The 72,089-nt window shown below is 36.1% G+C and overlaps 1 protein-coding gene across 1 annotated transcript; it reads left to right on the top strand.

Annotated features, from left to right (window-relative positions):
• Positions 1 to 16,580: 16,580 nt before the first annotated feature.
• On the top strand, positions 16,581 to 30,618 carry LOC140672264 (uncharacterized). Its single transcript, XM_072904254.1, has one exon. The coding sequence runs from the start codon at positions 17,841 to 17,843 to the stop codon at positions 20,991 to 20,993; it is 3,153 nt and encodes a 1,050-aa protein (XP_072760355.1). The 5' UTR covers positions 16,581 to 17,840; the 3' UTR covers positions 20,994 to 30,618.
• Positions 30,619 to 72,089: the final 41,471 nt, after the last annotated feature.

Here is a 72,089-nt window from a genome sequence, read left to right on the forward strand (position 1 = left end):
CTTACTAACATTAAAATTCCGTAAGTCAAAAGCCGACATATATAAAATAATTAACCGGCATAAAAAACCGCTATGTCGATGAATCATGTTTTTTTCTTTTTTAATTGAAGTCGGATAAATATTACTCGATATATTTGATGTTTTAATTACATTTAATTCGACTAATCAATAACATTTTCTAATATTGCTGAGTTTATATAAACGTAATTATAATTTAAGATAAAGTATGTGTCAAAATGTTTTATAATAATAAAGAGGAAAATTAAAACAGCATTCATAATTAATATAACAACGTTTTTTATAAGCTCTTTTAATCGTAAATATTGTAATTCATCAGCTACATTTGGTAAAAAGTTTAGCAATGTTTCATCCATCTTTTAAAAATAGGAGAGAGTTGGACTAATTTTAATGGAGATAAATGGACCAGTTTTAAAAGAGATAGATCTCTTTCTCAAACTGTTTATTTTTGAATAAATATGTCATAGATTACTTTTTATATAAAAATAAAAACAAAAACATTGAAGGAAATATTGTGGAGAGAATACTCGATTCGAAGAATTTTAGGTAAAATAATTAAAGAGTGTTATTCGAACTATTGACAATAATGAGATAGACATAAATAAGGCTTACAGATATTTTATTGTTAGTTATATTAACCAAGTTTTGTTTTAGATAAAAGTTCCATTTATATATATTAACGATACATTTGATTGAGTTTTAAAAACTTTACATCAAAGATTCAAATTTATTTATTTTATTCAAAAATTATAATACAAATTAATCACGCGGCTTATTTTTTAAATGAAGAAATATCGAAATGTCTTTAGATCTTTTCAGAAATGAAATCGGAGTTCCGGAGGGGAGCGACGATTCCGTCTAGTCACGACGACGCGAATAATTATCGGCGAGGAAATAGGTTCGCGCGCGCGCGCCGGCGAAATAAAGTACGCGTAGAATAAAATCGCGCGAGAGGGAAAAGGGAGAAAAGCAAGGATCCTCGCGGCAGCGACAATCGGTAATTTCTTCGGTCATCGATCATCGGCGCGACGCGCCGTGATTGGCCGTGCGGACGGGGTTGCGCCCGGAATGAGGCGCACCGATTGGCCCCGGGACCGGTGTGAGAAAATCTCTCGCCGCGGTGTTCAATGCCTGTCGGGCCAGGATGATTTATCGCAATGACGCTCTTTTCTTCTTCTCTCGCCGGCTTCTCGTTTTCCCGCCAAATTACCGACAAAACGCATCTATATATAGCAATTTTCGGACCGACGACGGTCTTTCGCAGGACGCGAAAGACACATGGACACCACGTGGACCGGATCTCCTGTGACTATACTTTTCTTCATCGAACTAAAATTCTGCCTTTTATTTTCGAGGAACAATAGCGAGTATCTTGCTTTGTGTTAAGTAAAGTCATTTATAAGAAAATTCAACAAAAAGTAACATCTTTTTATCCCATAAGTATTTGACCGCTTACGTGATTTCAATTTCTACATTTTTTTATCCAAAAAATAGCTCTCAAAATTGTAATAAAAATTGCGATAAAATAATTAGGAAAGTGGAATCCTATTTAGCATAAAAAAGCTACAAGAAATAAAAATCTTTATTTTTTTCTTATGCTTTCTTTTTTTGCTGAATTGCACCTATTGTTACAGTGACATCCTCTATAGTAGTCTTTTTATGAAAAAAAAATAGATTTCTTTCACCATATGAAACACTAAAAAAATGTCAATTCATTGTTCTTTTAATGGTTTTTGAATTTTTAGTATTGTAGTATAGTAATATTGTCACATAAGTTTGCCATGTATAATAAAAAGATTCTTTCTATGAAGACTAATTTATAATCTCTTATATATGTTTTTTATCTATTATATTTAATGTCTATCATGTCATTGATAAATTATAGATTGTCATAATAATGATATAAATTAGTACACATTATATGTAGTTTATAAAATTTTATTATATTTTATTATATAAAATTCTTTCACGCTTGATCACAATATAATCATTTATGTGTTAAATTAAGAACAAATCATATAATTTTTAAAAATTAATAATAAATTTGTGAGTTAAAGTAAAAATTTGTCTCACAAGATTAAAATCTTTATTTTTATGAATTTTTTGTAAACAGTTACTATAAAAATGTTAGTATCAACATAAGATAATATTTACAATTTTGAGATTAAATTATATTCTATAGGGCAAATATTTACTTTAATACTCTTCACTTTAACTCAGAAATAAATTATTAATTTATATTTTAAAAGACTAAAAGTGCTTTGTGCAATGTCAAATTCATAAATCTCGAAATGTATTAGATTTATTAACTTTTGTTAGCTGATACGTGTAGTTTCTCTTCAATTTTGAATAAAAGATTCTTCGTTCGATCCAAGATAGAACCTGTTAATCGTTGTCAGCCATTCTGGTAGTAAATTAATTAAATCCCCAATACACGCCCTGTAATCACGTTGTACGAACGAGATGAAAATTATTGGATTCCTGGAAAGCGTGATCCCATGAATATTGCACGCGGTCCCCAATTCAATCGCTTTGTCATCAAAATTTGGGAATAAAATTCGAGGTTTGCGACTATATGTATAAAGCGATCATCGTCCGCTCGAAAGAACCCCCCACGTGTGTCACTGTATGTTGCCTCTCTCAGATTTCACATAATGGAACGTGGATACATATTATTCGGGCTCTTCTTCTAAGAAGTCAGATTTACTGGAAATACTCGGCATACATTGTTCGTGAAACAATAGAATTTGTAGCGGCGATCTCTCCTAACTGATCACTTTTTTCGTTTCATCTCACCACCCGAAATCGCGAGACTTCGTGCTCCGACCATCCCCATGCGCGAGCAAGTGCACTTCTCGGGCTTTCTTATCGCTTCGGCCGCGGCAAATTATGATTGCCCTAATTTCCTTTGACTCACGACTATCCGTTCTCCCCCGTGACATCGTGACTCGCCAGCACGGACAAGATAATTCTCAAAAGATCCTCTCGGCCATCGGAACGGATAAAAATTGATGTCAGAATGGAAGTCACGTTAACGTTATGTTACATTTGCCGCTGTAACCGGCATGCAAAAGCGCATTGTAATTGATTACATTGAAATTTGATCAGTCAAGTCGTAAGTTTATCTTAAAAACTACTTCTCTCATAACTTCAATTATGTATTATATTACATGATTTATATATTCCTTATTTTTTAATCCTGTTTTTTATTTTGCAATAGCAGTATATATATATATATATAGAACTATTTTTATATTAATTTTATATCATTATAAATGTATGCACGATATGGATGTGTAAAGAAAGAGAAAATTTTAGGAAATAATGGAATAATGCCTGCTCAAGAGAGCAAAATCAATTTCTTAAGATTATTATAGATCAAATATTTAAACATATACATAATTAAAAATCTAATCTAATCTCTGTGGCGGATTGTGATTTCTTTTAGGACTTTACGTATTTTTTTCTTTAACATTTTGACATAAATGTATTTTAGGATATTGTCTTTCTATACTGATTTTGAATTACAATTATTTCGAGCCAGCGTATTTTATTTTTCGAATTTTAAGATTTTGACTTTGCATGTCTACTTGAAATTTAATCGATGCTTCATCATTGTTTATAATTTAAATATTAAATGACTTGTGATAAATATCAAGTAAAACGTGAATAATAATGAACGCGGTGATAAAAAAAACAAACGATTGGCTATGAATATTAGATAAGAGGGAATATTAGATAAAGAAAGTTCCATACTAATATTCGCGTAGCACGAATAGGGGGTGTACGGAAACTTTCAAAGTGTAATACTTAGGCGTCATAAATTCATTTAAACCCTCGGTGACGTAATATTTTGCCAAGACGTTCAGAGAATAGAGTTAAACGCGTCCTGAACGAAGTTACATTATCTCCGAGGAAACTTGCAACAAGCGAATCTCCACGAAAGAATAATGGACAATATTTTTTCGCGCAGTTAAATTGGACAATAATTTGCTAAGCAAATTATAATGGATATACGACGAAAATAATTTGAATCATGTTACGTTTTAATAAATTTTAAATAAAAAGTAATTCTTTCTCGAGCTATGTAAACTAAGAAATAATAAGATATTTTTATTTTATATATGTATTAAATATTTAAAGAGAAGCGATTTTTTTGCTAATAGTATACAGTAAAATATATTTAATGTGTATTAATATTTATTATTAAAATTTGATAAAACTATTAATTCAAGTTGGTTAATGAGATTCTTTTCATGCATCTAACAATAAGTTTTTTAAAAGCAAAAAATTAGAGAACGAAATTAATAAGAAAACATAAATTACGATAAACAACTTTCTTCTTTTTAAAATCTCTGTATAAGGTATAACCAGATTTTGCTTCAATGGTCTATAAATGCTGCTTAAAATATCTATGACAAAGATTTTAAGCAACAATGCAATCTGGTTTATTCTAATGTCTATAATATATAATATAAACATATCAAGAATACAGAAAAAGATAATTTATTGTTAGTGTGATAACATTATCGCACTTCAATGATTGTAGTATTTTCTGAAAAGAATAAAGTTAGTTAGATTAAAAAGATATTGCTTTGTACTTTACAGACAAATATGTTATCGTGTACAACGTGATATCTTTTTATATATCTATGAACAAAATAATAAATCTTTACTTCATTTTTAATCTTTTCTAAATATAATAAAATAACTTGCACAATTAAGATAACGTATACTTTACTAAGATAAGATAAGATAACAAAATATCATTCCACTTAATTTTAATCTTTGATTTAAACTCAAAAATTATTACGCTCGTATTCCAATTTAACAATAATTAAACAAATGTTAGGCCAACGAGCAAATTTAACCGTGTGTTCATTAAAATAATATTTATTATTGATCTGAATTATTTTCTGAATTATTACATAAACGTTTCGGCTGTACGAAGCCTTCCTCAGTATAAACGTGAACGCAAAATACACAAACTCATGTGACGAAAATTATAATCATATCGTTGTTATAAACTTTGCAACCGTAGGTGTAAAAGAGCTTTTTGAGAATCTATGGTAGTTAATGACAGCCGCAACCCAAGACCAAGTTCAATTAAAATTTTTCCAACTATACAAACTATACGATTGGTTATTAGGACGTCGTTAGTCTAATTTGAAATGCATGGTTTTTTTTCCCACAGGTTGCCGGCGACCAATTGTTCCTTCGTCGGTTGAGGGCGAGAATTTACAATTATTCTCCAACAATCTATGCGTTTTTCTTTTTAGATTTGGATACGTAGAGATGTATATTCTATGAACATATCACAAATTACGGTGACAATGCTTTGTAGTGTTAAATTCCGATAAGTATCACTCATTCGCACTTCTATCGTCTCAAACTTACATGCATGTCAGTTGTTTAAAACAGATCGTCCAAATCCTGAATCCAAGAGACATCTTACCTCCAACAATTTCTATCTTCTACTCTCAACACACGGTTAAATTTGCTCGTTAGTTGGCCTAACATTTGTTTAATTATTGTTAATCTTTGATTGTTATCTCTTCCATAAGAAATATTTTTTTCTTTAAGTTAATTATTTTTTATACTTTTAATTATTCTTTCATTATTATCTCATGATAAATAGATTACAACTGTTAAATTTTCTGGAAATGTCAGCGAACGTCATTTAAAATTATGCATTTACCTCTCAATAGTTTTATAAAATATATAATGCTATTATACTACTCAAGAACATTCAAATATGAACCAATTAGAATTTAGATTTCTAATTAGATCCCAAGTCATATACTTTTTATGTTCTCTCATTTTATAGCGCGTCTAACATAAAATCGTTGTAAACTAGACATTCCTTCTGGCAATCGTTATGAGCTATGTATTAAAAGTTGACATTTAGAACACGAATATAAGCCACATTCAAAGCTATAACATGGAACATATCTTAAATAACAAAGATGATGTTTAAATGATTTCACAAAGCGACGATGTAAAATAGAAATGAGATTTTTAAATTATGCGAGATGATTTGTTGAGTTTTAATTGCTTAAAATTAATATTAAAAATAAAATAAAATGTCTACATTATTGAATAATAACACTATTCATAAAAATTTAACTCCTAAAATTAAAAATTTATATATATATTTACAGTAACAGTAAAATAACTTTCCAACGTAAATATATTAATTCATTATATCATACATGCACGGTAATAAATCTAAATATAATAAAAAATATTAATAACAGAGTTAACTACTTATATCTTGTAAAAAAATTCCTTAAAAATTTTCTGATTTTCCAGATATTTTTGTTCCAAATTCCAAACAAAGAAATATTTTCAAGATTTTTTAATACAACTTTTTCTAAAATAATTTTTTTTATTACATGCATTTTGTAATGTTTTTCATTTGTACAAAAAACAAACACAGACTTTCTTAAGTTTCAAATGCAAAGATTTGTAAATTAATATACTACAACAATTGAACTTTCATAAGATAAACATTTTTGAATTTGTATAAAATTTTCATTTCTTTATCATTAAATATTACAAAGAATATGTACTTTATATTCAATATTATGTTAAGACATTGAATATATAAAAAAATATGTATATATACACCAAAAAAATATATATATTTGTAATATATTTTAAATGCACAATTTGTTTGGCTGACAGACTGACGTCTCACTTCGTGGATACTTACTATTAATTAAATTGTTGAAAATTCTGGTTTTAATTGTTTTTTTAAATTAATAAAAACAGTTCTGATTATTAAATCAAAAAAATTACTCAAAACAAATTAAGATGCTAAGCTTACGCTGCGTCTCACTTTGTCTGCCGATGATCTTTTTTAGCATTACTTGCCAAATTTTAAATGTATGAAAATTTCACAATAATTCTACAAAAAGTTCTATGTGTAAAATTATTAGAGTGTTTATTAAACAAATTAGATTGGGGCCATCAAATATACAAGCATCGAGATAATGCTGGTTATATTTTGATTGTTCTATGGACTTTAAGTGAGATTTTGTGTTGTTTTTTTTTTGTGTCAGTCTGCAATCACTTATAATTTATAAACATAGTTTTTGATATGTGTAAAATTATTACGATATGTATTCAACAAATTATAGATCGAAAAAATAGATCGAGGCGTATAAGACGAAATCTCATTTAAAACCGAAATACAATCAGCGTCTTTATACTTTAACACTTATACGTTCAGTGTTTCCAATAATATTTTAATAATATTTATAGAATTTTTCGTAAAACTATTATAAGACTTTCAAGTGCATAAACTCTGGCATGAATGCTAAAAAATCGTTGAAGGCCAAAGTGAGATGTAGCGTGAACCTGGCGTCTGGTTGTTAGTTTGTCCCGATTTTTTTCTCGGATCATTCTTTTAATGGCTGGCATTATTTATTTAATTTATCAATAATTCTAGAACTATAGAACTTAACAATTAATAAATTTCAACGAGGTGAGGCGCCAGCTTCACACACACACTCAAATAAAATTGCACAAAATATGTTATGTGATAACCGCGGCAAAAAAAATTACGATACTTCTCATATGGTTCGCGCTTTCATATTTCAAATTTTAAATACATTTTAGCAAAACAAACACACGAATGACATGCATAAATTCGCATGTGTACTCCTAATTACTGTTACATCTGTTGGAATAAAAAACTTAAAGCACATCTTGATGTCTCCATTTTATCTCATACTTTCACCTTGTCTCTCTGGAAGAGCTACGTGCGCTCGCAATTGAAATTCTCGAATCTCGTTGGCAAATTTTCGCGAGGAACCGAGCGGACGCGAACAAAGGATTTTTGCGCCCCGTTCTCGTCGGCGCTTCGCGTTCCTGCGCGCCAGGACGAGGAAAGGAGGCCGGGGATCCATAGCGGGGGACGAGAGCCGAAGCGGGACGCAAGAAGAAGAAATCGAACCGCGGTCTCGCATGGCGGATCGACGACGCATCGAAAATTAATGTGAATACCACGAAACTGGTCCCCGCGGTATTCGCCCGCGGGAACGGTATTTCTGTATTTACCAATAGTATCGATAATATTTCTTCGTTCTCTGCCCTTTTTTTTCTCTCTCTCTCCTCTCTTTTTTTTTTTTTTTTTTTCGTGCGTCCGACGATAAGATCTCTCTCGTGGGAGACGCGACCTCCGGAAATTATAGGTTTTCGCGGTTTGAATTATTTCCTGCTCTCGACTCGCGCGAGTAAAACCATCGGTGAAGAACACAGCCGCACGATGGGAATGGGACTGATTGGGGCTCGTTATGGTCTCTTCTCTTCCTCTCATTTCTCCCCCTACGTCGCGCGAGCGTAAGATCATGTGAGCTTCAAACACTGATACCCTGAATTAATTCTTTCGATAACAGATCTTTCTCTCTTTCTCTCTCTCGTGTATCACCTATTAACTCTTCATATTAAAATAAATATGAATAAAAAAATAGATAAAAAGCATGTTTATTCATTTTTGCTATCGGTTATCAAAGATATATTTGACACTTTTAATTCCAGATAGCAGCTTGTTTTTTCTTCCTATTTCATTTTATTCTTTTACTATGATAATTATTTGATTTTTTATTTACTTTCCAAATTAAATAGCTTACAGAGCTAAATTAATAAACAAATGTTCTACGATATAATTTATATCCTTCTTTATAACTCACGACACAATATCATATTCTATCACGCTAAAAATTTGCGGTCCGCGATTGTCCAGAGAGAAGATGGTGAGCGTGGTCACCTACGCGACGAATCGTGATTAAGATTCGTGGAAAGCGTGTGAACGAACTTTAATTGTATCGTGACAAACAAAAGAAAACCGAGAGTATCTCGTTCCTCGGAGACGCCCCCCCCCCATTTCTCCTCCTCTCACCCTCTTCCTTTATCCCGCGCGTACCTTCCTGAACCCTTCATCTCGCACGTTCTCGAATCGACCAGGAAGGGAGAAAAGAGGAGACGGGCGGGAGAATGTTCAAGGTTAAGGCAAATCGCGCCGCGGATGACGTCAGGATGCAGTTAAACTAGTTTTAGTTTTAGCCCGTGGTCCAGCCGCGCGCTCCGGAACCAGGCCCGGACAAAGAAGACGCTGTGTGGGAACCAGCGATCTCGAGAAAGAGTGGGGAGGGCGAGGGAGATAAAGAAAGGGGTAGAGGGGAAGAAATCCGGTGGAAACGTGCGATCTTTTCCGCTGCGCGGGGCCACGCTCCGTTTTCCCTTATAATCAATTTTTCGGCTGCTCGATGATACCGAGACACGGGTGCGCGACGATAACGCGAGACCGAGAGACGAGAAGAAAAAGGCCACGATAACCTTGAGACGTCAGCGTCCGGAGAACGCTTGATTAACTGGTTCTTTGTTGCTAACTAGACGCCGCCGTCGTAAAATGCCCGTTTGCTGAAATTACTATCGCCCGAGCGACTCTGCTTGCGACATATAAATATTAATATGTAAACGAGAGAGAGAGAGAGAGGGAGAGAGAGAAAAAAGAGAGTGCGTTTTGATGTGTTTTATCCTTTTGTCGGTTCGAAACTCTCATTGGGTCGAAATCACAAATGTAAAATCATCATCATGTCCTGTTAAAATCATTACGGGTGAACTGTCAAAGAGAGAGAGAGAGAGAGAGAGATTAGCATTCATTTTATGGTTGATATGTCACGATATGCTAAGTATTTTTATATGTAATGGGTTTGATATTTAATACAAATTTAATCCTCTTTCTTCGAAAAAATCTAAACATGTATTTTACGCAAAGACGTATTATATGTATAGCAAATCTGAAGAAAAATAATTCGTGTACAAGAAGATAAAGCTCCAGCTTTACGACTATTAATATGATATTGCAAATATTAAAATAATTCTCGTTTTTTGAGCAGAAACTTCCAATTTATTTTAACTTCCGACCCAACTATTCGGAAATATGTATATATTCTGCATAACAAAAACAAATTGAAGGACTTTAAAACAATAACACGGCTACGCAAAATCTAGTTATTCGATTATTCAATTATGATACCGATGTAAAATTCATTTTTGACTTTTATTGAATCTAGCACGTTAAACAACAATTTCAACAGCTGGAGGAGAATCTTACATATTTTATTAACAATCTCCATATACGCGCTTATCGCAAATTTAATTAAGTTGGATTTAATTAAAATTGCTTAGCGATTCTTTGAATTATGTATTCTATAATATAAGGAATCCTTCTAGAATTGATTCTCGGCAAATTAAGATATCGTCAGACATTAATATAGCGGTCGATGGAACATTACACATACATAAGAGTAAAAAGCAGTATTCAATTAGCACCGATCAATGTTAGATAAGATAGAGTTCTAGTTTAGCTTTAAATTTCAAGCTCCTTGGTTATTATCCTTTCACGATAGACTTACGGAAAAGCCGAAGAATCCTTTCGATTATAAAATTCGGGAAAAAAAGGACGCAATGTGACACGTGCCTGAGCAACACCGAGCACCGGGCCCGAAGTCGTTGGCCGGCGCGCTAAGAGCAGCAGCGCGAGGGTAGCCCGCGGTGTAAACCAGCAATCATACAGTGGTCCAATTACCATAAGAAGGGCTCTAATTTCACACAATGCTCCCTTTTTTCTCCTCAGGGCGGACCACGGCCGGTCGCGATCGGACGGGTTGCACGTGGCCGACAATAGCGTCCGAGGAAGGTCGCCTCGAGCCGATCGACTTCCACAATTTCTCAATAAGTTCTTGCGTCAAGGGAGAACGAGCCCTTCCTACTTCGTATCCGGGTCGTGTCTTGTATGACAAAAATTTGATACGGCCGCGCGAAGAGATGAGACCTTCGAGATCCTCGCCAGTCATCAGCTTTATTATTAGATGCACGGAATCGGTGTCATATGTGACTCTATTCGTACCTTCCATGTGTTCTTTAAGGAATAAAACGGTACCTTTCTCTCAGCGAAAAGTCCGTTCATCGTAATCGTGACTCGCGGACACTTTCAACAATAGTATTATATTTTATGATAATTTCTTTGAATTTAGATAACCTAATTCAGTAATGTAATTCAGTAAAATATGTTCCGATTATTCGATACATGTATGCTTGATTGAAAAATAAATTGATATATTAAATTGCCTAAATGACAAATTGCAAACTTTATTAATTTTTATTACTGATTACTTACAATGATTATGCATGATAGTTTTAAGCTTTTATAATTTGCTCTCTTATTTTTCAATGATTAATATGCGATTAATATTCAATGAGATCAATGGTTCAAATGCAAACTATTTCAAATAATAATTTAAATACTGTCTGGTTTAAGTAAAATAATATTTAAAAATTTTTTTCCGTGAAAATGATGAATATAAACACATGGGAAATATTCGTTTAAAAGGCACAATAATTCCAATTTTTAAGTTAAAAAGTAATTTTTAAAAATTATAAAATTTAAAATGGTATTTGAAATTTTCCAATTCTCTTGCCAATTTCCCATGGTCATATTTCATAACCAAATAATAACTTTTCTATTTCTTAAATTATTTCAAATATTATCTTGAATGGCATACAAGCAAAATTTATTTGATGCTTTTTAAAATAGCAAGAAACAATATAATTAAGTTATATACGTTAATTTGTAAAAGTAGTATTTAAATATATAATCTCTACACATTTTTTCATAAAATTCCAAGAAGTAAATCTTTTAATTTAATTAATTATTGAATATTTCGAGAAGTAAATATTCTTCTTTGACTTATGTAAAATCAATTAAATATTTTTATTGAATTTTAATATATATATATATATGTATAATAAATTATTATTTTACACTAAGCATTTATAATATGGAAAATAGCTTACATAAATTTATTTTAATTTTTATATCGTAAATGTTATTTTGCCCACTTATATGTTTTTGAATTTACATCAAGTTACGAGACAAGAGATGTGTGAGATTAACATAAATTTTTTTAACCATACCTTAGTCCCCAACATTTTCATAAATCTCAAGCAATGCACAAAGAAACTTTGAATAGATATTAAATTACAAATTGAACGTGCGAATGAATTGCACCTGATTAACGCGTTATATAGTCTTTTCGGAGAACGCTGACGAGAAAAATGTCCAGCGTCGGGTGAAGAATAAACACAAGCTCGAAAACGAGGGAAGGAACATCGGCGGAACATAATAGCGACGCGCGTAAAAGCATTTAGCTCGCTCTCTGAGAAGAGAAGAAAAATGAAAAAAAGAAAAGAAGACGAAAAAAGGAGGAGAGATGTTAGCGAGGGTCGCATCGCAGGGGAGGCTGGGTTAGAGTTGGCAAGGTGGCATTGGACGCATTTAACGCGATGGGGTAGGGTGGACGATTAAAATTTCAATTCGTTTTCCGCGCGAACTGACTCAGCCCTTCCTCTATATATTCATCCTTCTTCAACTGCCGACCGCCACCTCGTTCTGCCAACTCTCGTCCGCGCTACCAAATGACAGTTCCAACGTCGCGGAGAGGAACCACTTTGTTATAATTTCCTTTAATGAGACGCTCTCGGTATATAGTCGTCTCTCTCTCTCCTTGCCACTTTGCCGAACTCGCGGAATATTTATGTGACTCTTTGCGATCTGGTGTTTTTTCGACGACGGGTCGCCATGTCCTTTTGCGAACTGCGGTTTGCCAAGTCTCCTGTCATGTAGTGAAAAAAATGTGCGAAGAAGTTTCTCTCCGCTAGATGTTTTATTCCTATGTCTTTTTACGTTATTATCCTCGCTAACAAAGTTCTGTTGTAATAAAATTTATCCTACGTTAGGTCGACGACGTTACAAAAGCAATCTCTTCAATATAAGTTAAGCAATAACTCTCGTATGCAGTTATAGGTTTTTTTTTTTCTACAAAAAATACAATAGATAATAGTCGTATAAATATGTAAAGAAAAATGTGTGTGATATCAAAATTGTGACTAGTAATTTAATAATCATTTTGTTATAGATTACATATCTATCTAATTTTCTCAAGTTCTTTTTAGTTGAACGTCAATTTACATGATACATGATTGAATTTATCTATTTTCAATATTATATATCTTTATTAAAACAGTTGTGTAAATTGATAAATCAGAGATGAATCATCTCAATTTACAATCGATGAATCACCTCTAATACTTTATTTTTCAGCGCGAATGAAACTCTCGTTATACGCCCCGTTCTCATCGATATGCGCTACGCATTCATGGATTTGCGAACGAAGCCTCTGTCTTTCTCTCTCTTTTCTCGTATCCGCAAGAAAAATGCTCGGGAAAAACAATTCTGTCTGTTACGAGGAAGAGAGAGAGAGAGAGAGAGAGAGAGAGAGAGAGAGAGAGAGAGAGTGAAGTTAAAGGGAGAGAAGAAGATGGCGGATGGAAGGAAGAACAAAGAAAAAGGACGAAAAAGCGCACGTCGTCGCACGTGTTACGAGAAAACTACCCCTTCCCCCGTATTCTCCTCGCACCGTAGGTCTTCGTGACACGAGGAACCGCGGGGGTTGGGAGGAGTTAGGGTGGGATTTCCTTAATAAAATGGGGCGCAAACGCCACGCCAGCGAATATCTAGCTGATAGTGGTTCGGTCAGCTCGGCGTCCACTTCGAAAATGCCGAGTGGAGACGAAGGAGAAAGCTGCCAAGAGAAATCGAGGAGGAGAAAGAAGGGAGTGAAATCCGTAGAAGGGTGGCTGCTGCTTAGGCTGATTCAATCTACCGCCACCCTCTCGCTAACCGACGGCCTTTTCGCCGTATTTCGACGCACTGGTGGATGAAAATTGTAAAACAAAAAAAGAAAAAAGAAACACGGGAGGGGATTCGATTAGGGAATTGAGAAATATATAAGAATCTCGTAATTAACAGAGCTATTGAAGAAAGGTAAATTTAACCATAGAATGCTAAAGAATTATGGCATTTTGTTTCTCGATCTCGAGTTTCTCCACTCATTTCTGCTTAATTGTTTCTCGACATTTAACAAAATATTACAAATTTAACGAAAGTGGGAATTGTAATTAATCGATAAAGTCTTGTTTTGCTTTAAAATTGATTTTAAAGTTAATTTTTGCGCAACATTTTTAACTGCAATATGTTAAATCGCTTTTCTGAAATTATCAATAAACGAATTGAATACACACACACACACACACACACACACACACACACACACATTACTGAGATTACTAATTTAAAATGATTTTTAATTTGTGAAAAACATTATTCTGTTTATAATTTTTATGTGACATAATACATGTAGGAAATATATTACAAGAAAGTTGAAATGTAGATATATACAAACAAAATTCATGTCAGAATCACGACAACATAATATATCAAAATACATGTATCAGACTCTACATGCTATATAAAACATATGTAAATAAAATTATAAATAGACAGCTGTCTCGACTTTTGTCCCGAATTATAAATCGTCTAAAACAGACTTTATACATAAGTATGATATTTTATATTTTCATTAGTTTTGTATGTAAATCAGCACAATTACAAAATCTGAGACCTTAATAAATAAATCCTTGCTTATTGCAAGGATATCCTCGATTCTAACTAAAGGATTAATCATCACGCTACATGATTTTAATACCGATTATTTATTAGTTATGACACCATGCGTTGCGCATCTGCCCACACACGCGGCAAGGTTCTCTTTTCTGCATCAGGTGGCTACCGTGCAATGCACAATAAACATATTCATAGTTGAAGTAAAGGGTTAGGCAATAGTGGATGCGGCTGGTGTCGGGCACAAGAGGGCAGGATAGAGGGACTTGTCGCATTCCGTATGCAAAGTGCACGAGCCGAGAAGCTGGGTTCGCGCGTGGAGAAAAAAAAAGTTATCGTAAAAAAATGCAAGGTTACCCACATATTTTTTCTTTTTTTATTCCATCGGGTCGTTTCGCGAACGAAGCCAGGTGAGAAAGATGCGCAAAGGAAAGAGAGAGGGATGGAGAACAGGAGAGGAGAGGAGAGGGCGAGAAAAAGAGTTTAGTTATCGCCAGATAATACTCTCGCACATTTTTTACGCAGGCACTTATGAAGGGGGCTCGTGGCTTGGTCTAATAAAAAGTTAGGCGAATTGCCGAGAGTTACGTTTATTACTTGACGGAATTAGGTGATCTTTGGAGCAGTTCAAGGATTCAACCGAGGGGATTTTTTGGCAGAAGTAAGTGGACCGGCCCGCGCGATGATCCCTAATACATTAAGTACTACTAGAATTACATTTATTTTTTCGACGATGTGATTTCCTTTATATATCAAAGTATTCTCAAATTTACTATATAAAAGCTAATTAATGTTTTCAATTTTTTCCTCATAAATTTTAATCGTTGACATTATTTGAATAATAAAATCACAAATCGAGATTTTACATTTAAAAGCAAAATTTATCGGGCGCGAAAAATTCTATGATTTTTAGGAATAAATACATAGCATTATTTTTTAATTACATAAAAAATATGATTTTGCAGAGAATAATAGATATAAAATACGAAATGTTTTTTGAAAAAGTTTTGAAAAAATTTCAAAGATCCACACTTCGAAAATTTCCAAAAATCTCGCTGTGTAAAGTTCTGTCTGTATAAAAACGACGCTGGCCGTTACGCGGGTGTGCAGCAAACAAGGATTCTCATGCCATACGCACGTCTCTGTTCGTCGTGTTCTCTCTCTAAAGACACATCACCATAGAGAATCGGGAGAGACGTGAAGGCGGGTGTCGTAATTGAAAAAGGACGCATCGAAGCTAAAGAGAAGAGAACTAACAGAGAAAGACAAAACAACAGACACGTCTTGGAGAATTTGGAGCCGTATTAAGAGCGAGTGAGACAGACGAGTAAAACCGGAGGAAGAGAACGGCCAAAACACTCGTTAGAAGAAGCGAGGAGGGAGGCCGAAAGCCAGGAAGGGCAAGGAGGTCTCAAATTTGGTTGGACGTCGCTTTCCACCGTTCTGTCGTGCGTGCCTATCCCTCTTCAGTTCAGGCAGGGAATCAGAGGAGATCGACTATGTCGAAAGTGGTGGGGTTGGTACGCAGGAGAGACGAGAGTTAGCAAACGGAGAAGAAAGAGAGAGAGAAGCAAGGCAGTTTTGTGTTTCTCTCTCGGTCAAGCATTTGAATGAGAAAGAAGGAAGAAGTTTAAGCGAGAGAAAGGAGAAGAGAGAGGGTAAGAGTTCTTCCAGCTAAGGGAGCGTGACGGAACGATGAAGTTTTCGTGAGAGAAAGAGAAAGTCTGAGGGTCAGACAAAGAGAGCTGCTGTTCGCCGGTGTTGCTGGATGAGAAGGAAGAAAGACGTTCGAGAGGAACGACGATATGAGATAAAGAGAGATAGTAATAGAGACCGAGGGGAAGCATGCTAAAGTCTGAGAGAGAAAGATATAAACAGAGAGAGCGACTCCAAAGAGGCAAGTGACGACGAAGAGGGGGTGGCGAGGATTGGCGAAGGAAGCGGTGAGGGGCGGAACACGGCAAGAGAGGGGTGAGGGGAGGAGAAACGGTGCCTTGGCGCGAGCCCGAGGAGTCGAAACTACGGAATTTCAACCGACAGAGTAGTACCGGCGTCCGTACGACACGGTCGTACAGTTGTAGTGAGCGAGTGTATTCCGCCGAAGTGAGAGTGAGAGGAAAGAGAGAGAAAGAAAAAGAAGATGTGGGGGGGGGAATTGGACGGAGGGGTGATGCGAAGCTGAGGTGGTTGCGTCTCATTGTGTTCGCTGTTCGCCGGTTCAGTTCCGCTGCTCTCGCAGTACCGGATACGCGACGTCAGGTAATCGACTCTTAGACACCCACGATCAATTCTGTCATGATCGTAAAGCGAAAGAGAGAGACTCTATAAATTATAGTTATTGTGGAATACGGACACAATTATAGTGAGCAAAGCGCGAAATGTTTCGCGCTCGTGATAATTGTCGTGATAATTAAAATTTTTAGACAATTAGATCAAGATTCGAGACATCCTATCAGAAATCTTCTCTCAAGATCAAGTGTCGATCGTTTCCATCAACGGAAGAGATTTTGCCAGAAGGACGACGAACGTAAATACAAATATTATTTTGCGCCGGTCAGCATGTGAATCATCGACGATACGTGTGTCTATTTCCGTTTCATTTTGTTTGTCTCGATACTGAGTTAATCGGTATTGTCCGCCGTTCATTATCGAGAGACGCGTCTCTAATTTTTAGAATAAAACCTGCAAGCAAGTGGTACCGTCCCGTTGTCGTCATTGTCATCGTGTCGACACACCGTCGAACGGAGGCCGACAATGCCGCACGAGGTGACTGCGATTTATCGAGCGACATTGAATTGGATATTCGCGTCCGGAATCGGTGCGATCATATGATAAATGTAGAACACGTTTTATTCCCGGTTTCTTTTTGTTTTCTTCTTTCTACTCTTTTTCGTTTTAAACACCATATTCTTCCTTCCCTTCTATTGATACGGCTAGATCACGAGGCGCATTGTTTCTCCCGCCGAACTAGTGAATCTTCGCACGTGACTCGTCGCAGAGCCGTTTCGCACTTCCACGTATGACGCGATCGTTCATGTGATATCTAGCATGCTACGTCACGCGTAGTTATGCTGCGTCATAGAGGACGCAATCCAAGAAGCGACTAAGTGAAACAACAGACCAAAAAGAAAGGGAGAAGGATTGCCACGTTACAGGTGCGCGCGCGCTCGGGCGCGTGTAACGGGCACTCATGTGTGTGTGTCGTCTAGTTTTATTCTGTTCGTGTTGTGCACGAGTTACTATTCGACGGCTAAAACACGTGACTTGACGGTCAAGTGGAAAAAAAGACAATATGAGTGAAATGACGAGTGTCGAGCCACAACAACAACAGCAACAGTACGTAGGTGGCAGTTCGAATACGGGGCATCATTGTAAAGACTGTGGTCTTAACTTCGAGAGCGAGAAAAGCTTAGAGGTGCACCTGCGTTATCATCAAGAAAATTTATTAAATCAATGGGCTAGTAAGGCACAACAAGAAGAGAGCAATAATAATCATAATAAAACTGGCAATCATAATAATCACGTGAATGTCAATCGAGATAATGTGACTGTGCCGACGGATTCGAATGAGCCGTCATCGATGTCGCCTTCTCAAGATCCAACATCTTCGCAGCAGCAGCAGCAGCAGCAGCAGCAGCAGCAGCAGCAGCAGCAACAACAACAACAACAACAACAACAACAACAACAACAGCAACAACAACAGCAGCAGCAGCAGCAGCAGCAGCAGCCACAACAACAGCCTCAACAACAGCAGCAACAACCTGCCATACATACACTTGTATGCCAGTCATATGATCATTTTCAACCATTGTTTAATGAGAGCGGCTATTACATGCCAAACGAGCAGTCTTACATGTTAACTCATCATTTTTCACCGTCCCAGGAAGATGCTCAGAGCAATCGTGATGGTGGCGGCGGTTACCCCCGTTATCATCCGTATCAGCATCAACAGCATTATTCTGCAGATCGCGCGACGTCCAATTCTACTAGTCCGCAGAGTCCGCCGCTTCAATGCGACAAATGCGGTGCTGTTTACGAAGACGCAAATCAGTTAGGCGAACACATGAGAACGAATCATTTAGATTCACCTTCTGCGTATCCACCCGTGCCACAGTATCAATTGGGCAACAGCCCTCAGCAGTTGCATCCATCGCCGCCTCTTTCTAATCAACCACAACAACAACCTGGTTATGATTACAACGGTGGACAGACAAACAAATCGGAAATGAAACAAGAACCACCTGAAGAGCAGACTGAGATTCTCGACTTAGATTCTCATAAAGTGGAAAGCGCGCACCGATTCGAGGAGCTCATGAGACTTCGGCAGCAACAACAGCAGCAACAACAACAAGGACTTCAGATGCAGATGCAGCAACAGCTAATACAGCAGCAGCAGCAGCCACAGCAGCACAGAATAGGATCACATTCGGTGAGTTCTATGCTGGGTTGGCCGCCGGCCACTCAACCACATGATTATCATAGCGGGCTTGGGTCTATGGGCCCCATAGACAATGTTCCTCCACCGATTGCTGATCAAGGTCAGTTCATGCGTGGTCAACATATGCCTGTGGAGCACGGACATCAAGGCTCACCAATAATCGCAAGCGCGCAACCGATAGCAAATCATCAAATGCCAGCTGGATTCGTTCAGACAGCGGCGCCAGCGCCGCCGGCGCCATTAGCTAACCAATCCTGGAAAAGCAACGAGCCGCGCCGGCCAAAGACCTACAACTGCAGCTCGTGCAACAAGTGGTTTACAAGTTCGGGCCATCTCAAAAGACATTATAATACGACGTTGCACAAGAACGCTGTCAAAAATGGCAAGGAACCTGATCCAGCGATCTTACCGATTAGCGCTCATCATCATCCTACTAGAGAGAACAATCATTCGAGTAACAGGGGCGGCGGCGCGCCCGCACGATCTCCATCGGATTTACCATCTTCTAGGAGTCCCCCAAACTTGATGGCAGGTCCCTCGGGCGAGGCGACGAGGGGCCTGCTTCACACGCCCACCACGCACTGCAATTCCAACAGCAGCAACAGCAGCAGCGACTCTTCGGCAGCGGTCCTAATGCAACAACAACTGGTCCATCTGCCACACTCGGGAATAATGCCGGTCAATTCTCCGGTTCCATCGCCACTGGCGGGACATCATCAGCAACAAATGGGTTCTGCGCCTCACCAGCTGGGCCTCCAGCAGCAGCAACAACAGCAGCAACAGCTTCACCTGCCAACGGATTCATCGGGCCAGCCGGTGCATCATACCACGAGTTCGCCCATACCCCCACAGGCGGCATCGCACATGAGTTGCCCTTCGCCAATGGGTTCATCCCCGCACCCGCATCACATGAACTCGCCAGGCTCGGTCCATCCGGCGATGACTTCGCCCACGGCGATGGGGGGTACTACGATGCCTCACCAGCCGTACCCAAACGCATTGCCCCCCCACGTTACCACAATTACTACCCCCACCCCGGCGGTCCTACTGGAGTCTACCCAACCAGTTACCACCCTCCAGCTAACTTCTATTGGTAACGAGCAAAACGATCAACAACATCATCAGTTATTGCCCAGTTTTACGGTTTTTGATCACAAGAATTTCTCGCAAATCGGTGTATTAACAGCGTTTGTAGAAGTACAAAACCAGATACAAGCCGTTAACGTGGGGGGGCTAAGCACGGAGGAGATCACTCCTCAAGAATCTTTTGAATCTACCCCAACGACTTATGACCCATTTTCACCATCGCGCTATAAGTCGTTGACCGATATGGACCTAACGACGATGCAGACGAACGCGGATCAAGTATCTTCGCTCACCTATCAGTTTGAGCAACAGCACATTGATATTGAAACGAATAATAACCACCTATCACAGCTGAGGCAAGCGAAGGAAGATTTAGACCCGAACATCGGCTTGCAGCCTAAGAAGGAGCGTAAGAGCAAGATCAACTCCAGCAAGCAACGTCAGGTCACTTCCGCGGCTAATTTTATTTCGCAAGATGGCATCCACAAGTGCATCGATTGTAATAAATCTTTCGGGAGAGGCTGCTATCTCACACAGCATAATAAAAGCTTCCACTCGGGCGACAAGCCGTTTAAATGCTCTCAATGCGGCAAGCGATTTCCGGACGAGGAATTGCATGCAAAACATGTGCAGATGCACACCTGTTTGAGAAAGCACAAGTGCGAAGCCTGCCCGAAAGTATTCGCCCACAAAACCGACCTCAAGCGGCATACTTGCATCCATACCGGTAAGCGGCCATTCAAATGTGATACTTGCGGTAAAGGATTTATCCGACAGGATCACATGAAAAAGCATCAAGATACGCACAACAAGAAAGCGCGGCTGTCCGCGCAACGACAGAGCATGCAACGAGTGAACGCCCAGCGGCTCAACGGTTCGCGTTACAACGCTCAACGGTCTCAATGTTCAACGCAATGTTAAACGACCCGACAATGTCGACAATGTCGACAGAACAACTACGACAAAAAGTTGTAAAGAGACGTGTGCCTTCGGGATGTCAAACTTGATGGGTTGCTCCGATCGTTGCGCGGCCTCGAGATCGTCTCGTTCACAGAACGGAAGGTAACATTCTTCGCCGATTGGCAGATATCGTTCGCATTTTCCGTTTTGTTTCTTGTTCTAATTTAATCCCAGACACACAGAAATATATAACTGTTTGCCAATGATTTAATATTTATTTTGTAATTTTTGCTAAAATAGTACATTATTTTTAATAAGAAAAATTAAATAGATAACGAATTTTTTTTAAACAGTTTTGACGTAATAATATGCACGTGGACGTCATATGACAGCGTCGACATTTTTTCAATTTTTTTCTATTAATGTAATATTTATTTGATTCTTAAAGCAATTCGACGTTCTCCAAGCTTTTTATCTAAAAGTAATTTGATGGAAAGTAATCAAGACGAAACGGTCTTTACAATATATCGAAATTGTGCTTCTTTTGTGAATATAAACGTCATATAAAAAAATGTATCTGCGGAACTTTCATGACGGTATCGACGAACCGAAGGCGTAGCGATTCGATCCCAAAAAGAAATAATGCGAGATCTTTCTCTATCTATTACTTTCGCAAAATGGTTCCTCAACAAATCACGACTTTAAATTCCGTAAACATTTTTAACAACGATCTCGGGAAAGTTGTAAGCGCATTTTCAAATTGGCAACAAGTGATCGAAGACTAATACATCAACGTTGTATTAAGTCCTCGAAGCTTATAGCATTGTACAAAGTACTAAATATATATATATATATATATATATATATATATATATATATATATATATATATATATATATATAAAGTCTGTATATTACTATTACATTATAATTATTACAAATATATAATGACAAAAAACAAAGAAGGGTCTCCATAATATGAAATTTGCAACTATAGAACGAAAGCCATTTAGCGTTAACGTTAGAAAAAGTTGTTCAACATTTTTTTCTACTTTTTCATATATTTTTAATATTACAGTTTTAAATATGTTATAAATATTGTATATAATTATGTATTTATAACTACGCCTTATTTCTTATGTTCCTTCAATATATGTTCTTAAAAACATCGAAATTTATTTTCATTTATCTCATCACACAATTTCATAATTTATTATTATACTTCTTTTCTTTCTCTCTTTTTCTCTTACTTTTAAAAAAAATAATTACTCTACTATTACTTATTACAAGATATTATTATTTTGGGCAAAATAACAATAAACTTTTAAGTAATGTTGATAATAATATAATTACATTAATTGTTATAACAACAAAATTATATATTATTATAGTAAAAGAAGTTTTGTTGCTATTGAGAACTTACATACAGCAAAAACTTAAGCATAATAATAAATTGTAAAATGTGATGAATAAAAGTATCATTTAATCGATGTGAAAATATATATGCTGAAGAAGTAAAAATTTATTCTATCCTATTTTTAATAAATTTTTCTGTGTTTTGTTCTATGAATAGGAAGTACTTGTAAATATATTTTAAAATAGTCTTTGGTTCTACAATTAGCAGGAGCTACTTGTAAATATATTTTAAAATAATTGTAAATAACATAAATATTTTTTTCTTTTTACATGTGTTTATAAAGGATAAAAATAAGTAAACAATAAAACACTCCGTTGTCGTTGAAAACGCGTCCAACATTAATCAATAATTGTAATGTATAATCGAAGGAAATGTAAAAGGTGTACTTTTTAATTTAGATAAAATTTTAATTTTAGATTTCCGTTCCTTTATTGTGAAAACATACCCGATACATTGATTAATAATTGAAATGTATCTCCTAACGGAATATAAAAAATATATTTTTTATTTTAAATAAAACTTTGATTTTAATCAATGCTGGGCACGTTTTCATAATAATGTTTCATTTGTTTATTTAAAAGCCTAAGGTAGTCTAAAGTTATAATTCGCGCGTTGCTCAAGGTGAACTTTACTCGCACTTTTAAATTGATTGTAAAATTTTAATTAGATTTTCTTATCAATCGTGATTAAACGGTATAAAGGGAAATTAAAACTCAATTGTACATGTATGTTTATATGAATTGATGTGCACGTCAAATAAACCATACATAAAATCCTAAATAAGTTCTCATACGTATTAAGTTTCTAAATTCTCTCCCAATTTTTAAATTTTTAAAATAGTCTTTTAAATTTTATAAAATAAAAGAGTATTCTAGTTTATTAATTTTTTAAATATTACACTTGTATATATTGTAAATAAATATAACAATTTAATAAATTAATTAAGTTATATATTTTATTTGTTCTCTAGATTGTTATGCTTAATTTACATATAAAACTCTTATCGATAAGAGTTAAATAGTTGATTTTATATTAAGATCACATTCTCTTATTAAAAATATTCATATGTTGATTATTCATTTTAGCAACTGTTGTTAAGATTTAATCTTATTTTGTATGTTCTCGCTATTAAAGTTTATCAATTAATGTTAATTATTTTCGTAGCTTAATTTGTTCCGCATATTCACGGCACTAATTAATCGATGCCTGATTAATTACTGTGGCAAAACGAGCCAATCGCCACGACTACGATCCGACCTCGCAGTAAATTTCCCTTCGAGCCATGCGTCGTTCGGCACACGCAAATACACATTATGAGTAAATGTTCACCTTACTATAACGAAATAACAAGTTATTGTTTTCGTCCTTGTTTTATTGAAGCGATCGATTTCAAAATGTCCAAATAGGTTCTCGCTCAATATTATATTAGTTATTTAAACCTCCGTCATGTGCACACACATACAAACACACACACACACACACACACACACACACACACACACACACACACATTACCGTTGCTGTTTAACAAAAAATTATCTTTAATGTGTATATGTCGAGACACTGTATGATAATTTGGTCAAGTTTATTTGATAGTTTTTAATTTCACACTTAAATAAATGAATGATAAAAATATTTATATATTATTGTAATTTTTCACTATAAACAAAATCTGTTTATAATTATACATGTTTTATAATAATATTTGTATTTTTATTTATTCTATTATAATTATATTAAGGTTCATATGTTCGTTTATCGTGACAGTTTACTCTTATTTGAGGAGGCACTTGTATTTAAATTAAAAAAAAACAAAAGACCGAGGGACGAGAGATGATAATTTTTGAAACTTTTATTCTCTACTCCCGATTGCAGCCAACCCTAGGTTGGCGAAAAGACGGAGGGAGTATGCGTTTTTTACTCGTCTATAATAAAGCTATTTTGTTTTATTTGGAACGTTCTTTTTATGCATATTAATTGGCATATTATTAACATAAAAAAATACATTAGTAATCTGTCGCAAGTACTTAAAAAATTGGGTATATTGTCACGATGAATAAAGGATATTTCTAAAACAGTAGTATGACAAATTTACATCGGCAGTATTGTAAAGCAAAAAATCCTGATAAACACATGTAAATACATCTTCTACGTTTTTAAAATATAGATCGATTAAGATACTGTATACTTTGCAAATGATTTTCGTCACTGTAGTCGCGAAATATAAAATTTAAATATCCTGTGTAAAACAATCCACGGATTTAAGGATATATTCTTATTGTTAGATACATACAGAAAAATTGCGAGCGTACACAATACATCACAAACTTGACGCGAATATAAACACATTTTTTTTTCACAAGTCCTGCTTTATTTATCATATTAAGGAAGAATAATATCAATACACACGTAAATAATATCGATGTATAGCGTATAACATGATAACACGCGGTAAACGATATGTAGCACTCTTGCCACTTTTTACTACGTAATGTCACACCCGAAACAGACTACCTCAGAGTTCAGGAATTTAACGATGAATGAATGGTGAAAAGAAAGAAAATGAAAGAGCCAATGCAATAATAATAATAATAATAATAATAATAGTAATAATAATAATAATAATAATAATAATAATAATAATAATAATAATAATAATAATAAAGTAGCGAAGAGCGTCCGTGTGGGCGAAAGATGTACTTTCATACATTGCAGTTTGACTTGTATTTTGTATGCGCTGCGTCATAATCATCTCTTTTGCGCACGAGGTATAACACTAGATATGAGAGAAAGGGAGAAGTAGAAAGAGAGAGAAAGAAAAAAAGAAAGAAAGAACTGTCGTTCAATATAATATATAAGATGAGAGTAGATTAAAATTTTCACACGTATTTACTAACGTAATCCAAACTCGCTATTAGGATATATATCTTACTTTCTTTCTCTCTCTTTATTTTATCTTCTACTTTTTGTATTTTTCATCATTCGGCTTTACTTTAGATTTAAGATGTCCAAATTATAAGCTGATTAAACCAGTAGGTAATCTAAAAAATGCGAATGGTAGAAGACAACGAGAAAGAAAGAAAGAGAGAGAGAGAGAGAGAGAGAGAGAGAGAGAGAGAGAGAGAGAGAGAGAGAGAGAGAGAAGAGAGGGAAGATACATATAATCTGCAAGCGAGTTTGGTTGTAAGAATGTTGTTTTAATAATGTGCATGAACGTTTCACATAACTCGTGCATTAATCATTATCATTAGTGTCAATTTTTGATGGAATATGTAACATGTTTTTGTTTCATCAATCAAAAAATCACTACACACGTTACGTTCCTATATTTAGTGGACTTAGCGTACAATGGAATTCGCTATGAGAAGCGGAGAAAGAAATTGATGTGCGATTTTTAGAGACATATCAAACAGTGTTACTGCACACTCGGTTTCATTATAAATAATATAACGCGTCGGCGTTAGGCGAAGGCTCTGATATTATGCAATCGAATATACTATATCTAGCCATATCATCGTTTTACAAAACGATCCAACGTCACGAGAGACAAGGAGAACAGAATGCAAATGTTTGCGATTTCATTCGTCTCTGTATCCAAGGCGTGACGGCGAAAAGAAAAAAAACAAATATAGATATGTAACTAGAATTTCAGAGCGATGAGATATTCTTAGTACAATCTTTCGATATGGAATTTTAATAGCGATTTCAAAGTTGCTTGAAAAATCAAGGCTCATTTCTTTTTTTTCACTTGTTTTTTATATTATTACTTATTTTTTATATTATCACTTGTTTTTTTTTTAATATTACTACTTCCCCAGCTCTCTTCATTATTGACTATTATTATATTAATATTATTAATTATTATTATATTGTATTAATATTATTGTATCGATAAAACTATTGGATTAATTATAAGACGTAATTTTTGTACATTTCATTCACTTGGCGAATGTCTGTTGTGAGAAATGATGATGATCCCGGCACATTTCACGTGCTACGTGTAACACTAACGTATATATGTATATGTACGTATGTGTATATATACTAGGGGATTTTTTTTTTTTCAAATGCGCGTCGTTAGGTCGTTATGACATTTTAGGTCAATAGTATAATACATATCTTAGGTTTTGAATAGCTCTCTTTAGTAAAATGCAGTATTTTAGCTTCTTTAAACGATGGTGTTTGGGTCCATGTATAGATTTCTTTAAAAGATGATCCCCTAATTGTTTTGAACAGTAATTGTGTGTCATATATGTAAAAGTGATGATTCGCGACTAACAATTTGTGCGCGCGATTTTCCTAAAATTTTCAAGATACATATCAATATAGTCGTCCGATTTTATAACTGTAGGTTTTTATAAAAATTTTTTACGCGATGCTTTATGTACTCTGTAATATTTCGAAACATTGTCTCTCTTTCTCTCTCTCTCTATATATATATATATATATATATATATATATATATATATATATATATATATATATATATATATATATATATATATATATGTGTGTGTGTGTGTGTGTTAATTTCTACTCCAAAGTATTGCAGAATATGTAAAGAATCACACACAAAAATTTTTGTAAAAAAACTACAGTTATGAAATCAGATGAATATATCGATATGTATTTCGAAAATCTCGGAAAAATCACATCGTACAAATTATTCGTTGGGAATCTGTTAAAGAGGAAGAAGAAATGTATGGGTAAAAATATCGGCATAAATTCATATTTGAAAAAAATCTCTATACGCTGAGGAGTTAAGAGAGAATTGCGCACATTCCGGATCATTGTATCTTTATATTATAAGGATATTGATAAGATGTATATATAGGAATATTCCCAAACACAATCGCGCGAAAGAAAGATATCGATAATATTGAGATATGCATTCCCTTAAAAAAAAAAAAAAATGTGATTCTGATTTCACGGGCATTTTCTCCCAGAGAATATTGAGAAGCAGTTAATTTTCGCCAGAGTGCGAGAAAAGTAACTTGAGAGAGATTCTCTCATTTCACACAGGAACATTATTCCGTACACGCATATACACATACACATGGTTATATATCTCTCTTGTGCCATATAAATATATATAAATATATATATATATATAATATATAGATATAACCATGCGTGTCAACAAATTTATAAAGTTCCAGAGAAAGGGAGAGAGAAAGAAAAAAAAGAGAGAGAGAGAGAGAGAACGAGAGAGAAAGAGAGAAAGAATGCGTGTGGCGATTATGACACAGTGATATTTCAGTTACATATATTTAATGATCATACATATATGATCCAATTTGGAATAATGATATATCACACATGTTTTCCGTTCCTTTTGAATGGGCATACAAAATCCCAAAGAAAACATTAAGAAATTTAAAAAATGCAATAATCTGAGCTCAATAATTATACGATCAATATTATGAATAAAGAATACTGCTTGTCGCTAAATTACTTTCAAACATTTATGTTAATCTCGTGAGATTATAATCTATCATAATACATTAACACATTTTTTAAATTTCGAGATAATAACTTTTTAAGATTTTGTATGCCCACACTGCTGTTCTATGCTTGTTTTAAGAATACACATAACCTGGGATGCATAATAACGAAGAATTAAGAAGAGTGAATTATAAAAAAAATTTCTTTGATACACAGACACCGCAGAAATAAAGCTCATAATTATTTTTTTTATTCTATTACTCTCCGAAGATTATGTAGAAATTATCTAGAACAAGAAGAGATTTAATCAACAAGATTAATTAATAAATTTAATAAATTTAATTGAAAGCATAATATGAAAATAGATAAATATGTTGTAACTTTAAGAAAAGAAGAAATATTTTTTTCAGCTATATTTATGCATCTTATGGTTTCAACCGACGTTATGGACTTGTTCCGTCGCAACTAGTCAATAACTTTTTTAATATTTTAATTCTCTGAAAACGAACCACTCTTATATTTGTCGTCAGTATGTAAGATTTAATTTTTGCTCATATAATTCTTTTCTTTTCTTAAACATAGAACAGCTAATTTATAGTTAATTATCGATCTGTACCGTATTACGATACTCTAAAACTAGCAGACCGAGAAGCAGGAGAAAGTATGGCACACGAAACACTAGATTGTAATTTATATCAATTCTTGTTTTTTATAAGTTAGTTATAATATACATGTATAGTATTGTTTTTATAAATATATTTTATTTCTTCGTAAAATAAAACATTTCTTGATTCTTAGAAAACATTTTTCTTTTTATTTTCTTTCTGTTTCCTTCTTACCTTTACGTTTTATAGATTACGTAACGTATATTATTTTATACACATATATTAGCATATGTCATTAATAAAATACATACAGACAAAGCTATCTAATATTTGAAAAAAAAAAAAAAAAAAAACAAATAGTAAAAAGAAATGTCAAGAGGGAGATATCTACTATATGTGTAAACTACATTCTTAAAGCTGTTTTATAAATTATTTTTTTCTCGTAATACAAAAGTTGGTGCAATTTAACCTTTTGTTTCACGTGTATATTATATAGGTTCATATACGTTCGATGAAATCTTCGAGATATCGTGTACGATACACGACGAGCATCTAACGAGTTAATGCACGTTATGTTTACTCGCGCGCGTATTCGTGATCGGACTTCATTAATCCCGACGAGCGGAACATCTCTCCGGTCGTTTTGCGCTTTCGAAAATCAACGGATATCTTCCGTTTCGTACTCTCTGTTTGCACTTTTTTTTTTCCTCCCTGCGCTTTTATCGGCGCGCAATTTAGTTAATGTCAGAGTATACGGACACACGCGTGTTGTACGCGAGAGATTCCATGAAGTATCCCGATCGTGGCGAATCGCCCATCCTCCCGATCTGTACCATTACACCCACTATTCCCCTTCTGCGATCCTCTCTCCCTTCCTCTCCGAATCCCCGCTCTCCCGCGTCGTCCTCTCGTCGCGTACTCGTAACCTTGGGCATTCTGTAATTTAGCAAATTGTTGCGGACTCGACGAAAGGAATCGCTCGATTCGCGAGTGCCTCGCCAATAGCGATGATGGTATCTCTCGCCGCGCTTGGACCACTTGGAGCGAAAAAAGGATAAATAAATAAATAATCGAATAATACATACATGTATCTCGAGAAGAGAGATAAGGAAGTTCCGTGCCAATTCTTTTGTATTCTCTTGACTTCGAATTTCTTCTTCGGACGCGCGATCGAGAGTTTTTAATTAATATTACAAAGGTAAATATAAAATCTCGAAGAAATTTGAACATTCACTTTTATATATTTCTCATACTTTTATAATAAAATTACATGTAATTACATTCCAATATACATCCTTATTTATTAGTTCGATTGAAAAAGATTCTTTCAGAGGGAATGAAATTGCAAATATTATTCCACTTGTAATTTGCGAAATTGCGCGATCAGCGGTATCCTTACGTTAGTTTATCGCTGGGCGAATTATACACCAATCTCCCGCTATTTAAAGATCTACAATCAGCTGATAGCATACAGAGAGAAAGCTAATCAACGTCGACGAGATTGAAAGAACTTGGCGAAGCACAAGCGCGAATCGAGAGACTCGTGTATATGGTAGAGCGGCGGGGCGCAAAAATAAAGGGAACGAACGGGCCAAGACGACCACGAACGAAGATCGATAGTCGCGTCGACTTAATTGCGGATTACGCGGCAATGATTACCGATCGCCCTTTCCTTGTTTCGCAGCAATAATAATTAATGGCCGTGATCGGGGCTCGTCGGGCGCTCCCCACCCCTCCACCCCCCCCCCGCCCCTCTTGCCGTTGCTATCAGCGAGTCCGCATCGTTGTTAGACTTAGGCAACATCTACCTGATGATGAAGCAATATATTTATGCGATCTATAAGACGCGATTTATAAGACGATGGAGGAAAGAGAAGAGCGAGGAGAAAAGAGTGGAGAATGAAAGAGAGAATGCGAAAGAAAGAATATAGGGAGCGGAATGTATCTTGATAAGAGATTAAGTAAATCGAGAAGCGATGTGTTAGGTGTAGAGTCCATTGTATTATGCGTCTTCTAGTTAAATTTTTATGTTTTCTAATTCGTTGTGAACGAATGTTTTTTAGTATATAAATATATAAATATATATATATATATAAATAAATAAATCTATATATATTATATATTTAAATTCTAGATTATATACGAATTCTAAGTGAGAGAGAGAGAGAGAGAGAGAGAGAGAGAGAGAGAGAGAAAAAAAAAGAAATCAATCAACGAGCTGCGTGGCGGCTACCGTTATACCTCGCTGCGAAAGCTCACGAGAGCGATTATCTTTAAGCGTGACAATCGAGATCCAAGAAGCGCGAGATGCTCGCTTACATGTCCATATCCCATATAAGGCGCACGCTCCGATCGCTAAATGCGGATGAATTTTACACTCGTCGCAAAAATCACGATAAATCGGTGCAGCCGCATTTAGCGATAGCTGTGCGATAGAGAGAATCTCACAGACAAGTTTCAGACCTTGTCTCGCAGAGGCGAATTCGTTCCCCGAAGACGAAAGAAAATCCGCGAAATCGCCGAATAGCGCAATACATACATACATACATACTTGTCCCCAGGGACAGAGGGTCGAAAAGAAAAAGCCATCCAACCGCGGGTCGCGCATTCTCGACCCGCTAAAAAATTTACAATTAGCTCACCGTATAACTATACAATGCTCCTTTTTCGAGAGGAGCACACTGCCGCCACGGGAGGAAATTTGACTTAATTGACGGAATTAAGAGGAAAAGGAAAAACAAGTCAAATACATTCGACCGCGGATCTCTCGGGGTCATAAACAGGCCGCGTAATACAAGATCCGCGATAAATAATATACGGCGGCGCGTCCGCCGCTCGTGGTACACGCGATGTATCGTGTATCGATTATGTATTTGACGCGAGAACGCCATACACAAGTACCTCATGATACAAAACACATGTACAAATGTTCATACGTTTTCAGAATAATATTAGCTAATTAATAAATAAATATATCCAGGAGAGAAAATCGACGACCGACTCTGTGGCTTCAATGGATCCTCCCCTCCTTCTCCTCCCTCTCCCCCCGTCACTTATCCTCCCTTTTCTCTTCTCTCACATATCTTATTATTATATGTTTTCCTCGTTACACCGAACGTCGGAAGGATAGTGATTTGCGAGGACAATCGTTGTACGCGCGAGCGTGAGACGATCGGCGAAAATATATGGCGGTAAGTATTCGTGAGGAGGAAAATTATGGTATAATAACCGTAATAGAAGCTACAGTATCACAATATGTGCTTGCATTATAACGCGCATAACAGAGTAATTTATTTAATGACTTGTGTGTCGCTGTTTATAACATTTAAGCGGCGCGGCGAGGCCGTTAAATAATTATCGACGTTTGAGGGGCACGCAAGTCGATTCGTAATAAGCGACTCTCTCCCATCGGCGCGACGAGTGAGAGGGGTGAGATAAATCTACACCGATTTTTTTAGGAAATCTGAGTGTAATCAGCGGAAAATATACCGTTTCTTTCACAAGAAAAACAAAATTTAATTTTCAATTAAAGAAAAATAGCTGCAATGCATCGATATAAAAAAAAAAAACCAAATATTTAGACGAGTTGAAATTAAATTTAATGCGCTTAAGAAATTTTAACTTGAAAAGGATTTTAATTAATTCGGATTTTGTAGAACTGAATCTTTATTTATTTAAAGAAGAATAAAGAAAAATTTATTATATCAATAAAAGAAAAAAAAAACATGAAAACGAAGAAAAAATAAAATAAGGATATAATTAAAAATTAGAATAAAAATTTAAATTTAAAATATTGATTTATCTATGTCGACGTGAAATAATATTGAGTTGAACAACGTCGTAATCGTGCAAAGGTGTTACACACGTAATTTCAAACGAGCATCTCTCACGTATTTGTATATTTAGAGCAATTTTCCTGACACGTCTTACTGGCAAAAAAAAAATTAGTCTCCCTTCCCCTCTCGGTCAACCCTCTCTCCACCGTCGGCATTTTTCAACCGATTACCGCGACCGGCTTAACGCACGAAGATTACCGCCGCGCTCTCGCATCCCGTGATAAATAGCAAGATTACGAGTCTGCGTGTCGGCCAATGAACGATGCCCTCGGCCCGTGGACCATATGTTCCTCCAAGGCTGTGGGACCCTCGCCAGGACTTGGATCGCGTTAGCGTACAGCGAGTTTCGAGCGAGTCGCTCCATTGCAATGCGATCGATGCGACATAACGTCAATGATAAAAGTCGTAAAAATCGCAGAATTACGTGTTTAATTAATTATTAAAAACTGTCAATATATTCGATTAAATTAAAAATGTTAACTGAATTTTTAATTTTAAAGATTTTTAAATAACTGTTAGAATATTGAAACAAAATGTTTCATGGAAAGAGTTATTTTTCTAAAGAATAATAATAACTTACTTAGAAAACGAAAAACAAAAGATTCTCTTTATGCTTTTGTATCTCGTAAATATTCCGATTTTACCTATGTCTGGATTTGTTACATAAATTAAAAAAAAAAGAGAGAGAGAGAGAGAGAGAGAGAAAAGTATATTTTCGAAATATTTAACGTATCATATATCGATCACTGTGCAAATTTATATTCGTAATTCCAACTTAGGCACACACACGAACCCCCGCGGCTCGAAGAGCGGATATCCCAGTTTCCGATGCGTATCCGAAAGATTTTTCCCACAGCGAAGACAGCTGTCATAATGAGTTGCATCCTCACGTCAGCCTTTCTACCCGTCGCCGCTCTTCCTTCGAGCTTTATCTTGTTCCGTCGCCTCTCTATCTAAACGCCAAGTTTTTCGTTAAGACGATATATGCTCCGCGTGACAATGCAGCTTTCCCTTTATCGGCCGGTGCAGTTCCCGCGGGAGAACGGGGAACGCCTCTGAAAGAAGGGCCCGACGAAATTTGAGAAACGAGCCCTTCGACGCGCATAAATCGTGGCCGATAAGCTGCGGATAAGGGCGAGCAAGACCTTATGTCTTTTATAGGATTCGCGACGCCATTTCTCTTCGTTCTCCTTTAGATTAGTCGCTTACCGCGTATCTCTCCTCGAAGCTGGCTTCCGCCAACGAATACAAATTAATCGCATGTTCAACGGATGTTGGAGAAGTAGGGACTATTGAGTCTGAAGTTTGCAGAATTCCTTGAGAATTTCAAAGAATTAAGATACAATCTCAAGAGTGTGATTTATAAATTTGAAGAAAAAAACAAATGGGAATTAAAACACAATAGAAAAGTGTTTACAATCTTTCTTATAGCGAGTAAGCCCTTTAGTTTCAAGATGTCGAAATGTATTCATATTACGTGGGTCATGGACCGAATGGAGACTACGAGAAGGAAGAAGTTATGGGGAAATGCGTGAGGTAGGTCGCGCAGGATGAAAGTTACTGCATCAAGGTTCCCTTGAAAGTTCTCGGGGATACTTCTGGCACACGAGAGAGACCGAATTAATGCGGCCGTGTTACAACCGCACACTCGCTTTCGTTTTGATCTCCTTACAGAGTCTCTCGTCTCGAAAGGTTTCCGAAAGTAAAGGAAAGCTTTACATATGTATGCTCTCTGTTTATGACCGTGACACTCTTCTGTTAATTTCATTTTCGTTTATCTCTCCTCCTTATAAATAATAATGTTAGAAAATTAGAATTTAAATATTATTAAATTAATAAGTATTAATTTTGAAACAATTTTGATAAATGTATATAAAATATACATTCAAAAAACATAAAATATACTCAATATTTTTTTCTATTTCTACATTTGCCTTTCATACTCTTTGTGAAGTTTCATTTTTGACACTTCAGCTATTTTCAAGGCTTCAATTATCACCTTTTCTGCTTGAAAGAGGATAATCTTCAAGTCTTTGCTTTCCATAAGAATACTGTATAAATATTACTAAAAGTTTTCTATTACACTTTTTTATATATATTTGTTATTTAATGTATTACAATTTTTTTAAATTAAAGAATAACATTACAATTTAAATTAAACCGTCTTAAGATGAATTACTTGTTCAAAAGAATTAAATGTCGATAAAGTAATTAAATAAATTTCACCGATAAATGCAAAGTAAAAATATATACAATACAAAATTAATTTGAAGAGAGAAAGGAGGAAAGTATGACAAATTAGTAATACATTCAAGAAGAAAAAAAATATCTTATGTCGAACATATGGTAAGTCGCGGTTGATCGCTCTTAAGTCACGCCGTCTGATTCGTCATCGTGATGCTGGCTTCAAAATTTTTGGACGACAACTCATTACAACGCATATGCTGCTTCTAATTTCACGATACATTATATAAAGTAATAATCAGAATTTCCTAAAAAATTGAATGTATTTACTAAAAAATTTCATGCTGAAGAATCGGTACTTGTGTTTACAATTAAGATATGACGTTGCGTATAACTTTATCAAAAAAAAAAGCTTTGACTTATAAAAATAAAACAATAGTAGACAATAAAAAAAAAACTCCATTTTTGTTCTCAAACGTAACTCTCTATTTTTCATTAATGAGTTATAATTAGATGCAGAAAAAATATTTATGGTACATTATAGTTTTGCCAAGTAATTTTTTAAAATTAATTAATAATTGAATTTTAAAATTAAATAATTAATTAATATAAAAAACGGTACGTAAACTTTCATTGAAAGTTTCGAAATTTCTTGTTTTTCCATGCGCTGCCTCAGTGGTCCACGTGGTGTCGTGAAAGCATGTTCCAACAATTGTGTAACAGCATGCTAGTATATAGTGCAAATAATAAAGACGATCGTTCGGTCGCGATTGTTCGCAATGGCCGGTGAAAGTCACGGAGAAAGTACGGGAATATAAGCTGGCTCTATGTAATACGTGACGAAACGGCGCGCACGGCCGGATGTAATGCGAAACGACACATTTATTTTCGCGCAACACTTTCGATCTCCGACTGAAAGAAGGGAGAGAATGTGGTGGAAGAAAGAGAAAGAAAGAGAGAGAAAAATCTTGCCGGCACGTTAACGCAATCAACCCGGCGTAATGAGCGTTTCTCACGCGCCTTTAACGATGTTTTTATTACTCGGCAACTTACAAGAGATCGATATAATAAATGTAGAATATTTCGTGATATCTCCGCATTTTACACACAAGCGTATTTTTCGCCGAATTTAAAGTAGATTTTTGTCACGCAAATTTGATAAAGTCATGTTATATTTATTATTATATTTTTATTTGCTTACATTATTTTATATATATAACATAATATATAGCATCTGCTCATATTATATTATTTTATGTTATTGAGAAATATATTCTGTATTTCTCGATAAAATTATAATTCTGATGAAACTACTTAAAATTAACTGTTCGCATTTTTGATGACTCTTTAAGATACTTGTAGAATTTTTAACAATTTAATGAATTTCTATTCGCTATAAAAAATAGATACACATAATAAATAAGAAAGCTATAAAAATCTGCGCGCGATATTTTTTAAATATATATAAATATAAAAAATAACATTGTGACAAATATAAATAAATAACTGTATATCTTCAATATTGTGAATACTACGAATGAATAAATAATCGCTTACATCGTGTAAAAGATTAATCTTATAATAATGTATATTTATCACGGCAGACATAATTTCAAATAATTTAAGAACCATAACGTTATTATTTATTACGCGAGATTTTAACGTCGAGAAACAATAAAGGTTTTCCGCGACCAGCTGATTCGATGACTCGAGAGGAGAAGAATCCGAATCTCCGGCGCTCAAGCGCGCCGACGGCGACGGCGACGGCGACGGCGACGCGACACACTCGTGAGCAAACAAAGTCGGCGACGTGGACGGGATGCGCCTTGTTCATATATGGACGACGATGCGGAGGACCCGCTCGCGGCTTGGTAGCATCTGCCGGCGTTTTCATTCGCCGTAGTTTGCGCTTCCCAGGCTCCCGGGGATGCACCTGGTCCTTACTGGTGCCGGTGCATTCGTCTCCTCTCCCTCGCCTCTCTCCTTCTCTTTCTCACCGTCGTTCCCTCTTTCGGATACTCGCTTCACGAGATCCGTGTGCTACGGACATGCTCCTGTGAACTTGAATAGATCGATGGAGATACGGCCCTGGAGATCGGCTCAATAGCCGAGACACCCCGCCGTAGGTGTGCTCTAGCTCTCGTCGTTCGGGAGATTTATCTACGTTCCTAGGTTTGTACAAGAGCCGAAAGAACGTTTTTGAAAAAGACACGAGATTGGTAAGTCGCGGATATATCGATAGGCGTATCATGCTGATACTTGGTATTGATCGCGCGTGTGTGTTTGACACACTAAATGTTAAAGAATATGTTGAGATTTGTGTAATAGATATAATGAGAGAAAAAGAACGTTTGCATGATATGAAATGGAAAGTGCTTCTGACAAATATAATTTACGTTGCATTGTTAGGTTAAATTATTCAGGATTATTTCGAACGTTACTTAAATCTGCTTACGAAACAGTAGAGTTGCTTAATTTCTGTCATTAATCCGCTGTCAAACTACGTTCGGCAGATCTACTCAGTTTTTGTCATTAAAGTCTTGCCTGCGGCCTCTGTCGACAAAATATAAGCTGATGCGAATTCATCGTAATATACTGATCACATATGTTGTTAATCCATTCGAAAGTTATTTAACAATTTACTTAAAGCCTCTTAATAAAGTATTATATAATTATAAAATTATAAAATAAAATTAAGAAAAAAATTACGAGAGGAAGAAAGAGAGACGCTTTTACGATCTTAATATTCGTAAGAATATTTATTCACATAAAAACAAAAAGATTTTGTGCGTTAAATACACACGGCTGCTTGACACGTGTGGTCTTTTAGTGCGAGCACGATGAGTTCCGTGAATTCCTTTGAATCATTTTTTTGGCATGAAAAAAAAGTGTCGCGAAAAATCAGTACAATAATAGTAGAAGAAAAAGGCATGTAAGATTTATTCTGAAATTCTAAATTCAGCAATTTTTTACAAACATTATATTATTGTTTAATTTGTTTACTTTATGTATTTGTTGATAAATATTAATTAATCCTACCTTTTCGATAGAATTTTTTATATACACAAATAAATAAATTTAATACATAATAATTTTTATATATCCATACATAAAATATATTTTTATAATTTTACATATACATATATAAAAATAATGCTAATATGTAACATTTTTACTAAAATGCCTAATTCGATTTTGGCAGAAATCCAGAAAAACAGAAATTTATAGACTTAGATATCGGATAGAATCGGTAATAAAGGTTTTCAAGATTAAATCGCCGATGAAATGCGAGTTAGTGAGTTGATCCTCTCAAATGCGGCTTAAGCATTACACGACCCGAATAAAAATACTTATCTAACGTAAATATTTCCTTGTCAAGATATCTTTGAGTTTTATTACGCGTAAACAAATAGCGTAGATACATATGTGTATTCAAATACGAAGATAAAATTAATATTAAATACATTTAAGATAAAATAATAAAAATGCAATATATTTTTTTCATTCATTTCTATATATTTATTATTTATAATCATTTTTAGTAAAAAAAAAAAGCTAAAATAAATCTGTAGAAAATAATTAAATCGATAAAAAATTTATATATAGATAAAATATACTCAAGTCGAAAAAAATCACTGCTCTAAAATTTAATAAGCAGCATTATTTTATCTTAACGGCACACTTTTTACATTATTTATTTTTGCGCCACCATTTTTTACTGCTTCTATGCAAAGATAGGCTTTTCACCCTGTGGATTTACAGGTATTTCGGAGTTAATAATCCCGGACTCGATAATAATGATCCCGAGTTGGGGCTGCGGCAAAAATGCGGCCACCCCCTCGATTCTTCGTGTCGGGACGACGATGTTGGCATTAGTAAAAACGCGATATTGTCTGACTCAACAGGTTGTCGCCACCCCCCCCCCCCCGCGCCCACATCTGGCGGCAGCCGAGTGCCACCCCACACACCCCTCCCAGCTTTGTATTAAATAAACCTGACGATGGGGTGATTTCTCTCCCTTTTGTCGGACTTTGTCGGAGGCGGGGAGAGTCAGCCACGTATACAGTCTATTAATGCATAAATGATGATGCTATTAAGCACATGTCTAATTCGGTGTTTTTCTGCCAATCTATAACATTTGATAGATAACAGAACACTGCAAAAGTTTCTCTCCAACAGTGTCATAAAAATATATGGGTATATCTTTACATTTGATAATTTAAATTATCTCGAAAAAATTTTTGCATTAGAGCAGTAATAAAATAAAATGTATCTTGGACGTTGATTGATGAATATCAAAGAATGTCAATCTCTGTAAAATTTACATATTTAAAAATATATCAAATTTTTCTCATTCTAAATTCTAAATTCTATTCTGTATAAATGAGATAAAGTAGTTGATGCAATAAAAATATAGTACACAACTGTAACAACGATGCATTTATTGATATGTCAATTCATTTAATTTTTATTTATTTCTGTTGTAATGATTTTAATAAAAATTTGTCACACACACACACACACACACACACACACACACACACATTGTTCTTTTCGTAATAAAAGTAAATAATTAAAAAAAAGAATTTTTTTATTTTATTTATTTTTAATAATAATATTTAGTAACAATATATATATATATATATTTATATTTTAACTTTGATTACTTTAACAATTAATTTAACTTTCTTTAATGATATTATTATTGTTATATTATATTAAATTATTAATGTAGTTTGAAAAATTATATTCTATAATAATTAAAAATAAAGATAACTGAAACAATAATGCTTAAATTTGTTCTTTTAATTACATAAATATGAATTTTAAAACTATTGAGTAAATAATTCATTTTAGTATCTCAAAGAGAAACCGTCCTCAAATCTACGTTTGTTTTCGAGTTTGCAAACACGAGAGCGTCATCATTACGAAAGGGACACACCATGTGTAATCCGCAAAGCTCGAGTTCGAAAATCCCAATCAGCTGTTCGCCAGATATTTGAGCAAACAAGGGATTCGCTCTGACAATAGAATTGCTCTTCACGTCTACGCATGCTCGACTGCATGTGCCTACATATTTTCCATATGTTCTCCGAAATGCGTAGAAAGCCATGGAAACTTGAGAGTAGTCGGCTGTATCTCATATCTTTACGACACGTGTGTTCACGATGTCTAGTTTAAGTGTGTGTTTATACAAAAAATACAAATTTTCTATGTGCAGTTTATGTAAATATGTAATAACAATTTTTTTATTGATCTTTAATCGAAATTTTTATTATTATATAAATTATTATCTCACATTAAATAAATTATTCTATTAAGTTTTAATTATTTATTATTTTCTAATTATTATGTAATAATTATTAATTATTATGTTATGTATCAATATTATCATTTTTATGTTGTTTCTCTAATAAGCGAGATTTGATTAGTCCAATTCTTGTAAAATTCTGTAAAAATTATTTGCATTTTTATTATTTTCCATTCTACGTGAATAAAATATAATTTAAATATTTTAAAGTTAATTAAATAGTTTAATTTACTGTAAATAATTTATTTATACTTCTATTTAGTTATATATTTTTTACAAAAAATTCCAAATAATTTAAAAAAATGTTACACTTATATACTACAAAAAGATGAATATTTTAAAACTAAAACATAATTGAACAAAATTGCTGATTCAGTGATTTAACGGTTTACTTTCGGATAGGTATATGAAAAGATTTCTTTCTGAATAAAATCGAAATTTAGGATAAAAATTCCAAGAAAATTCTGTGTGTGTGTGTGTGTGTGTGTGTGTGTGTGTGTGTGTGTGTGTGTGTGTGTGTGTGTGTGTGTGTGTGTGTGTGTGTGTGTGTGTGTGTGTGTGTGTGTGTGTGTGTGTGTGTGTGTGTGTGTGTGTGTGTGTGTGTGTGTGTGTGTGTGTGTGTGTGTGTGTGTGTGTGTGTGTGTGTGTGTGTGTGTGTGTGTGTGTGTGTGTGTGTGTGTGTGTGTGTGTGTGTGTGTGTGTGTGTGTGTGTGTGTGTGTGTGTGTGTGTGTGTGTGTGTGTGTGTGTGTGTGTGTGTGTGTGTGTGTGTGTGTGTGTGTGTGTGTGTGTGTGTGTGTGTGTGTGTGTGTGTGTGTGTGTGTGTGTGTGTGTGTGTGTGTGTGTGTGTGTGTGTGTGTGTGTGTGTGTGTGTGTGTGTGTGTGTGTGTGTGTGTGTGTGTGTGTGTGTGTGTGTGTGTGTGTGTGTGTGTGTGTGTGTGTGTGTGTGTGTGTGTGTGTGTGTGTGTGTGTGTGTGTGTGTGTGTGTGTGTGTGTGTGTGTGTGTGTGTGTGTGTGTGTGTGTGTGTGTGTGTGTGTGTGTGTGTGTGTGTGTGTGTGTGTGTGTGTGTGTGTGTGTGTGTGTGTGTGTGTGTGTGTGTGTGTGTGTGTGTGTGTGTGTGTGTGTGTGTGTGTGTGTGTGTGTGTGTGTGTGTGTGTGTGTGTGTGTGTGTGTGTGTGTGTGTGTGTGTGTGTGTGTGTGTGTGTGTGTGTGTGTGTGTGTGTGTGTGTGTGTGTGTGTGTGTGTGTGTGTGTGTGTGTGTGTGTGTGTGTGTGTGTGTGTGTGTGTGTGTGTGTGTGTGTGTGTGTGTGTGTGTGTGTGTGTGTGTGTGTGTGTGTGTGTGTGTGTGTGTGTGTGTGTGTGTGTGTGTGTGTGTGTGTGTGTGTGTGTGTGTGTGTGTGTGTGTGTGTGTGTGTGTGTGTGTGTGTGTGTGTGTGTGTGTGTGTGTGTGTGTGTGTGTGTGTGTGTGTGTGTGTGTGTGTGTGTGTGTGTGTGTGTGTGTGTGTGTGTGTGTGTGTGTGTGTGTGTGTGTGTGTGTGTGTGTGTGTGTGTGTGTGTGTGTGTGTGTGTGTGTGTGTGTGTGTGTGAGGCACATATAGAAAGAAATTATTTACAATTCTTATCAAGAGTGAAGAATAAAAGCTTTTCAAAAATAAAGGGTAAATTGTAAAAGGCGAAGGCTAAAGGTTATTTAAAAATAAAATTTCTTAAAGATAATATATTTATAGTAAATAAATATTTTATCGAACGTCCTTGAACCATAAAACATTTACAACTCTTTTCTCCAACGTAGCGATTTTTATTGAACCGCCTTTTTAGTTAAAAAAGAATCTTTGATGATTTAAGAAAACAAGAATTTTCATTGCTTCTTCGTGAGTTTTAAAAGTGTCAATCCTTTGCCGAGAAATAGCGTTTCTCCTGAGAAATGAGGCAACAAAGCCTTTTTTATAAAACCTTTTTTTAGAACGTGCGTCTACCAATTATCCGACACTATGAGTTTTCCTTTCTTACAGCTTAACCCTTTCTCGACGTAATTCGCAGAGCTATGAAAAATCCGTCGTTTCGTTTCTTCACAGTAATTCATTTTTTTCAGCACCCTAACGCGCCCGAGAGAATTCGTTTCGCTCGAAAACCTTAGAAAAATCTGCGACGACCGTTTCATCCCTCTTTCCATCGACATTATTTCCCCGTCCCCTTCCTCCCTCCCACCGCGTCGATAATCATCCTCAAACACGCGCAAACGGCCTCGTCCTCTTCACGAAATCCAACTCTTGCTTGCTCTCCCCACGTTCCCACGGAATCCTTTTTCCCAAAAATATGTTCGGTCCTCTCTCCTTCTCCTTTCTCCCTCTCCTTCGTATCTCGCTCTCTTATGTGCACACATATGCTCCGGGGATTGCTTATGTCTGGTTAGAAATCTGCGTCGCCGCAGAAAAAAAGGCTCTCGCGCGTATTGTCACGAACGAAATCCGTTCTACACCGGCAAATCTTGATGGACGTGAAAACGAAACTGGTTTGCTAGGTGGAGAGAAGTTTGACGAGAGACTCGCCAGAAAATCAGAAAATTAAACTATCGCCTGTACAGATAAATGACAAAGTTTTAAAAAGAATACTAAACATGAGATAAAGAAAATAATATCGCATGAATTTAATCAGCAAAGAGTAGTCTCTTAAATTATCTTTTTTATAAATGTAACTTCCAACTCCATTAATTATCTTTATTTATTATGTCGTGATAAAGAATATGATGTACGAGTACTTCGTTAATCTTTATCAAACTTTTGAAGCAAATATTTGTTTCTAGCAAAAATTAAACCCATACATATATTAATTAAAGAGTTTTTAAACCTTTTCTCATTTTAATTGTTAATAATTTGAATCATTTTCATGATAAAACATTATTATATTTTTTAATTAGCTTTTTTATCTAATCAAGAATTATTTTATAAATAAACGTGCAAAAAAATATATTTTGAAATTCTAGAAGTTAAGTACGGAAAGTTTAGCAGAGATTTATAATTAGCATAATTTTTCTTTTTTTTTTTTTTTTAATATTGTAAATTGTTCGTGTGTAACTTATAGTATTCGATGATTCATTGTTTATCTGAAATTTTCGAAATACTTGCTTAATGTTCTTACTTGATTATTTGGGGACTCTTTTTTGGAGATTACTTTCAAATATTTAGAGAAACAATTTAATTTTGGGAATCTCCAAATTTTTATGTGACTTAAAAGTGTCCGATATGTTAATGACGTATCTGATAAATATCCCATTCGTTTATCGTTCATAATTATCGATACCGAACAATGTGGTGGAAGGAAAATCTCGCTCTTCTCTCAAAAATTTAAGACGGCACGACTCGTCTCGGGCTATCCGGTGCTCGGCAACCTCCCCATAAAATCGTCCAACCGGAAGGGGGTGTCTCCGGGAGGGGAAAAGGGGGAGAGGGAAACTGGTGGCGGGACGCAAGTGCACGGAATAAGGTCCTCGGCTTCGCATTCATGAGCGCACTTTGCGCTCCTTCCTCTTCTTCCCGCCGATCTATAGGCAGGATATCCTCGGGACTCTGTTGAATCGTCGACCTACATTCTGCGAGAATGCATCTCCACCCCTCTTTCCTTCTATCACCGCTGGTTTCATGGGAATGCGAGCGCTACCTCTCGCACACACAACGCCAGATATTTTATGTTAAATCAACCCGTAAAGTACAAAGTCATTTGCCGAGAAATATTTTACCGAATATGTAAAGCACGGATATACAGGATATTTCTCAAGGACATTTCAAGAGCATTTTCATTTAGGATACACAAATCTCTTTTCAAACATGAACTATATCAAAATAAATAATGCATAATCCCATGTAAGAATTCAAATAAATATTTTTTATAGATATCTAAAGAATGTCAAACAATTATTTAAACATTTTGAAAGTTTTATTCTCAAAATTATTATTATTATTATATTTCTAGATATTATATTGCTTACTATATTAGAAAATAATTGCTATAAAGACAGTATAAATTTATAATTATAAAATATTCTGCTTATAATTTATTATTATAAAATTAATAATTTTATCAATTATCAATTTATTTATTGCGTCGCAATAAAAAATATTTTCGCCCATTCTTTTCCAGTTTAAATTTATATTCCATTTTAATGAAAATTATATAAATATTAGTTTTACACGCAACTCTTTATTTTGACACTTTAAACAATCGGATAACGTTTTTTAAATTATAATTTAATCGAAAGCTTTTTTAAATGGGAAATAGTTTTTTTATTAAGATACAAAATAGAAAATTAATTCTTACATCATTTAAACCTATCGAAACCATAAAGGTGAAAAAAATAAAATTGAAAGCAAAATGTTGACTCTGATAAATATGAAGGATTGCGCATTATTCTGTAATGTCAAAATTAAATATAAATAAATGCAAAATGCAAATATATACAAGTTTTATGGTACATATATTCTAATAAGCTCATTTTCTCCGTCTTATAAATAACTCGTATAATGACTCTTTATACTCCGTTCTCATTAAAGCGGTGACTTGTCAAGTTGAACCAACTATCAGAGCCGCTCGATAAGGCTCTATCTGGTCGCTCGAGTATTCCCAAAAGATAGACGAAACACTTTAGCTCGAACGACGAAGCCGGAAGCGTCCGTCTCGATGCGGTTCGCTACGACGTACCTGTGTTTATCGACAACCTGTCGTTTCGACCTGAGGGCCAAGCCGGAGGGCAGTAGCGGCTCTTTTCTTCCCCTGAAGTTTACGCGGGGCAAACTATCGCGTTACACGTTCGCAAGTGTATCCGTATAAAATTAGTATCGTATCAAAACGCGCCATGATTACGGTATAAAGTCGCGTATATTAATCTACTTACGTCAGCCAGTCGGGAAATTACGCTCACCGAATGTAGAATCTATATATATATATAATATATGTAGAAATATTATTTTAAGGAAAAATTATGCTTATTACTCGTAACAGTAGCGTTTTCGAAATTCGATAAGGAATCCAGTTAATTATTGTGATTCTACACGACGACACTTTTGTGAGTTATTACAAATGACAAGTTAATATTGATTGATAAAATTGAATGGAAGATTGATGTATCGTGATGCATAAAAGTTGGAAATAAAACAATGCTTTTACTCGAAACAAAGCGAGGGGTAAAATTTCACGTTTCTCCAAAAACCTTGTCTCGTTCTTTATTTTATTCGGCCTTCTTACTTCTTTATTACATTGTTTACTCGTCCATAGGTGAGATATAATATCGATAACGTTGTTATCGCATCGAGCGATCTGACATCCGCGTGAATCGACGCGGAGGTCGACAGCTCGTAACGGGCAATCGACAACCTGTCGTTTCAAGGGCCCCATGAGGGCGCGTCAGAGGGGCCGAGGAAGAGAGTTGCCCATCTCTCACAAACAGGCCCTTACGGAAGACGGCTTCCTCTTCCTCCTTCTCGTAGGAAGTTATGTTAAGAAGCCGTCCAACTTGCTCGCATACGCGCGCACGCGCGTCCATATGTGTGACGTGCGACCTTTTTGTCACTCTATCTCTGCGGTTCTGGTCGCGTGCCAGACCGGAATCCGTCTCTTTCCCTCTCACGCGTACCCTCTCCCCCTTTCTCCCTTTATCTTTGGACAGGCCTAACCTGCATTGGTGTACGAGGGTCAATCGAGGATTAACCTGGTTACACCCAGGCTCTGATGTAGAAAGTGACCGCAGGTGCTGCCCTTCGGTTTTCCATGAAATAGGGACACCACGTGCCTTTTGAATGAATCGTGGCACATTTTTTACCATCATTCAAAACGAAGCCTTTTACAGAATGAAATGCAAAAATGCAAGCGCCATTTATTCCTGGTCCATTCTTTTCCGAGTCAAAAATTTTTTTTATTTTTCTAAAGAGTCAAATTATTCTCTTTTTTTTTTTAAACTATTTAGTCTATAATTTTTACTTCTTTTTTTAAACTTTTAAGAGGAAAACTGTTTGTTTATTATCTATTTAAAATGTAAAGAAGTTCATTTTCTATATAAATTAAATATCTATATAAATTAAACCTATCTTGTAAAATTTATAAATGAAAAATTGAGATTAAAAATAGAAGCAAAATTTCGATTCAAAATTATAGTGTCATTTATGCGTTAAAAAAATTACTTTATTATTGAAAAGAAAAATATAATATATTATATTATATATTTATAATAGGAAACAATATGCTAAAGAGCGTTGAATAAACGTTACGCGAGATTCGCAAAATAAATATTTCATTTTCATTTTTGTGTAGACTTTCAAGCAGTTACAATGTTAAAAGTTTCATCAAAATTCAACTATATTTTGTGGGAACGATATGAGTAAGCGATTCTGTGATCGCGATTTTCTATTTATTCGTCGCAATACATATCTTGTGATATAAAATATTGCAGGGAACGAAATATGTATTTTCCGATATATACAGAACTGGAGGAGGAAATCTTGTACAAGAAGATAAGAAGCCCAAAAAGAAAATGATTTCTTGTATGAATATAAGTCAAAAATGTAGAATAAAATTTGTGTTCGTGAGCTTCTATTTTCGAGAATGTTAACTTTAAAAATTGAGAAATTGATAACATATTTATGATGCTTTAAGTTGTATCAGTCCAAAAATTTTATAACTAATTTTTATTAAACATTTTTAATTACTTTTTTAGAACCTGAATCTAACATAATTTTAATATTGAAATTTCTGGCCTTATTAATTATAACAATTAATTATATCAGTTTAAAAGTAAAATACAAGCAGCAACTTTCGGCTGTCTCTCTCATTTTTCTTAAAATGTAACAAGTCCGAGTAATTTATCGATACGTGTGTTAAATCTTATCACCTTTACTTCCGTTTCTCAAACAACAAACAAAAATTTTCACACAATATTATTTATCTTGAATGCATGATATGAATGTTTGAAAATCGGTATTGGATAAATGACATTCTCTTTTCCATTTATGGATATCATTGATATCTAAAGTCGGTGTCTCTCTCCGACATAATATAAAGATAACGGTCGCTCTCGACGCGGTAAGTGCGTCTGATTAAACACTTTCTTGATAATTATATGTCGAGAGATCTTACCCTGTCCCTCCCTTTTATATTTCATGAAGGAAGAAGGGAGCCGAAATCGAAAATTCGTACCACGCTTGCTATATCGGCGAACCACGATGTGTTGGGAGAGATTATTGGTGTAAAAAAAAAAAATTGTTTACCTCCATGCACAATATAAAATCACCGCTTTGTCGTTTAGTTTTCATTCTATCCGTGTTCGAGTCGCATGCACGATGAGAATAACATTGCCACCTTGTTGCTCTCGGCATAAAGTTTACAACGGGTTAGAGTAAAATCGGCTTTTATTGGCTTTGCACTGCCAGAAAGTGCTGGGTAGTAAAGCAATTAAAGCCGAGTTCCACTTTGGTCGTTTGGTCCGTGCTCTCCTGAGGCTTTGTCTCCCTCTCGTCGTCGATATAGCTGCAATTCCAAGTTTCAAACGGAAAATCGTAAATCAACGCACGGATGTTGCCTTTCTTTAATATCATAAAAATAGTTATGCAAACAATGTGTATTTTAAAATTTCTGCACGTTGATGGTATGGCGTTTTTCAACCCTTCTACAGCACAATCTATATATAATTGTCTTGGATGTGTTATAAAGGCTTATACAACTATATTGTTATACAACTAAAGGGTAAGATAAAAATTTCTTTTCCATTTCCTTTATTCGATCTGTTAAATTCAAACTAATTGTACGAGCATTTTATCAAGTGTTTTATTAAATAATGCAAAGAGAAGTAATAAGGATACGTAATTTTACACATTGAGAACTGCTTATTTGCTAACATTTTATAATATAGCATTCCTTATGCATAATATTGTACTTTGTAATTTCCCAATAGGAATATAATAACAGTTTTTAAATATAATTGTCAAATAAAAAAATATCAATATTCAGATTGAATTTTCTGCAATATTAATATTGTTCAGTCATATTATTTTCATGTTTGTTTCTCACAAAATGGTACATTAACTTTATACTTTCTTCCTCGTCTTTTTAAAATATCACTCGACTAAATAAAGACGATAATAAAGTCAAATTGCACATTGTTCAGATATCAAAGTTAAATTCGGTCAAAATATAAAGAATGATACTTGACGTTTTATAATATCTTATTTCTATGCGATTGTAAAAGGCATTAATCAATCCGGATCGAATTATTGTGTACAACATCGTACAATAATTTATTTTCATCCTAGAGAGAAAGAGAGAGAGAGAGAGAGAGAGAGAGAGAGAGAGAGAGAGAGAGAGAGAGAGAGAGAGAGAGAGAGAGAGAGAGGGAGAGGGAAACGCACGTCTCTCCCCAACGTTGAGGAACGTTACGCTAACAAACATTAATTTGCGCCTCACGGTCGATGTATCGAATTATTGCGGGCTTTCGAGAGGTCTGCCCTCGCCGCGTCGCTTAGGCCAATCGTGAATCAAATCGCATTAGCCTCGCAGATGCATATTCATGGGGAACGTATGGCGGATTACGCAGGTTCCGTTGTACCCCGTGTAGCCGACTAGCAACGGGGTGTTTTGCATTTTCTCCCCTTCCGCCTACTTCCCTTGTCGAGAAAGGGCTCCGCGTCATATTTATCTCGAAGTAAAACGACACGGTTAAACGAAATTGGTCCTCCCTTCATCTCCTCGCTCTTTCTCTCTCTCTTCCTTCTTCCCTTTTAGAAACTGCAGTCGTCGAATATTCCGGATATAACGGATAGAATTTGATCGATTTACCAACACGTGAAGAGAAGACGTTTTTATTTCATAAGGTGAGCAAATTATATAATCTATTTATAATCATTTCATCTTAATCTGTTTATCAAAAAATACGAAATTAAGTTCGAAAACGTAATCACGGATTAATTAAATAAATATAGATATTGCTTGAATATATATTTTTTTTATAATTTGAATAATGTTTATCCGATCTGTGTGGAAAATAGGATTTAGGCGAGTGTTTTAACGATATTCCCTAGTGTTTTGAAACATTTACAAATATATTTATGTAGTAGTAGCTACGATAATAAAAAAATTGCATGAATATGGTTCTCGATTGCACCTGACCAGCCGTGATAAATTGAAGCCGATCCACAAGCTGTAGATATTCGACAAAACGGGGGATGTAAAAAAAAGGTCACATGATTATCCGAAGTTCATCGGTCCTCTTCACGAACTCGTGAGCTCGCTAAGCCACGCATTAGAAACATCCGGGCGAAGTTATTCAGGTTGCGCGACTCGTTCTCTCCTTCCTTCCCTTCAAGCACGTGCGAGCGTGTGTGTCCTGTCTGATCGCGAATGCTCCCGGAGGATTATGGGACGATGGAATGACGAAGTGGTAGTCCTCTCCGAGTTCTTTTCTCTCTTTTTTTTCTGCTATTCCTGCCCTCTTCACAGGTCCGTTCTTTTTACCGATTACGCGGACATTGTGTCATCCGAAGGATTAACCTTGGCCCATCTGGAGATCACGAGAGTCTTCACGAATAGAATCGCGAATTATGGAAGACATTTTATGAAAAATCTTAATAATACAACAATCGAATCGATTTTCGTCTCTTGTCACAACAAAAAATTTAATTTAAGTTCAAGTTTCTAATTTATTTTAGAGAGGCTCCTTAAAAAGGCATGTAAAAAGTAAATTATTCGAAGGCATTCAAGTTTATTGTTATTGAAATAAAAGTTATATATGTATTTTTGTAATTATTTAATCTTTCTCTTTTTAATGAAACTGTAAATAAAATTATTAATTTATTTCTAGAGTAGTTTTTATTGTTTTTCTAGTTTCTTATTGTTTTCATATTTAGTATTTTATAATTTTTGATATTTTCAGTGTAAATTATATCGACTCCGATATGAATATTATGCAAGACATTTAAAATTTTTACAATTAAAGGTAATAGAATTAGTATTTTTAAAAAGTTAAAATCAAATAATATTATTTAAATAAAACCGATATTATAATTAATAATAAACAATTAAAAATAAGAGTTTCTGGTACTAGATGCATGCAGATGGGAATTTAATAAAGAAACTTTGAAAAGTAAAAAAAATGTTGTTAATAAAGTTGCTTATTAATATATTTAATTAGATAAAAATTATTTTAAAAATGTTATAACATTGTTACTTATAGTAAAAAATTGTTATAAAAGTCCAACATTTTTTTATACAAAATATAAAAAATATAATAATATGTAATTATAATAATTAAAATTATAACAATCGAAATATATAAACGGCTTGCATCAGTAAGCTTTACTGTAGTAAAAATGAAAAAAAATATAGGTTTGATGATGCGAGAAAAAAAATATTAGAGAGGTTTGACTAAGGAGCTTTGATCTTTTGGAGGACTATATGTACGAAAACGTAAATAAATTTCTCAAAAGTATCCAAGATCCGGATCACAATTACAAAATTGAAATCTAATAAAAAGTTGACTGATTTTGAAGTTCAGCCCCTACTCTCACTAGCTCAGATCAATGCGTATCGGTGTAAACAAGATTACTTAAGCAGAGAGACGACTTAAGATGAAAGATCCAGAAAGTCGAAGCAAGAATTCGCGGAAACGTCTTTCTTCCGCATGAGTTCGGGGGTTCTAAAATATTTATATTACCTTGAGAAAGACAGCTGTTCGCAGACGCGAAGGGATTATCGACGCTCAAGTTGCGACTTGCACGTCTCTCACAACGGAATGACGGGTGAAAAGGTTATGGAAGAAACTCGCGCGGCGAGAAACTCCGACGAGGAGAGCAACAATCTCCCCCCCCCCCCCCCCCCGGGGGATGCTAATGAACCTCGCCCTTAATGAATCCATTCCGAGGCCGCGGAGAGATCTTGAGAGATACAACACGCTGATGGATACTCTCACGCGCGTGCGCGCGCGCGGCCAACTCTCTTCCAGGCATCCAAGACGGGAATTGTGCGACGGGATTTCTTCCCGGAGGGTTTTACCAAACCACACAGTCGGGAATGCTCCAGCACTGAAGTAGAAAACTCGTCCTGGACTGGTCCCGAAGAAGCATCCTCGCGCGCGACCGTCGTCGACAGATTTACGATTTACTTTCTGTGTGATGTAATATATTCTCAGACCTCCTTTCCTCGATTTAAATTGCGTTTGCGAACGAGTCGAGGAAGGGAGCGACGTTTATAAATAAATTAATTAATAATAATTAAACTTCATAAAACAATTTTCTAATTAAAATTTTACTAGTATCGATTATTGACTTGAATTCATTAAGTTCCAGTAAAAATATCTACTCTTTTTATTTCAATTAAAAATTATATATATATATATATATTATAACTGAATAGAGTATCGAGTGCATGATTCGTAAGATCACTTTTAATGTATAGCAACATAATATTATCCTTGTTAATTTTAGTCAGTTAAATAATACTGTATTAAATAATATTGACATGTTACTAGTTAGGAAGATAGAAATAGTTGAGTGTAAAATTAAAATAACTTAAAAAAAATAATTAAACTCAAAAATACATTTCTACGTCTCTTTTTCTCTCTGTATTTTAATCTCTAGTCGACAAAATTTTACCGACGATCCAGATCCTTTGGCGTGAACGTGACTATATAGGTATGTGTGCGTGTCGGAGATGAATAACGTCGGCGCCTTTTGTCGCGGGAATCGGGTATCGGGGATTTTTCTTTAATTTAGTCGCGCCGGCCATCCGAATAAATCGTCAAGTATGGCCCGGGGTTAAGCGAGATTTATAGGATTATGAAATGCTGTCGGAGAATTTACGGCAGAGCAAATGATGTGTGCACGATTTTAATCGCGGCGCACTATCTTGGATGTGAGGAGTCAAAGAAGGAGAAAGAAAAGAAAATGTTTTATTTAATTATTTAATAAAATTTATATTATATAATAAATCATTTTTTCTTGTATATAATATTTTATTTTAATACTTAGCAATTGTATTAAAAAAGTTATTATTATTTTTATTTATGGGGAATATATTTTTTATATAGTGTGAGATATATATATATATATATATATATATATATATATATTTTAACATGATAAATCTCCCTTAAACGGAAAACATTATAACATTATAATACTGATAGAAAGATATAAACAAATATATTAAAATATAAATATACGTGGAATCGAAGAATACTGTTAACACTAAATTTTAAATAATTGAATAAATAAAATTCCACAATTTTCGAATGAGTTAATTAAACAAACACGGTTTGCCTCAACGGTAAGCGTTTCATTTCCGAAATAGGCGCGATTCCTCTCGCTAATTGCACGAGCTTCGTGCCTACGAAACAATCGTACGAAGGGTAACGTGAAAGAGGAAGAAAAGAAGGAAAGAAGAAGGAAAAGAGGAGAAAGACGGTAAGAGAGTAACGAGAACTCTCGACTTACGTCGCTCTCTGTTATTTGCCGAGCGATCATCGGACGAAGTTTCGCAGAGCCGGCTACGAGGAGGAGAAAGACGGTAAGAGAGTAACGAGAACTCTCGACTTACGTCGCTCTCTGTTATTTGCCGAGCGATCATCGGACGAAGTTTCGCAGAGCCGGCTACGAGATTGCCAGCGCGCGGCGGCGGCGTAATTACCAAAAATCAAGCAAGAAGACCGAAAAGCCATCAGCGGCTACGCCACGCCGGTGTGTTTCTGCAATTTTGGCGCGGCGGCCATTGACACGCGGTTGCGCTGGAACTAATATGCAACCAAGTGTCATGCATGGAGACGCATCGTCCGACGAGGGAAACGAAAAGATGAAGGGGGAGGAAGGAAAGGAAAGGATGACACTGTCGCGTCGTCTACGCGATGATGTTGGACTTTACGATGCGTGGCTTCCTCTGATGTTGTTGATGACGCACGGTATGTAAAGTAGACACGCGCGAACGTAGGTATGTCTTAATTTATTGTTATTCTCCTGAACTGACGAAAAAGCGGAGACAATTAATGACGAGAGATTTTTCAGACTTGTGATTTGACCGTTAAATTATTTTTTAATCATTATTTTTAGATATAACGTCCAAGTACGTCTACTAGTCATATTTGAGATATCTTGAATTGGAAAAAAATTATGCTAAAAATCCTGTCTGTAATTTATTTATGTCGCATATAGAGATATTTAAAAAACCTTGTTGAGAATTGATTAAAACGGTGTCTTTACTGTCTTAATTAAGTATTTCAATCAATTTTTTGAATAAAAAATAAAACTTCTAGAAAAATTTCTGTAAAACTTTTATAATGACGTTTTATGGTTTATGTTAAACTTTAAATTGTATTTTTTACATCAGAATTATATACTATTCTATTTAGTGTACTATATTTACTGCCTCTGCTGTATACTTTATTTCATTCTGCAGGAAACGTAAAACGATGCGTCACTGGATGCAAGTTTCTGAGAGGAATGGAGCAAAAAAACCTGAGAAATTTGAAAGGGTGAGAGAGAAAGAAATACAAGGGAACATCGTCAGCGTGCACACAATAAACGCGATGATACTGGGAGGGGAAAGCCTCATCCCTCGAAAAGCTTAGCCGTTTGCCGCCTCCTCTCCTGAGCCTTCCTCGGCTTTTCTCTCTATTTTTCTCTCTCTCTTTCTCTCCTTCCCGTTTTTCTTCGCCTTCGAAGGCGAATTTCCTAACGTCTGCCACCCGCTGGGTTTTTTTCCTCTTCTCTGACGGACAATGCTTGTCGGACTATTCTGCAACGACAATCGCACGAAATCGTGACGGTTTTACCATCGTCAGAGATCCATGCCAAATGCGTACCGGCTGCATTCACAATCGTCGTGCTTCTTTATCTTCTTTTGCATCTCACGCTACAGCCCGCCGCGAGAAAATGTACGAATTTTCTCGCGATATTTCACCTTCGTTCGGACACCTTCTATAGAACTCGGATTGTTCCGCGGTAGATAAGATTTGTTAAACCGCTATTCTTTATCGATCCGACCGGCAGTTTGAGTCTACTTTATTGCTCAGGCAGGCTGATTTTTCAAACTTTGCATATCTATCAAACGCGACGTATTTATTGTACATCGGACAACATTTTATTAGACATTTTCGAACCAAAGCCAAAAGCCTTATTGTGAAGCATGAATATATATATATATATATATATATATTTTGCAATGCTTTAAAAAATATCTAAATAAAAATGCATTATATTTTTTTTTTTTTGTTAAATTTATATAATTATTGCTTCACGTCTATCATTTAAAACAAAGAATGCAGAAAAAACAACAAAACAACATATCTCTCGAGCACTTATATCTCGGCGATGTAACGCAAAATGAAAAATATTCTTTCCCTCCGAGTTTGCAAAATCGACCGCGACAAGAAAATTCGTTCGTCTCGTTCATAAATATTAATCCGTGTCCGGAATAATTTTCGCCGGACCTCTTTGCGTTTCCCATCGAGGTTGACTCCGTTACGGAAAATTACGTTCGGACTTACTGGAGGAGGAGGGATTGAAAACAAATCCTGGGTTCTCGGCTCTCCTGGGACATGGCGTCCCTTATCCCAGTCTACCTTCCATGGCGCCTCTTCTTTTCTCACCTTTCTCTTTTCCTCTTTTTTCTCCTTTCCCGATATGCCATACGTAGATCGCCGTCGCGAACGACGGCTCTCGTCGAGGATAACGTAATAATAATTCCGGTGCGACGCGGCTCCACCGGCAACGTATAACCTTTGATTCGAGAATTTATTTTGCGCTTTCCACGTGGGATCAAAACGCATATCGCGGGCTCCCGCGATATTTGACGTATGTCGTTATTTCCATAATGAAACAGCTGATTTTTCCCGTCGCCGTTTTGTTGCGATATACAACGATACGATGTTCTACTTCGAGAAAAAAAAGAGAGAGAATCAAGAATAAACGAATAACAGGAATGGATTCGTCGACCATTTAATCGTGTCTTGAAATTATTATTCGATTGAAAATGTTGCGTTTCGTTTTACCTGTTTGTATAAATGGAATTACATTCGCGTAGTGGAATTAAAGATCTTTCCGTGAGAAAAAAAGTTTCTCTCTTTAAAATACGACGAAACTCCCAGAAATGAAAAAAATGACATTTGCGTAAGCTTCACGACGTACATATCTCTTTTTATCGCGAAATGTCGATCGCACGAGATTTTTCTCACGAATGGTTCTAATTATAATCCGATTAATTTACCGCATGCGCCGTAAATACGAACCTAAGCGTCTTCGCTTATCTCTCTGCGCGATATAACCAGGCCTCCGTAATTTAATAAACGTCACTCGCCACGTGACGTATTGCGATTACGAGAGATTTAATCCTCATCGGTGTACGAGTCGGCGTAACGTAGAGCAATAAAAATAAATCAGACACGAAGTTTCCCACCGAGATTTGGAAAATCCTGCCATTACTGAATGCGGCTAATCGCGACTTTGGGAAATTTCTGCCGCAAATGTGAAGAGAAGCTCGCCGCACTAAAGGCAGAGACCAAATGTGTGCGAAAGAGAGGGGGGAGGGCGCAGAGGGAGAAGGCAGGGAGAAACCTGGAAAAACTGGAAGAAGAAAGAAGAAGGAGAGAATGCGTGCAGCCAGGACGTTTCACGTGTTCGCAAAATGTTCTCGCTAAAGCTGACATAGTGTTTCCCTATGCACACAATGCATCTGCGAAGGAAGTAGGAAAGAGCGAAAGAGAGAGAGAGGGGGGTGGCGCACCAGGGCGTCATTTTTCTCATCCCCGACGAGCTCGCAGAAATACGCTCGCATGGTTGCAATTAGTCGAGCGCATTCGAGGAAAAAGAAGAACGCCGAATGTGCACTCTCGTCGCGCCAGGAAGTAGCTGTTAATCTTCGTATGTCGTAATGGCAGAGAAGAAGTAATGTGTCTCTCTCTCTCTCTCTCTCTCTTTCTCTCTCTCTCTCTTTATGAAAAGTGCATCTCGGCGCATTTAACCGTGACTGTAAAAAAGATCGAGAGAGTTCTCTCTCTTTAACGCGTGAAACGCTATTAATTCTTGTGATTATTTTTATATTTTCATGGTCACATTCATTATCTTAAAGTATCTTAAACTCAATATATATTGCATGCAATATATAAATGTTGATTTTTATAATCTTTTCATTATTTAATATAATGTCGTCTGTACACGTATATAATGTCATTATATATATAGATGTCAATTGACTTTCTAATTTATTCAAATTAGGTATTTAAAGATAAAGTTAATGTAAATAAAATCCTTAAATTATTAATGTTATTTGCAACATTTACAGACTTTTGACAATATTTATAAAATAAAAAAAAATAGATATCTATATATAATTATCTTTTATATAGAGATTTTTAGATGATTATTATTACTAAATAATTGTGCAAATCTGTTCGATTTATAGATTATTTAAGCAAATAAAGTTCTTGGATCTTAGACACTTTTCGAAATTTTTGTGAGAAAAAGTGAGCGATACTACGTATATAATTTTGCCGTTGAAAAATTTCTAGTTATGTTAAAATGCGATTTCGAAGAGATTTCATATAGATAGCAAAGCGCTGCAGAAAATCTGGATCGGAAACTCGAGCTAAGCTCTAATCCTTGGTGGCACCTGAATAAACAGCGCTGAGCGACGTGGCATTCTTGTCAAAGGAGACTAATGATTCGAAAAAATTCTTCAAATCTACCAGAAATTTGTATGAGAAAATTTTAAGAATTCTCTTTGACGTGAGTTTGAAAATTAATGATCCGCATGACAAGTGACATAAGCAAATACCTTAAATAATAAATTTATCTGTCTCCGTGACATTTAATTTATATACGTATGATCATGACGATGATCATGCAAAAGAAAAAAGAAAGCAATTATTTGTGTGTAAAATAAAATGTTACGAGTGTAAGAAACCCATAAAAGCTTGAAACATTGAAATCTTAAAATTTGCGAGATGTGAAAATTTATATATATATATATAGTTTTTTCTTTTGTATATATTGTATATAATTTATGTTTATATATATATATATATATATATATATATATATATAAATTTTCATATTTCAAAAATGTTAAGATTTCAATGTTTTATAATATTTATATTATATATATTTTGTTGAAGTATAAAAATTTTATATATATAATTTTTGTTCTCTTAATATCGCTAAAAATTTGTATGTAAAATTTTATAATATAATTATAAATATGAATATAAATATAATTATTCGCGTGTATTAATATTATGGTTGAGGAAATTTCAAACTTTTGAATCTTTAACAACAACGCCATCAACAAATACATTCCGGAGCAAATCTCATCAAGACGATCCGCGCGAAGCTCAACATTATCTCTTTTTTTTCATCTTCGTTTACCTGTCATCTTTTCTCGAGTTCGCTCGCAATTTCGTAAGCTCGACAATCTTCGGCAACCCGCAAGCTACGTAGAGCTTCGCAAGCTGAGAGCTATCCAACATAGGAAGAGGTCCAGGGATCTGAAGGTGGTGGTGGCCGAAGTGTGTGGCTATCGATCACCGGTCCACCCCTGTGGTCTCCTACTCGCTTGCTCCCCCGTTTTCTCTCGTCCTTCTCCTCTTCTTCTTCTTCCCCCTCGCCCAACCTCCCTCCCAACTTCATCTCAACCTGCTCTTATCCTCATCCCTTCGAGTTACACCGAATTTACCTAACGTAGGCGCGCGCGATGGCTAGCCCCTTCCTCGTCTCTCTTCCTCTCTCCTTCTTTCCACCCTATCTCTCCCTCTTGTTCAATGTTTACTTTCTCTGTCTTCCGTACCGGTTCTCTCCCCTAGTGCCAGCATCTCCATAGCTCTGGACCCTTTGAGAGCCAAGCCTCGAGGAGGCCTAGAGAGGTTAGAGCGGGAGGGGATGCGGGTGAAAGAGAGAGAGAGAGAGAAAGAGAGAGAAGCAGGGAGAGAGAGAGAGAGAGAGAGAGAGAGAGAGAGAAAGAGAGATAGCTTGTTATGGACGTGACGGACCCTTCTCGCTCGTCGTTGCTCTAAGCCAACGCGAGAGCCGAGAACGGTTCGGGGGGGGGGGGAGGAGAGGGGAAAGCTTTTAGAGCTTAGAATATTCACGAACCGAAGGCTTGGACAAGCGAAACACGTCTCTCCCACGCATCCCGATATTCGACGCTTCTTTCAACGTCGGCGCCACGGAATCAAATCGAGAAGGTCAAGATCGAATAAGTTGATTCCCGAGAACTTATTCCCGTTGTTCCTCTTTCCTTTTGTATGAGAAATCACAATAATTACAAACGCGCGAAAGCACGAATTTTATGTAGAAGCATATCTTAAGCATTTCTTTAAAACAAATTCTGAAACAATTGTTTTTTTAAAAACGATAAACAGAGGCACATTAAGGTATCATCCATAATTATTTGAGATAAAAGCTCAAAGTGTTTAGCATATAAGATTTAAATATTATATAATATATTCTTTCCTAAACCTTGGTGAATTAAACTATAAATTGAAGGAAATTTGTTTGTCAAAAAAAGTTTTATAAATCGTGAAGAGAATATAATTATGATTCTTAAAAATATATGCGCGAGGCATATTATAAATAAATAAATATTATCTTGATTTGACGCGTTAAATTAAACATTTAGTAAATATCGTTGAACGAAGAAAAGTTCTTGAGTGAAATTTTCGTTAGATCTCTGCAGAATCTCTCGTATTTACTCAAATGCGCCAATTTTCGAGAGGAAGCCGCGCGTTAGCGTAAACCCGGCTGTCTTTTGATTTCGTATTCAGGGAACGCGGTGGCGAATCGTATCTACCTCCAGGACACAAGCTCCTGGAAGGACTTCTCTGACAATCAGCGGCGGTCCGCAGGACTGTTTGCCTACGCGCGTGATTGGCGCCTTGCTTTTGCCGCTCCTGTTTGGTCCGTTAAGGTTCCTACGCTCGTTTATTGACATTTTCCGGCGACAACACGTAGAACTTACGTCACAACTACAGGCCGATCTAGAATGTTGGAAGAAACGTACGTTACGTCATGAAAAATGACCGCAATCAGTATCCATATTTTAATTTCATATGAGTGAATTTATAGAAATAATTTATTAATATTTATAAAATTAATATGTATATACAATAACTCAAAAATAATTAAATTGTATGTGCAAAAAGATAGACTTCACTTAATATTGAAATGTAGGTTTTCTTTTGCTTATGATGAAAAGTTATAATATTTATCAAAGAGATAAAAAGAAAAGAAAAATAGGTATATCTTTAAATACAAAAGTTCTTTGTTTCGCTGATGATTTGATGAAATGAAAGAGATTACACTGCTGGAAAAAAATCGAAATAAAAATTAGTTTATTATTTACATAATTAACGAAATGTATTGAAATATTTGAAAAATTTTGTTCGACGGCGTATAACTCGAATACCAAATACATAATACTCTTTGTATCTACGGCCTTCCGAAAGATCTTCTGCATTTAAATTATCGCATATAAAAACAATGTGGTGCCTAAGGCTACGTGCATAGATGCGTGTATCTGAAATATTTTGCGTGTTATTATCTCAAAACTCGCTACTAGCGCACATATATCTTGACAGCATCGTCTCAATACGACTATCTTCATTATATCAATAAGAATAAAAATATACTATGATAACCCTCGTCTGGCGTAAGATACTTTGCATGAGATATGTGTGCATGCGGCTTAAAAGGGCCGTCATGCGCGACACGTGTAGCGCCGTGGAAATCGTGCACGGCCGAAGAAAGTGGTCGCCATGTGTTTCCAGAATTTATAGAACTCCTTTGGAACTAGCTGTAGAGCCGTGCGAGGACGTGCGAGAATTTTCCAAAGCTATACAGCATTCTCCATTGCGTGTGTGCGCAAGAGACTCTCCTTCCTCTTGCGCATGTGTCAGTGAGCGCGTACCTACGCACGTGCGCGAGTCGCGCGCGCGCGCACGCGATATGAGGTCCTGTAGGAATTCACTAGGGGACGTAAATTCTCCCGTGTTGCCCCTCTCCCACCCCCCCCTCTCACTCTCTCTCTCTCTTGCTCGCTCGCTCGCTCGCTCGCTCGCTCGTTCGCTCCCGACTCTTCTTCTCTCTTCCCCCCTCTCTCTCTCTCTCTCTCTTTCACCCTCCTCCGCTAGCCACCCTTCGGGTGGATTTTAGAGTCCACCCCCTTATAGCCGGACGCTCCACGAGCCACCCCATCTCCCTGGCCATCGTTGCTGCCGCCTCCAGCGACAACATTCTGCAGTCCGGCGAGGGTGACCACCCCTACGAAGAGCGTCGACCATCGCAGTGACGCTCAAGCAAGCGAGAGTCTCAACAAGACAGCGTCTCAACAAGAAGTTACGAATCTTAAACAATTTAATTTCTCTAGCGAAATTCTCTTTCGACTTTCGCAAGTAAGTTTATACTGGTTTATACTTGCAAACGCGAATTAATGCAAAATTATCCGATAAGAAATATACTGCATGAAGATGACGTAAAATTTTCAGACAGCTGTCAAAATATAAAAAATTTGTTACAAGTGTAATCTGATGTAGATTTAATTAAAATATATAATATGCGTGGCGTATTGGAAATGCAATTGCGATAAACACAACAAATGTTTAAGGAAAGCGATCTAAAAAAGATATCTAAAAAATTTTCATCTGTCAAGTGTTGCTTCCTTCGAGTATCTTTGTGACGTTTTTCAAACTTTCACGTATTTCCGCGCAAGTTTTTCTCAAAAGACGAGTAGAAATAGGAATATCGAGAACTCGATAGATCGATGCGCGCTAACACATAGGCGCGATAAAAGCGCCGGCGGTGATATTGATAAAAGCTAACCCGGGTCGCTTAACCGGGTTCATTTCTCGCGCTTGCAGATTCCGCTCACGTACGACGCGGAGAACATCCTGAGCCCAGTAAGTGGCGTATGGAGATATCCAGAGGGGTTCGGATAGCTCGGATGGTTCGCGAGGGTGCTGGGCAGGATGGCGGTGGCGCCGGGAAGGAAAGGAGGGAAACAGGTGGACGGATATGTGTGTAGGGGCTGAAGGGGTGAGGGGGCGGGGGGGGGAGGGAAGACGGGAGAAGGACGACGCGAGGTGTAGGAATCGGCGAGGGGACACACACGCGGAATAAAGGTAAGGGGTGAGCGAGAAAGGGTGAGGGGAGGAAGAAGAGAGGGAGAAGGAAAACGAGACGGCGTCGAGAGAAATGTGGACTTGGAAGACCGTTCTCTGGACTTCCGCATCATCCCCGTCTCTCCTCCCTGTCAGCGTCTCCTATCTTTGTTGTGTCCTTCCTCTTCTCACACCCTGTATTCAAACTACGTCAATACTACACAGGATTCTGATTCGAGTGTCCTGATGCGTGGAAAAAGGGTCGAAGGTTTCCGTCGCGCGTGAGGTGGAGCTAACACTTAGAACTCTCCGGAAAGTTGTTTTAAGAATAGAGTCAACATAGTTAGGATATATGTAGCGGTTGCTGGTCGACATATTGTCCATTGTTTCGTGCGAAATATATATCTGCAGAATTTTGACAAAACTAGCGAAATAGCAGACAATTTTTTCATATACACTCTGAAGTAATGAAGATACTTTAACGGTGCTATATCATGAAGTGAAACAAATTCAACGCACAGGATGACGTTTAACATTTCTTAGTCAGACATAATTTGATATTTTATATCGACAGAAGTAATGACAACCGGCGGTCGTGCTACTTCGTGAAAGTTTCAACAGCGGGAAGCTGTGTCAACAGAGTTGCCGCTCGTCGGGGTAGGGATTGGCACACTGACACAGTGACAGTCTGCATTATTAAATGACGAGGAGAACGTCCAAGGACGCGGTCGAATCGGCACTCGGAGCAAAAATTATCCGGCTCGTCGCTCGAGCGTGGAATTAATCCGCGACTCTCTCAAGGCCTAGTCTTTTCACATGGATCAAGACATCGAATCGCCGAATCGCATGGTATCTCATTAAAAATCTCGAAATCTTTGCTCAGCTCGAAGTTTGAAGCGTGATTACTTTGTAAAATTAGAGCGCAAAAAGAGAAAGTTAATAAATATTGTTGCTTTCGCGAAAAAATCAATTAATACCTCAGAATTGAATCCTATTTCAAGTCGATTGATTTATAATATTTAATAAATTTAAACTACACAGTACATTTTTCTTTCTCAATATATTTTCATGATACGTAATTTTTTATTTATAAACGATTGTGTTTTTATTCTTCAAAAGAAAGCAGATATTATTATTAAGAATTTAAAAAAAAAACAAAGATAAGAAAAGTTAGCATATTGATTTTTGAGTGAAAATAAATATTCATATTATTTTTCCATTGACACTTTATAGATATTGCGAAGGCAAAGGGATGAGTTGTGTGTAGAGGGATGAAAGAAGCGCGTGTTCGATTTCGAGACAGACTTGTTACATATAAAGAAGTACAGCTGTGTTGCTCTAGTTCTTTTTCTTCGCAAAAGTCCTGAATTTATTTATCTCACGGCACAGAGCTTCGAGGCAAGATGGGTCCCGGACCTCGTTGTTTGCCCGGGACAAAGAAAGCGTTCATTAGGGAAACGCCATTAGCGGCGAACTTCTTTTTCCCCTTAACCCCGCCCTCTTTCTTCCTCATCTTTCTTGTTTTTCGAAAGAATGCAACGATATAACGAAAGCAAAATTTTTCCGCGCTCGTTAAATACGTCATTGTCTGATCAATATATATGGAAATTTAATAATTAATAAATAAATATAACATATAAAAATATAATATATACAAATTTTGTAGGAAAGAAAAGGAATATACGTATATATACTATCGCGTATTCCGCCGATTGAAAAAAATCGGAAAATACACGCGTTTCGCGTGCAACACGCCCGATTAAAGTAGTCGTGCCTTCGATTCGCTCATTACTCGCCGCGATCGCGCGCCTGCTTTTTTTCTCGAGGTCTTCGTCGCCGATCGGAATCGGCCGATAGCGACGACATCGACGCCGTAAATTACCGTCGATCGACGTTGGCGTCTACGCGATGCCGAGGAGATGAAGCAGGCATCTCTCTCGGGGACTTCTCCCAACCGCGCGTAAGATACCGCGGATAAGGTAAAATCCGTGTCGATACTCTTCTCGGCTTCTTTTTATCCTAAGCTTCGCGAGATGCCAGATAAATCGAGAGCATCCGGTGTTTGCGTTCGGCTACGGTGTGAACAAAGAAGACGGAGGCACGAATGTGCAGACGAGTAATGTACATACGAGATGTGACCACGCTCGTAATTTACATTATAATCTTTTACAAATGCAGTATTGATACATATAAAGTTACAGAATCTGCCCAAAAGATAATTTATGACAGAAATCAAGATAGAATTCTAACTTTATACATGTGTAACATTGTGTATGTGAAGAATATAATTATACAATACATATGACAATATATTTTTTTATATTATATATATATATATATATATATATATTTATTTATTTATAAATTGTTATTATTATAATATATTATTAATGAAGTAATTTAATAATTTGATTATATAAATTTAAGTTTTTATGCATAGTAGGAATATTATATAATTAATAATATAATTTGTAATATGATGTAATATCAAAATATATGATTAAAATAAAATAAATATAATAAATAAAAAAATATAACATCGCGGATATATATATAAAATTATAAATAAAGTTCTATCTTGCATTCTGTTGCAAATTATCTATAGATTAGTCAATGACGGGATTTTTCTCTCCTCTCATTTTCGGTGATCGATCATCTGCGCTATGCCATCTGCAACTTGAGGAAATATATGACCGGCAGGTGAGAGACGTTTCTCGAGTTTCGTTCTGCAAGTATAAATTTCCACTAACTGCACTTGGTGTGCAGCAAGTGCGTTTTACCAAAAATCTTGCAGATATTTTGCAACTAACTGCGAGAAGAGAGAAAGAAAGAAAAAAAAGTTAACATTTTTTTGGATGTCTCATTTTTAATGAAAAATTTCTTTGAGATAATTTCTTAATCGATAGTTGTTTTTAAAATGAGATATCAATACTATAATATTAAAAAACTAAACTTGAAATTTTTTTTTTAAATAAATATACGATTTAAAGTACAATTGACAAGTCTACAGAGAATTTTAAAAAGCAGATAAGATCACGAAAAAGGAAAAAACATTTTTCAAAAAAAATGTTGATATATATACTGTATCTTTGGCTATTAATTAAATATTTTGCATTCTATAAAACATGAAAAATTAAAAATTCTATAGTAAACTAAAATTTCAAGGTAAAGCAGTTACAAAAATATTATTTCAGATCGTGTACAGTTGGACAGTTTATAAGATAATCTAGCCCAGGATCCATATAAAAGAAATCTCCACAAATGTGAGTTTACGCTCGCTGACCAACGTGTTCTCGCAGCGGGAGGTAAGGATTTAACGTAGCATCGGACACGCCTAGCCTTTTCCTTGTTCGCAGATCTCGATTCGTAGATAAAGCTTATTGTTAAATGCATTTTCGGTAACGTAGCGCCTAATTAACGGTTTCGTCTATTTTTCTTTTCCAGTGCCTTTGGGATGTCGGCTCATTGTCAAATGGAAAAAGCGTATCGCTGCTCATGATGTAAATTATTGGGTATAGACTATAAAAGAAATATGATAAAATCGATTATTTATTAAATGCTTGACAGTTAAGTTTCTGACAAATTAATCGTCATCTCGCGTTAAACTTTTCTCGGATAATACGTTACATATAATCTTTTCTACGTTAACTAAATTTTTTTTATTTATTTAATCCTAAGAAAGAAAAATTACAAACGTAATGCGCGCACTCTCTTTAAATATCCCGTTCGATGATATTATAATCATTTAATTAAAACTATTTTTCCAAGAAAGTCAATCCCGTTGTTAAAAAGTGATCGCGCGAACGGCCCCGAATTCTTTCTAGCATTTAATTTGAAAACACTGTGCAATTAACGTGCCTCGTTCGAGCCATCAGATGCGCGCGAGACTAGGATAGACGATTTCCATGCTTTGTTGTGCCTTTTTCGGACAGCTCACCCCGGGCTATTGAGAGGTGGAGAGGGGACGGGGGAGAAGAGAAGGACAGGGGGTGGAGCGACGCCGCGTGACGTTGACTGACGTCCGACAGACGTTTCCCATTATTTTGAATAGTAGAAAATCGACAAGAGTCGCCGAGAGAGAGAGAGAGAGAGAGAGAGAGAGAGAGAGAGAGAGAGAGAGAGAGAGAGAGAGAGAGAGAAAGAGAAACGATAGAGCTCGCGTTCTTCTTCGAGTCGACGATGATTTAAGCTGAGCCTCGAACTTGCAAAACACACAATGCACGCTGCATGGTTTCCTGACAAGAATGATCTCGTGTATAAGCGCGTGTAGAGAAATGATCGTTTCAAACCGCCATTTACATTTTTCTTTGGCAATTCGTTCCGTGGAGCACGCTGTAATTTACACCGTTTCGCAAATCTCTCGTCTTGGGTTTCGGCTTGCCATTCTAGTACAAAATATCAAAAGCGTTCATTTAAAAGAAACGCCGTCAAAAACCATGCTGTTTTCGGATAAAGTATACTTTTTAAGTATAAGTCGGAAGATCCTTGGAATCCTCGTCAGAAGTGAAGCGACATTTAATTTTAATAATAGTGATTTGTGTTTTTCAAACATATTTCCTTTCGCATAAATCGATTTCTTTGAAAAAAAATATCATCTAAAAAGATTCTCTCGTTTCGCTTTAACGTTATTTTATCGGATCGCAATTTTATTCACTAATTAGAGCGCGTTATAATTTTGAGGTAGCAAACATTATTATGGAAATTTCAAAGATTTAAAGAACAGTTACACAAGTACAAATAAAAAATACATTATTGATTAGTTAAAGATTATTTAGTAAAATCACGATCCAAGCGGCAAAAAATCCAAATCTATCTCTGGAGTTAATTATCTAATGGGATATTGGCGATAACTCTTAACAGATGGATATAGATGACGGTGATTTAATCCCCTTATTGATAGAATATAAATCCTTGCCTTTTTGTATTTTCCTCCATGTCTCGTCTCTCTCCTCAGACTCTGAAGAGAGAAAGAGAGAGAGAGAGAGAGGAGAAAGAAGGGTTCTGTTAATTATTTCTAAAGATGCGCGCGACGCGTACAAATCTCATTGGGCTTTTAACATTTTCTCGTGATATTTCAATCCAAATTTGCATTCTCCGTGGAAAATCCGTAGCTACTTTTCCCCCTCCCCGTTCCGCCGAAAGGCATGAGAAATGTGCCGCTTCTTTCCAGCCCCTCGTTCTCTCTCCATCTTTCACTCTCTTTTCCTCCCTCTCTCTCTCTCTCTCTCTCTCTCTCTCTCTCTTACGCCCTTCTCCCCCTCTCCTTCTCGTATACTCTCGCGACCGTTCTTTTTCCTTCAAAATAAACCCGAAGCCCCGCTTCCGTCTACGGGGACCACGAATACTAGGCGGTACATATATTTCTTCTATTGTCTAGCCTCGGAGTTTCCTATTGTTTCTAGAAATTTATCGCTTCACGGTAAGTTTGGCCACGCAGAAGCGGGTGCTTTCATCTTGAGGCGCAGATAGAGGAGAACCGCGAGAGGAGAGGAGAGGAGAGAAGAGACCGAGGGGAGACACAGAATTGGAAGGAAAGACGAAGTAAACGACGAGATGGTAGCTGGGGAGAAGGGGCGGAAAGGGGCAGGGGGAGGGGGGGAAGAGAAGAGAGGAGGAAAGCTGGTGGAAAAGGAGGAGAGGAGATAGATCCGACCGGCGATAATTAGTACTTCTACGAAATTATTTATGCCAGGAATAAATCATGGGGAAAAGCTTAATTGCTTTCCACCATGGCTGACGACGACGTTGCGCTCGCGCGCGCAGAGATTTTTGTTTTCTTTCCACCGCGAAGAGCCAGGAGAAAATCCGAAGAATTATTGGGCGCATATAATCGTTCCCGGACGATTATTTCGTAGCGGAAATTTATTTTTTCGTGACGTCGTCGTCGCGCGAGCGAGACGCGACGCGAGAAGAAGAGGCCGCATCATAATTTGTTCTCTTCTTCTCACCCTCTCCTTCCCCCCCCCCCCTCCGCTCCCTTCCGCCCTGGCCTCCGACTAGTAGTCCCGAATAGTTTTCTCACTTTTATTCGCCACGGTGGATCCTCGCAGACTCTTTACGGCAGCCGCGTGAATATCCGTGACGCATCGAGTCATTAGTGGCCGGCGCCGATATGATGTATCGGCACGTCGGGTTCCTAATTTCGTTCGGTAATGGGTTACGAATTCATTATCGCGCTCGTTCGTCTGAAAAATAAATCCCATTTCCGTTAATGCTGTTAGTTCAACAGCGAGAGCCAAGGAACGACGTAAATAACGTATACACGGACTTGCAGCGCTAGATTTTATTTCCTCGAGAGATCTCGACCGTCTCGGCGATATATGTATGTAATTTGAACCGAACGACGTATCGGCATCTTTTTTTTTTCGATGAACTCACAAATTCACGCGATTCGTAAGTTATGATTAAATTAATCGTTTATTTATTTTTTTTTTTTTTCCTATTCTATACACGAATAAATTCATCGAATTCTCTCTGCTTTAATAACTAATAATTATGTGAGAGATATATCATCTCCCGGTATGTTGAATAGATTTTGATATCAAATATATGAATGTATTTAATTAGAAAATTCGTATATATGTACGCAAAATAATTAGAATCTTTAAACTAATATCATAATCTTAAATTTGATAATAACTATCAATTTCGGTTTCAATCTTGGTCGGAATAAGAAATTTCCATTTTCGGGATGAAAGAAGATAAACAGGGGAGAAATAAAAAGAGAGAGGAGCGCGAAGAGACTACTCGCTCAATTGGCAGACATTAATGAGACTTTCCTGCCGTCTGCGAGATGTGTAATCATGGGTCATAAAGACTCGCGGATAGCATATTTGTAAAACCGCAAAGAAACGGATGAGGAAATGAAGAGTCGACAGGGGTTGGCGATTCTTTTTCTTTCCCTCGTGCGCGAAGGTCGATTTACATTCCGGGGTAAAAGAAGAAAAGAGAAGGGAATAATTTTATTTACTAAAGCAGGGAAAATATCCACGCAACTCTTTCACGGATGGAACATTCGAGAAACGAAACAGTGGAGAGGGATGGGGGAGAGCAGACGAGAACGCTTCGATGGACTCTCCGATGTGTTAGATAGCTAAAGGGAGCAGAGAGGAAGGGCGTCTTGGCAACAGGTTTCACCCCCGTGGCAGCCTGCGTTGCACTCTTTTCCTCCTACGTTCTCTATGCGTTTCTTTCGAGAAGCATTTTTTTCTCCTTCCTCGTCCCCCCGCTACATCGACAGGCATGCGTCTTCTTTCGCAGGAAAACCGGTTTTTTTTCTACGTTAAATCCGCCAACAAGTTTCCAGCGAGTTTCCCGCCCCATCATGGGCCTTCGTCTTCGCCTACAACGGACCCCGCACATTTGTCTCTGCGTATAATATGAAACTAGCGCTTATATTCTACTACGTCTATTCGTCGATGCAGAAAAAAAATATATTTATAGTCAGAAAGAATGTGGTTATTCTAATAACTTGGTAAATATCAAACAATTTTTTACAAATTGATTAACAAAGATTTTCATTATCTTGACGTTTTTCGTTTCTCTTCTTTTTCTTTATATATACATAAATATTTATTTTTTTTTTTTTTTTACAGAAGCGAATGTAAAAATATAGAAATATTAATGAAAAGTACAAAAAAATTCACTTTTTTACATTGAGATATTATTGATTTTTTTAAGCAAAATATAATGATTTTTTACGCGCAATGATTTATATATTATATATTTACTTCTATATCGTTAATAATAAATATGTAACATAACAAATACGTAATAAATGCCATTTTTATTTACGTCTTTAAAACTTTACTATCCAAACTCGATAATATTACTGCGTCGCTTTCGTTTTTTAACACAGAAAGAAACATATTGCTGTGAACATACGCAGTTTTTTTTAGCGTATTCTTTAGCTCGAGAGAGGAAAAGGAAAAATGTAGAAAAGAACAGAGAACGGACAGTGGAAGGGGATGGCGGAGGGTAAAGGGAGGAGAGAAATCGAAGTAGACATTGTGTGGAAGCCTCCTAAGTTACAAGATCGTAACTCAGCCACTTTAAAGTTTCTCGATTCTCGTGGCGCGCCATTAGGCGTTCTCTTTAGAAAAATAAATCTTCCTTTCGAGGAATTTTGTACGCACAGAACGATTCGACATCCCTGTTCGAACAAATGGACTCGTCCAATGGGGGGTGGTTAGATGAAACATTTTTTCTTTCGTTGCGGCCTCTCTTTTCCTAATCCTTGAAATTTTCGCAAAAAAATAAATTAGAATATTCACATCGTAGGAAATTGTGTTTCCAACATATTTTTTTGTCAATTTAACGACTCTTCAGTATCTTTTACAAACAAAAATTTTAATAGCTTAATTATTTAATAATTATTTATAAGAACAATTTACAAGAACGATTATATTATATTGATTGCAAACAGCTTTAAATATAAACTAAAACTTTTTATTAACGAGTTAGATCAATGTAATTGCATAAAAAAATTAAAATATTTCTTGCAATTTTCTTTAAAGAACTGTAATATGTAAATAAAAAAAGCTTTTTTTGTTTTAATAAACTATATTGTAAACTGTAGTACAAGCAATGTTTATTTAAAAAAAATTGAAAATTATGTAAAAGTAATTGTTTATTAAATTACGATGTATCATAATTTATGTTCATATTATTAATGTTAAAATAACAAATATTGTCGCATTGACAGCTTTCCGGAGCAACTTTTAAAATAAAAAAAACAAAAAAAATTTATAAATTACATAAACTTAGAACCATAATATGATAATTTCAAAATTTAGGAAATATGAATAATGTATACCTACGCAATGCAGGGCGCATCCATTTTCTCGATATTTATAAGCATTTTTTTCAGTATTAATATCAACGATTTATAATATTTGAAACATTTGTCCATCATCAAATAAAATTATATTATCAGCACCTATTTTAATAAGATATCACTAAACACTATTTTTAAAGCTATTTTCCACACGATAATATTGATACTTCTATTATATTGATTAAAATTGACACTAAATATCACTCAGGCAGATTTTCTTTGCTTAATTCTTCGTCAGCTTAATTATATTTTCTTTTTTATTAGACGCACTGGACGCGTTGCGTTCTGTTTGACAGGCAATAGAACACTAAACTTTTACAAACATCTATAAGGCCCGTCATCTATAACTACCTATTCATATGGTTACAAAAATTTTTAAGAGAGAAAAAGACAAAAAATATGTTTTATTAGAAATATATTCTCATATTTTTTGTATTCACACGTATTATCAAATTAAGCACTAAATTTCTACCCAAAATTTTTTGTTGATTTAACTATTTTATTGAAAATAGCAAAAAGCAAAATATATTTATGCGCCATATATATAGAATATGTATATTTTTTTCTCACCAATTTTAATAAACACTAAACGTTATTTGACAAGTAACTGCATTATATAAAAGAAAACTTATTAAAAATATTCTTTACTAACGGCATTGTTTGTCGTTCTATGTTTATTTGAATAAATCATGTCATAAATAAACGTTATTTATACTAAAACAACATAAAATATCCTTGAATTTATAATATTTATAATATTTTATTACAAGCATTCTATAATTATAAATAAAAATTATTATATTTCAAATGTTTAAACAAAATCAACACATTTGATCTGTAAGAATGTAGAATAAGATAAAAATAAACATTCTCTTTAAAGAAAACGTACTCGCTTTTATTTAAATCCCTGGAAAAAAAGAAAATCAGAGATAGAACAAGACTATGCAATTCTTTTCTTAAACGACAACAAGGATAATCTATTAAGCACTCAAAGACACGGACTAAACAACTGTCGGGCAAAGGGACCGGTGCTCACCTTTGCGCGACGCGACGCGACGCGACGCGCCAACGCGACCGAGAAGATGCACGCAAGATAACATAGGAGGATATTCGGCCGGGGAAGCGTTTCACGAGAATGCGTGTCCCGACAAAGAAACCCGGAGCCAGAGTCTCTCGCCGGAAAATTTGAAAAATAAACCGGCTCCGGCTTCGGCTTCGGCTCCGGCTTCGGCTCCGGGCCTGTGTCTCGACTCCAGACGGTCGGTCGCGAATATTTTCGTGCCCCGTCCGCTCCGATGAATAGTCGGTCGCCAACACAATCATGGCATTGTCAGGACCCTGGGAGTGCACCTCGATGCACCTACGGGAATAATATTTACTTCCGGCCGGAGGCCGCCATTCGCGCGCGACGCCGCGCCGGTGCCCCGTATCCGGGGCCCCGTATTCCCCTCCCCCCTCCCCTCCTTCTGCTCTTCGCACAAGCTTTCCTGTAACGTAAAACGAGCCTTCCTTCCGTTACCTCCTCGCGCCGAATTTCCCTCGTTTTTCCCTGCTGTTAGAGCGGGTCGCCGCTATTCATGACGTGAGAGGGGGTGGCAAGGGGTAAGAAATTACATGTTCCCGATTTAATACGTTTTAAAGGGGGGCGACACGCCTCCTGGGCCCGCAAATTACGCGTGCTTTTTCGCGGCGAACACACAACCCCTCTTTCGGTTTACCGGCTGTGGTCCACGGGGCGCAACTGTTGCACTCACGTCGTAATTTGTACTTTTAGCCATCTCTAGAAACCTCTTTCACGGTCCGATTTATCAAAACGTCAGAATGCGCGAAACTACACAATTACTTTTAACAGTATTTCTCTCTCTCTCTCTCTCTCTCTCTCTCTCGCTCTCTCTTTCTCTCTTTCTCTCTTTCTCTCTCTTTTTCTCTCTTTCTCGACTATTACTCCCGTGTTGCAAGTATGCAATTTCCCACGTGTATCGATATAACCGGTCTAGTGTCAACTCTCTTCTCATGTAATGCATTATGTTTGCATTATTTATTATCTCAGTATTTGTCAAAATTGTATTCCCTATAATTTCAGAAAAATATAGATGATATACGCACTTTATAAATACGCGATAATATTATCAAATTAAAATTTTACAAACATTTTAACGGAAGTAATAATTATCTTACCTTTACGTCATACACATTGAAAACGATTAAATATTCGTCATTGTAGAAGGATATTTTCAGGATCTCGAAGCATCGCGAGTTTTTAGAGAGAGAGAGAGAGAGAGAGAAAACAACGCGCGTAATTTTTGCCGTCGCGATAATTGAACGCGCGACCTTGACATTAACGCGGCAAAATAATGAGAGTGATTGCGGAGA

The sequence above is a fragment of the Anoplolepis gracilipes genome, chromosome 13, assembly GCF_047496725.1.
Source record: "Anoplolepis gracilipes chromosome 13, ASM4749672v1, whole genome shotgun sequence".
NCBI classification, from domain to species: domain Eukaryota; kingdom Metazoa; phylum Arthropoda; class Insecta; order Hymenoptera; family Formicidae; genus Anoplolepis; species Anoplolepis gracilipes.

Excerpts from the sequence above, each read along its gene's own strand:
- LOC140672264 (XM_072904254.1), top strand. The coding sequence starts at position 17,841 with ATGAGTGAAATGACGAGTGTCGAGCCACAACAACAACAGCAACAGTAC.